Source organism: Pleurodeles waltl, chromosome 4_2 (assembly GCF_031143425.1).
Source record: "Pleurodeles waltl isolate 20211129_DDA chromosome 4_2, aPleWal1.hap1.20221129, whole genome shotgun sequence".
In the NCBI taxonomy this organism is placed as follows: Eukaryota; Metazoa; Chordata; class Amphibia; order Caudata; family Salamandridae; genus Pleurodeles; species Pleurodeles waltl.
In genome coordinates, this window is record NC_090443.1 from 355,382,150 (window position 1) to 355,454,238 (window position 72,089).

Consider the following 72,089-nt stretch of genomic DNA (forward strand, 5'->3'; position numbering starts at 1 on the left):
AATAATATTGGGGGAAATGATTTGTAATTTAATAATTATATCTGAATTATATTTGGTATTATATAGGGGCATGAACTGATCTAAGTACTAAGAGTATTATTATGATAACATCTGCTAAGTAGTGTGTGTTTTTATTGGTTGCACATTTTAAATGTCCTATTTCTATGTCTATGTTAACAGGGTATTTAAATGGTATTTTAGTGGTGATGTTTATCACGTGACCAAGGCTGCTGTGTCAGTCGAAACGCGTTGTGTGTAGATTAAACTGATCTTTTTTGTTCCTGAAATCCGAGTGTGCGAGTATTATATTCATTTTCCTTTTGTTTAATTAATTACCGGCTTGCTCATGCCGGTTCTCGCACCACCCCTTTGGGCTGATTGAGATCATATTTCGAGTATTTTTTGTAGCCATATATATATATATATATATAAACACCATAAAAGGATTGTGCACCATGAATAACACAATATGGATTCAGGAGACAAATCACATAACTTGTCAACTTGATGATTACATAATAAATATCTTAGAATAGTGGCATACAATAAACAACATGAAATAAACTCGAGGAGAGAAACATGTGTCTTGCCGATTCGAGTGTTACCATGTAAAATACCAAGAAATGGTAGCACGCAATGAATATCAAAGTCAAATCATCATTAATCGAATCACGCGTCTTGCCGATTCGTAAAACACGATGTAAATGTTAAAAAATAATAGCTCACAATAAATAACAACATCAAAGTACAATGAAACGAATCGCGCTACTTTTGCAGATTCTTAAGCCACCATGGAAATGTCAAGAAATGGTAGCGCGCAATGAACAACAAAGTTAAATCCTCATGAAACGAGTTGCGCATCTTACCAATTCGTAAAAAATCATGTAAATGTCAAGAAATAGTAGCGCGCAATGGACAGCAATGTTTAAACACCATAAAACGAATTGCGCGTCTTGCTGATTCTTAAGCCACCATGCCAATGTCAAGAAATGGTAGCACGCAATGAATAACAAAGTCAAACATTTATGAAACAAATCGCGCGTCTTGCCTAGTTCTAACCTACCATATAAATGTCAAGAAATGGTAGCGCGCAAGTAATCTGTTACTCATTTAAGAATTAAATCAAGAATATGAAAATTCTCAATAACGGTGTCGGGACAGTCCAACCAGCGTCTTACCGCCTGGAACAATGATCACCAATGAAGGATGAAGGGCAGAAGACTGGAAGATCCAAATAGTCTGCCGGGACAGGAGCTCAGGAAGAAGCTGCTGCTCTGCACCGGGACCTCTGAATAGTGAGCACTGGGAGTTGGGCTAGCTCTCTTTTATAGAGTCTTGGTCCAGCCCAGAACCACGCCCAGGCATGTTGCAGGGAAAGTCTCTGGAAGGCCCTGGAAAGGGGCAACACCCTAACACACTCTGAAAACCTGCAGCAATACATTGCAAAGGAACAGTATTTGTAAGCATATTAAAAATAAGTTTTCAGGATTAAACTCTGCGATGCAAAAGGTTAAACCACAACATATCAGCACAATACATAAATTACTTTGTTTTGAGAGTGCTGGGTTTTTGCATTTTTGTCGCACTGCTCTGGTGTTGACATAAAGGGAGCAAATGTCCCGCTGCCAATGTCATATGCAATTACTGCAAAAAAATGGGTTATTTTGCAAAAGTGTGTCTAAAAAAAGGAATGTAAGAAAAGCAATTGCCTGTGTAGTTGAATTAGAATCGGATTCTGACACAGATTGAGTGCTATGAGTTATGTGGTAGTTATAGTTCGAGATGAGGATGTCTCTGCTATAGTTGAACATTCCACAGTAGGTGAAGAGCCACATGATGGTGACCCACGTTTGTGTGTAGACCCTGTAGTGGACATGCACGTAGGGGACAAAACATTGAAATTGTTGGTAGAATCTGGGGCTCAGATCAGCATAATTTTACAATGGCTATTCAGTGACACATCGGGTGATAAATCTTTACTACCTCCAGACAGATTTGTCTCCTACGAAGGGCGAAGAATAGAATTACTGGGTATTTTGAAGATGTTTTGCAATTCAAAGGAAGAAAAATAAAGGGAAAAGTTTATGTGGATGTAAAAGGCTTGAATATATTAGGCTGGTGTCATCAAGGACTATTTGTAATGGGTCACAAGCCTGGAACCAAGGAATAAGTTTTCATTGTGGATTGTGTTGAGGCTGTGGTTGACTGGTGCAAAAAAATCCCTACTCTGTTTAGTAATGAGTTGGAGAGTATAAGTGAATTCAAACATAAGATTGTAGCAAAAAAAGGTGGGCCTTCCCTTTAAACATAAGCTCAGAGGGCTCCCTTTCAGGGTCAAAAAATATCTAAACAATGTTCTCAAATCTCTTTGTCAGAAGGGTGTAATTGAGCCCACTGAGTCCTCACTATGCCTATCACTTTTAGTTATTGTGCACAAAACATGTGGTCAGTTGCATGTCTGTGTGGATTTCAGATCACTGAATAAAGAGATTTGGATAGATGGTCATCTTTTGCCTAAAATTTCTGATCCTTCTGCCAGCAGAGCAGGAGACACTGGGCCTCATTCTGACCCTGGCGGTCCTAAACCGCCAGGGCCGCGGGCAACGGAAGCACCGCCAACAGGCTGGCGGTGCTTCAGTGCCCATTCTGACCGCGGCGGTAAAGCCGCAGTCAGAAAAGGGGATCCGGCGGTTTCCGGACAGATTTCCCCTGCATGGGCTGAATCTCCATGGCGGCGCTGCAAGCAGCGCCGCCATGGAGATTCCGACCCCCTTCCCGCCATCCTGTTTCTGGCGGTTTTTACCGCCAGGAACAGGATGGCGGGAACGGGTGTCGTGGGGCCCCCTAACAGGGCCCCATAAAGATTTTCACTGTCTGCTTAGCAGACAGTGAAAATCGCGACGGGTGCAACTGCACCCGTCGCACCCCTGCAACTCCGCCGGCTCAATTCGGAGCCGGCTTCCTTGTTGCAGGGCCTTTCCCACTGGGCCGGCGGGCACTCTTTTGGCGGTCGCCCGCCGGCCCAGCAGGAAAGCCAGAATGGCCGCCGCGGTCTTTTGACCGCGGAGCGGCCATATGGCGGTAACCGCATGGCGGGCGGCGGTCTTTTCTAAACTTGATCTTGCTAGTGCCTATCATCAGGTAGAGCTTTATCCAGAGTCAAGGCATTTTACTGCATTTATTTCTTGCATAGGTACTTTTCAGTATCGCAGGATGCCGTGTGGTCTTGCTTCAGCAGCGTATGTGTTTCAGAGAATTATGGATAATATGTTAAAGGATGTTGAAGGGGTCCTGGTGTATGTGCAAGTGCTTGCCGTGGGTGTTGTGTCTCACAATGGGGTGCTCCAAGCTCTGCATGGATCATGGAGTCATTTTGGAGAAAGAAAAGTGCAAGTTTTTATACAGTGAAGTTGAAAATCTAGGTTATTTCATTTCAGAGAAATTAATTGAACCCAAGCCTGGCGTTGTAGAATCCATTCTTGGAGCACCATCTCCTGCTGATAAAGGAGGCCTTAAGTCTTTCCTTGGTCTGTGCAATTTCTACTTGTGATCTATTCCGGACTTTGCCAGTAAAATTAGATCCATCAGTGATTTCTTAAAAAAGAGTTCAAGATTTGGTTGGCCTGATGAGTGTGAATTGATATTTCAGAAAATCAAAAATGGATTGGGTTATAGTGAGGCACTTAAACCATTTGATCCAAATTTGCTGTGTTGCATCACTGTTGATGCAAGCCAAGTAGGGATGGGTGGCACACTGACACAAAAAGATGGTAGAAACGAAAACACCATAAGTTTTGCATCCAGAGTACTTCAAAGGGAAAAATTACAATATTCTGTAATTGAAAAAGAGCTGTTGGATTGTTGTTGGGCCATGGGAAAATTATGCACATATATGTGGGGAAAGCATTTTAAATTGCAAACAACTCATAAACCTTTAGTTCATATTTTGAGCGGAAGTGGTAGCACATCTCGCTCTCCTCGTATTTTGAGATTATCCACAAAATTGATGAAATTTACCTTTGTCATTGATCATATTCCTGGTGTGAAGAACTGCAGGGCTGATTTTCCTTGTTATCAATGTGAAACTGATGCTTGTTGTGACACTAATGGAAAAGTGACAGATCTTTTGGAGGAGGATGTTGACAATTGCTTTGTTGCTTCTTTAGAGATTCCAGATCTAAAAGTTTATTCAGAAGAAGAATGTAAAGATATGTCAAAAGACCAAGGCCCTAATTGTGACTTTGGCAGTCTTTTCACAAGACCGCCAAAGCCGCGTGCACCAGAAGTGCGCCAGTGCTGGTGGTCTTCTGACAACCATATTACAAGTATTTCAGGATTTCTGCCACATTTTGAGCAGAAATCCTGCAGTAGTCGTGCTGCCGGTTGGAGGCACATGGGCAGTTCCACCATCGACCCTCCCCACCAAAAGTACTCCATCAGAGGTATTATGACCTGTAACACAGCCAGGCAGTGCCCTGATGGTGGGGCGCTGCCGGTGGTGGGAGTCCTGTTCCCTGGCAGAAGACCTCCTTCCCGGACAAGGTAAGACGGGCGTTCAACAGGAAAGTGGGTGGGAGGATGGGGGGTGTTGTGTCTACATGTGTGAGTGGGTGTTGTCTGCGTGTGTGAATGTAAGTGTGTATGGGTATGTATATGCATTTTTGTATGCATGCGTGTATGCATATGTGTATGGGTGTGTATATGTGTGTGTGTATGCATGGTTGAATGCATGTCTGAATGTTAAAGTGAATGCGTGTATGAATGTTGAAGTAAATGTGTGTATGAATGTTGAAGTGAATGCATGTATGAATGTTGACGCGAATGCGTGTATGAATGTTGAAATGAGTGTGTGTATAGATGCATGTGAGTGAGTGCGTGTATGGATGCCTCTGAGTGAATGCGTGTATGGATGCATGTGAGTGAATGCGTGCATGTCAGAGTTGGTGAATGAGTGTATGTGTGGTGCATGTGGGTGTCTGTGTGCGTGTATGCTGGGAGAGGGTGGGGGTGTTGGGTGGGGCTCTCTTCTGGTAGGGGTGAGGCGTGCTGTACTGGAAGGGGGTATGGGGAAGGGGTGCTATTCTGGTAGGGTTCTGGTATGGAGAGGTGTAGGGGTATTGGACTTGCTAGGAGACGTGGGGGAGTTGTCTGCTGGTACAGGAAATAAATCTCCTGTCACTGGTAGCCTTTCGGCTAGGGTTTTCGTGGCAGTTCTATCAACACAGAAACCCTGGTGGAAAGCCAACTCCTAATACCGCCGGCAGTCTACATTGGACCTCTGGGTCAGAGATGCAAATCTCCGGCCCGGCAGTCCCAACCGCCCTGGAGATATAATCAGGGGTATGGCGGCCACACTCTTAATGTGGCAGTCTTCACTGCCTGCCAGTCGATGGTGAGACCGCCACTGTGGGCCTGGCAGTCAGCAGACTGCCAGGGTCATAATGAGGGCCCAAGTGTTACAGCAAATTTTAGAATTGATAAAAAAAGGTTGGTCTACAAAGAAAGTTCTTTCACCATTAATACAACCTTATTGCAAAATTAGTCATAAAAGTTCAGTGGAAGCAATATAGCGTTGAGATCAGACAAAGTTATTCCTCCGTATGCCATAAGGAGTAGCATTATAAGAAATGCGCATGGAGGACACCTTGGATCTTCAATCACTAAGAGGCGTATGTGAGACTTATTTTGGAGAGATGTGTGGTTTGTAGGTTGGTTGAAAAAACAGTCAAGGTATCCACACTACCTCTTGTGCCTGTGAGGTGTTCATCTAGTTCTTGGTTCAAACTGGGAATTGACATCATCGGGCCTTATGATTCCCTACCGGGAGGTTCTAACTTTATAATTGTTGTGATGGACTATTTTTCAAAATGGCCTGAGCTGAAAGTGGTTAGAGAGCCGAATGCTATTACTATAATAGAGTATCTTAGAGCATTTTTTCTAAGGGAGGGATTTCCTTAAACTCTGGTTTCTGAAAATGGCACCCAATTTGTTAGTAAAGAATTCAAGACTTTTCTTTTGTCATGTGGTGTGAAATATTTGAAAAGTTCCTTGTACCACCTACCAACAAATGGCCTTGTAGAGAGAATGAACAGGGTGGTGTGTGAATGTATTAAGTGGGCCAAGAGTGGTTAAAGCAGTGGTCAGGTGTTGTGGTTTTATCACATCACACCACATTCCACAACCAACGTTTCATCTTTTGAACTTTTAATAGGAAAAAAAGGTAATATCAGTTTCCGCCCTGAGTGGCCTAAATGGATTAGGAGTGAGTCTAATGTATAGTAATTGTTGCATCTGGTGAAGAAGAATGTGATAATTACTCAAGAAAAACAGAAAATTTGATGTGACAAAAAGAAAGGTGTAAGAAATGTAGAAATCAATATTGGTGACATGGTTTGTATAAAATCTGCTACACATGAGAAAAGGGAAGAGTAGGTTCAGCAATTTGGCAAGAATAGAGAAAATTTGTGGTAATGCTATAAAAGGCAGTAGTGGACATTGGTAAAATATGGCAAGTTAAAGATACATTTGATCAGTGTGCATATTTTAATAAAAGAAATGTGTTAAAAAATAGGATGATTAGAAAGTATCTAATGAAAAGGATTACCAGCATCAAATATACAATATACGATGAAGTTCCAGGACCATAATTAAGCCAAGCAGAATTTGCACTTAATCATTTGCTAGTTTTATTTTCTTCCGTTCAAATGTTTAATTTTACTTGGAAGTGGTACAGGTGAATTTAGGTAAATTCTGTATATGTATGTGTTCTGAGTTAGTTATTCTCAAATCAATGTTATAATATATTTTTTAGAGAAGAAAGGAAGATGTGTAATAACTAATACCTGCTACTTATATATGAAAGTTCTTATTTATGAAACTCTCTGTACTGGGAGTTCTGTATGTGAAACTTTATGATGTAAGTGCTTTAGAAGGCAGTTAAGAAAATGTTGGGACAGCTGCTAGCAGCTGCTGGCAGAGAGTGTTTGATGCCGGCTTGCTCTCAGTCACCGTGCAGCTCATGTGTCCACTGAATGTCTAGGCCACAGATGGAGCTGCAAATCACATGTCTTTATTCCTCTGTGTCTACCTGTAAACTCTAACATTCTAAACCAAGCTTTCCTTACATTCTATTCTAGTGATTACGTCACACTGGTATGGCTTCCTCGGGGAGACAGAAAGGTTATGTTCTAAATCATGCAGGACAATACATCACACCCTGTAGGAGAGCGCCGGGGGAAACCCAATCATGGCGCTCTCCGAACGCCTCGCCAGATCGGCAACCCCGTCGTCATGGAGACGCATCGGGAAGGAGGCGGAAGTCGGCCCCGGAGTTCCGGGTTGCCGAGAGTGAAGAAGGGCACGGCGGAACAAGATCTCTCTGCTCTTCCGGACGCGGACCGGACCCCGAGAGAGAGACGGCGGAAAAGAGTGAGACGAGGAGAAACGGAGAGCCAGACGCCCCGAGAGAAGAGACGGAGAGAAGCGCCAACCCGGAATACTCGAGAGGAGAGACGGAGGAAGGGACGGAAGAACCACCCCGAGAGGAGACGGAGGACGCGACAGCCTGCCACGGCCCAGGAGGGTCGTGGCTGGACAAGGTACGTGCCTTAGTAAAGGGCCACAGCAGAACCCAGGGAAGGGGAAGGGTAGGACGAGAGGGGAGGACTGAGAGGGGGAGGAAAGGGGAGGAAGGGAGACAGGGTGACTACCTCTAAGGGGAGAGCGCCTGAAGCGGGGCAAGTTCCCTGGGCACCTTAACAACCACGCATGCTGCCTGACACTGGGAAAAGAAACCATTTCACCTCCCCACTAAAAAGGTTAGAGTAACCCTTCCGTCACTATTCCCCCCCCCCCCCCTTTTCCCCTAGTTCACCTCCTCTCCCCTACCCCCACACAGAACCAAAACCGTGCTTACCCTCCACACTTACCGGCTGCCACCCTGTTTTTGTTCTTCCGAGGAAACCTGCCGCCAAGATACCGGAACACGCCACAGGGAAGAAAAAGGAAGGGAAAAGAATAAGCAACCCACCTGAGACGGATAGAGACTCGAGAGGGAGAAAAGGAAAGGAAAACAGAACTCAGAAACACCGGTTACTCACAGACTGTTCTAGAGTTATTCTCCCCCTTATCTACCGCCAAGAACAATAAAAAGCACGTAAACCCCTATAAAGGGTAGTTAACCTCAGTGTTTGTGTCCTCTATCACCCCTACACCACATCCATCTCCTACAGTGGTGTCAGAAGTGGGATTTTGGACGGATACAGGATAATGGAGGACAAGTCCAGCATGGAAGAAATGATTAAGCAGTTGGCTGAAGGGCAGCGCCATCTCCAGCTAGTCTGGGAAGCCCAGCAACGAGAGGCCAAGGAGGATAGGGAGGCCCTACATTCGGCATTTGAAAAGCCAGGCCACCATTATGGCCAATAATCAGCTAGTTCATGAGACTGCCATACAAAAGCTGACTGACACTATAGCCGCAAGTAAGGTGCACCCCAATGTGCCCAGTTCAGTCCTACAAAAATACCAAGAAGGAAAAGACCCTGACTCGTTTTTTACAAACTTTGAGAGAGTCGCTTCCAGTGCTCAATGGCCGGCAGAGCGGTGGGGTCAGTATATAGCTCCCCTCCTGACAGGAACCCTCCAATCCGCTTATCAGGCCGCGAACCCGGGAGGTGTCACCCCATATGCCGAGATAAAGAAGAGTATTTTGGAACGAGTCGGACATGATGTCGAATACTATAGAACTAGGTTCCGGAAAGTAAGATGGGGACCCCATGAAGACCCTCGGACATACTATTACCGGGTGAAGGATCTAGGGTTGAAGTGGCTAGGACCACTAGGAGCGGAACGTGAGGACATAATTAAGGCGATTATTCTGGAGCAGTATCTAGATTCCCTACCGCCCCATACCCGACACTGGATCCGACAACACCCCAATATAGACACTGAGACAGCGGTTGATCTAGCTTGCGCTTATCACAGATCAGGAGAGGGTAAACCACAACCCGTCCGCCCCATGGGGAAACCACCAATACCCCCTACTCAATTCCACACACGATGAGCAACAGAAGAGACCGGCCTACCTAGAAACCCGGAGAGAAGTCCGATGCAACAACCCCAATGTTTTAACTGTGGGGAGTGGGGCCATATCGCTCGTTGATGTCCCAGAAAGCAGGAGGGCATAGAACCAATGGAGATAGGCATGACTAGAGGCAGAGTCTTATGCCTAGGAAAGAGTAGTGTGTCCTTTAAGTACCCCCTGATGGTCAACGGAAAACTTGTTATGGCCTTAATTGACTCCGGGTGTAGTCAGTCAGTAATCCGACGTAGTTTGATTCACCAGATACCACCCCCTGAGGACCAATGGGTTACGATATGCTGTGTTCATGGGGATCGAGCCCAGTATCCGCTTCTCAACATAAACATAGGCTGGGACGGACATATAGACAGTCTGCCTGTGGGGCTTATGGACAACCTGATAGAGGAATGTGTAATAGGAACGGACTATCAAAGGTTCGACGACCTCTTAGACAGGACCAGACAGAAAAACCCAGTGGACAACTGGTGGGGTGACGCGCCATTCCGAGATGATGCTATACCTAGCCATCCCACTAGACGGAAGCTAACACGAAAGGAGAGGAGAACGGAGAACCAGAGATACGCCTGGCAACAGGACCAACAAAACAAAGAAGGGGTCATGGCCCTCCTAGACGCAGCCCCCACATCGTTTAGAATGAGTCAACACGAGGATCCCACCCTAAAACATGCTTGGAAAAATGCTAAAACCGCCTCAACTGGAGAGGTAGGTCCTTACTTCTTGACCTCAAAAGATCTGTTATATAGGGTCACCACCAAAACAAATGGGGAGAAAAGACAGCTCGTCGTTCCCGAATCCTACCGAACCCAGATACTCTTCCTAGCCCACAACCAACCAGGGGGAGGACATTGTGGCAGGGAAAAAACAGAAGAATACTTACTCAGGCGGTTTTACTGGCCGGGAGTATATGCCCATATCAGAAGGTACTGCGCTCAATGTCCTAAGTGCCAACTTGTGGAGCCAGGAACGCTCCGTAAAGCACCGTTGCAACCCCTACCTCTGATTGATATACCATTCAAGCGGGTCGGCATGGACATAGTTGGTCCTCTGTTACCGTCTAGAAAAGGGCATACCCACATTCTCGTGCTCGTAGACTACGCAAGTAGGTACCCCGAGGCCATTCCCCTTTCCAGCACCACTACGAAAAACGTAGCACAAGCTATGATATCTTTCTTTTCCCGGGTAGGATTTCCCGAAGAAATCCTTACGGACCAGGGAACCCCATTCATCTCAGGAATGATGAAACAAATCTGTACATCCCTAGGGGTTCAACAGATAAAAACATCCGTCTACCATCCCCAAACGGATGGATTGGTCGAACGGTATAATCGCACCATAAAAACCCTTTTAAGGAAAGTGGTGAATGAGACAGGTAAGGACTGGGATCAGAAGCTTCCCCTAGTATTGTACGCGATAAGGACACATGAACAATCCTCCACTGGGCATAGCCCGTTTGAACTGGTATTTGGGAGGCAACCAAGAAACCTTCTAGATATGGCAGTGGAACTTTGGGAGGAGGAGGAGAACGAAGAACGTCCTATCCTAGACTATGTCCATAATTTAAAAACCCAACTCCAATCAGTATGGGAGGACGTAAGGCAGCATCTAACAGAAGCCCAAAATAACCAAAAGACTTACTATGACCAGGGTACCAAACTCAGGATCTTACAACCCAACGACAAAGTGTTAATCCTCAGGCCCACCTCAGAGCACAAATTAATTGCCAAATGGCAGGGACCATACAAAATCATAAAAAGAGTTACCCCCGTTACCTATTTATTAGAATTAAGAGATAATCCAAGGCGAACCCAGATTTACCACATTAACCTATTAAAGAAATGGGAAGAACCCGCTAGCAATAACTTAGCATTAGCGAGGGGGTGTCTGATCACGCCAACTCAACCTTTAGGGTTAGAATTGTGCCCCACCTCACTGTATGACCCCCAACAGCTCCCCAAAATCAGTGAGTCCCTTTCCGAGATAGAGACCCGACAAATGACGGAATTAGTCCACCGTCATGCCTATTTTTTTTCTGAACTACTGGGGAAAACAGCACTGGTCCAGCATCACATTAGAACCCCGGAAGGAAAAGTAGTACGACAACGACCTTATCGAATTCCTGAGGCAAGGAAAACCCTCATAGAAGAGGAAGTCGATAAAATGTTGCGTTTAGGAGTTATTGAAACCTCTACCAGCCCATGGTGTTCTCCGATTGTCATAGTGCCGAAGCCGGATGGCTCTATCCGCTTCTGCATTGACTTCCGGAAGCTCAATGAGATATCCCTTTTTGATACATACCCCATTCCTCGGGTAGATGAAGTCCTGGAGAAGATAGGGCAAGCCCGATATATGACCACTATTGATCTGACAAAGGGGTATTGGCAGATCCCCTTAGCACCCTCGGACAAGGAAAAAACGGCGTTCGTATCCCCTTCAGGCCTATATCAATTCACGGTGCTCCCTTTCGGGCTTCATGGTGCCCCAGCAACGTTCCAACGACTAATGGATCAACTACTAAGACCCTACCATGATTTTACAGCCGCATATCTGGATGATATTGTTATTTTTAGTTCTACCTGGTCTACCCACCTACTTCACCTGGATAAAGTGTTCTCCGCACTATCCGCGGCCGGGCTTACCGCCAATCCAAAAAAATGTATACTAGGGCAGACCCAGATAGTCTACCTAGGTTACGTTATTGGGAATGGGCTCTTGAGTCCCCAAAAGGATAAAGTAGCCACCATTCGACATATTCCCCTCCCTACCACCAAGAAGGAACTTCGCTCCTTTCTGGGGCTAGTTGGATACTATCGAAGGTTCATCCCTCAATACTCTACTATCACAGCCCCCCTTACAGACCTCCTAAAAAAACAATATCCGACGGTCCTACCTCCTTTTTCCCCCTCCCAACTTCAGGGATTCCAATGGCTCAAGGAAGCCCTTACAACCGAACCAGTATTGCGTTGTCCCGATTTTGCCAGGCCCTTCCATCTTTTTACGGACGCATCCAATGTCGGGTTAGGAGCCGTGTTGGCACAACCTGACCACCGGGGACATGAGCATCCAATAGTCTACATCAGTAGGAAGCTATTACCTAGGGAAACGAACTACCCCACTATAGAAAAGGAATGTTTGGCCATTAAATGGGCAATCGAATGTTTGCAGTATTACCTCCTGGGACGCCCATTCATCCTCTTCACCGATCATGCGCCTTTGACATGGTTGGCTTCCCATAAAGACACCAATTCCAGAGTACTCCGCTGGTTCCTTGAACTGCAACCCTTTACTTTTCGGATCCGCCATATCCCTGGGGCTCGCCAATGTCCCGCAGACTTCCTCTCCCGCTGCCCTGACTCCTCGTGCCTATACCAGTCCCGATCGTGGGAAGGGGTGTGTAGGAGAGCGCCGGGAGAAACCCAATCATGGCGCTCTCCGAACGCCTCGCCAGATCGGCAACCCCGTCGTCATGGAGACGCATCGGGAAGGAGGCGGAAGTCGGCCCCGGAGTTCCGGGTTGCCGAGAGTGAAGAAGGGCACGGCGGAACAAGATCTCTCTGCTCTTCCGGACGCGGACCGGACCCCGAGAGAGAGACGGCGGAAAAGAGTGAGACGAGGAGAAATGGAGAGCCAGACGCCCCGAGAGAAGAGACGGAGAGAAGCGCCAACCCGGAATACTCGAGAGGAGAGACGGAGGAAGGGACGGAAGAACCACCCCGAGAGGAGACGGAGGACGCGACAGCCTGCCACGGCCCAGGAGGGTCGTGGCTGGACAAGGTACGTGCCTTAGTAAAGGGCCACAGCAGAACCCAGGGAAGGGGAAGGGTAGGACGAGAGGGGAGGACTGAGAGGGGGAGGAAAGGGGAGGAAGGGAGACAGGGTGACTACCTCTAAGGGGAGAGCGCCTGAAGCGGGGCAAGTTCCCTGGGCACCTTAACAACCACGCATGCTGCCTGACACTGGGAAAAGAAACCATTTCACCTCCCCACTAAAAAGGTTAGAGTAACCCTTCCGTCACTATTCCCCCCCCCCCCCTTTTCCCCTAGTTCACCTCCTCTCCCCTACCCCCACACAGAACCAAAACCGTGCTTACCCTCCACACTTACCGGCTGCCACCCTGTTTTTGTTCTTCCGAGGAAACCTGCCGCCAAGATACCGGAACACGCCACAGGGAAGAAAAAGGAAGGGAAAAGAATAAGCAACCCACCTGAGACGGATAGAGACTCGAGAGGGAGAAAAGGAAAGGAAAACAGAACTCAGAAACACCGGTTACTCACAGACTGTTCTAGAGTTATTCTCCCCCTTATCTACCGCCAAGAACAATAAAAAGCACGTAAACCCCTATAAAGGGTAGTTAACCTCAGTGTTTGTGTCCTCTATCACCCCTACACCACATCCATCTCCTACACACCCACATTAAATGTTTTTTTTTTTTTTTAAATCATTGGACATACACAAATATCCACCTATAGAAACATTGTACAACTATATCTATTTAATAAATCTTCTTGTCACTTTTTTCAGTCAACTCGGTCTGCATACTGGAGGCTGTAAACTGTCATCTTCAATGTTGGAAATCACTAAAGATGGTGCGAAATCAGCAACAGCCATTAAGTTGTCAGATCAGTCTTTCTGTCCCATCTTGAGTTGAAGACTGACGAAATACAGGCCTGAAGTAAGAAGAGTCTTTGGTAGTAGACTTTACAGGGCTGTGGTCATTCACCATTTGTCCTTTGGTAGGCACTACTTGGAAAGGTTCTGCCTCGTAAGGAGCATCAGATATTCTTTTGCATAGTTGTCGAGGGATCACCAAATCTCCTTTTCTGATGGAGAGGTCTTTTGCATGTTGTCTTTTGTCTGCATAAATTTTACTTTCTGTTTGTGAACCAAGTCTCTTGTTCAAATCATGTTTTCACTTCTAGCTCTTTTTGTGGTCCATTGAGGTAACCTGGTTGCCATTACTCTCCCGATCATCAAAGTTGCAGGATTTTCACTTGTGGTCGAGTCAGATGTTGAAAAATAAGCTTGTAGAGTAGAGTTTAATACTTTCTTTAAATTGAGTTTCTCACAAATTGCATGGTTCACTGCTTTCTTTAGCATACTCATAAACTGTTCAACAAGTTCATTGGCCTGTGGCCACAATGGTGTGATCGTCTAATGATTTATGTTTCAGATGTTCCAGAAATTATTTAAATTCTTAACTGTTGAAGGGTGCACTATTGCCAGACTGATTATGGTATGCCCTATGTTGCAAAGAAGCCATCCAGTTTTTCAAATATTCTCTCATTTGTTGTGGATGAAAGATGTTCGGCTAGAGGAAACCATGAATATTCATCTACAATCACATTAAATGATGTCCATTATCAAGTAGACCAAATACATAGCTGGCTATTCTCTCCCAGGCATGTTTAGGGAGTTCTGACATGTTCAGAGTATGTTGAGTAACTTTGAGTGACAGGGAATTGAAGATCTGACAGGTCTTGGGTTTCTTTTCAGCTCTTTCATCTAAGTATAGAAACCAAACTCAGTCACGGAGAGCTCACTTTGTAGCAAACACACCACAGTGTCCTTCATGTGCCACTTCGATCACCTTTTGTTGTAGACTCTTCAGAATCAGGATTCTTGGTCCCTGCAATATGGCTTCTTCCTAAGTTATGGACAATTCATCTTTAACATTTTTATATTTTTGATATTCACCATCATTACTGAGAGGTTGAATGTGATTATTACATGACTGTTGTGCGATTTTCTCTTTTAACTCCAGACGGTCACTATCATGACTAGTAACAGTGACAATCTCTCGCAATGGAGCACTGACAGTGGAAAAGTCCTTTATGTATTTTGAACAGTAACTGGCTATTCCAAGAAAAGAACATACCATTGGAACATCTTGTGGGGGTTAGGCATTTGTCAAAGCTTTTACTTTTTCAGGATCAGGCATCATATCCCCATCAGAAAAGATATGACAAAAGAATTTCAGTTTTGTCTTGTAGAACTCACACCTGTCTGCATTTAAGGTCATTCCTGCATCATTGTGTAATTGACTCTATTGTGCTCCTTCTGTGTTGCTCCAAAAACAAATATTTCATCACTATAATTAAATGTATTCATAACAGTTTGTATGATGCATTGGACACATCTTGGAAAAGCTCTGCAGCCGATGACACACCAAACTAAGGGCCTGCTTTACAACTCGGTGGATGGAGTATCCCATCACAATGGTGACAGATATCCTCCTGCCGAAAACTAAATCTCTTTCTATCCTATGGGATTTAGATTTCGGCAGATGGGATATCTACCATCGTTGTGACAGAGTAACCCATCGGCTGAGTTCTAAATGAGACCCTACATCTATGTATCTAAACAACCCAACATGTGTAGAAAGGGTTGTGATATATCTGCAGCTTTCATCAAGTTCTAACTGATGATAACTTTTATTCAAATCAAGTTGAGAAAAGACCTTAGCACCATTCAATTGTGCTATCTTGTCAGCAATGTGCGGTCCAGGATGTCATTCTCGTTCATTTGCTTTGTTTGCCTGGAGCATGTCAATGCATATGCACATAGCCCCTTTATGGTCCTTTTTAGGCTCTACTACTAGAAACCCATGGTGTTGGACCAGTGAAACATTCAGTAATGTGCTTAAGTAATGATTCAAGTTCTTTTTCAACAGCTTCTTGTAAATGAAAAACAACTTGTCTATGTCTCTGAGCAACACAAAGGATGATGGACGGAGTGCTGAAACTTTTCAAAAACTCACCCCGGTCAGAGATCTGGGTTAAATCCATTGTTTTTCTGCTCACCATGCCACCCCAGTTTGGACCCAGCCATATGCAAATCAGTCTTGACCCTGCTTCCCATGGGAACAGTCCAGCACAAACTGCCAAGCCAGATCCTCCCTGGACCAGAAACAAGCATCCTGAGACCGATTTCTGAGTAGCAGCCCTCATAATCCAGATTAGCTTGAATCCAGTGGCACAGTGAGCAAAGGACCCAGCATTTTATTTTGTAGTATTGCTATGTGCACCCTAAGTGGCTACGGTATGTCCAGACATGGGTCCCTTGCTCGCTGCGGGATCTGGGAAATGATTCATCATCTTCTTGTAAAGTAACAAAATTGCTTTAATCTTCAGTGGTTCTGTGAGGAGGTGATCCTCTAACAGGGTTGTGTCTGCCAACTGTTCATCTTCCTGTAAATGACAGCGAAGAGCAAGCCCTAATTGGAGATGTCGAAAGTGCTCAGATTAAACCATATTGTACTCTAGTCTGAGATCCTCAAATGACACATATGCCCTTTCCTTCCAAACATCACTAAGGTGGTCGAGGCCCAAAAGCCCACTTTCAAAAATCCTTTAGTCCTCCAACTTATTTCAACAAGCCACTATGCCACATGGGTGTCATAGCAGAGAAGGTGTCAGCCGGTCTCAAATACCTGGATGCCTCTCTCCAAATTTGTGTGAAAGTCTCGGTTTGGGGGGATAATTTGCGTCCCCTAGGGCATTGGGAGAGCATTATCTCAAAACCCTTGCTCCCAAAAGCAACCCTGTCCAAGCAGAATGCCAGGTCCTCCTGATCAGCAAATACCCAGTCATTGACCTTCATCAATTGCGTTGCTCAATAACACCTAGTAATATCTGGAACAGCTAGGCCCCCTTTGCAAACCCCTCACTGCAACTTCCTCAACACAATGCGAGAGTCTCCCCATCCCATAGCAGCAGTCTGACCTACTGTTCTTTCTTTCGGAACACCTCCTTGGGAACCCTGTGGGGTGTTTTGTAGCACATAAAGAAATCGCAGGAGTGGCATCATTTTATAGAGTGCTGCCCTTCCCGTTAGTGACAGTGCAAGGCGTGCCAGAGGCCCAAATCCCTGTGTAACCTATTCAATTGTGGAAGGAGGTTGGCCTCCAAGAATCACTCCAGATCCCTGGCAATATAAATGCCCAAGCATGTAAATCCATCATGGGCAATTGGCGTAGTGCATTCCAGTGGTATCACCGGTGGACCCCATCCAGTGGGAAAAGAAAGGATTTCTCCCAGTTACTACGATAACCAGAGTGATCGCCAAAGACACGGAAAATATGTAAGATCCTATATATGGACCACTGCGGGTTAGTACCATACAGCAACACATCATCTGCACAGAGGGAAATACCCCTTTGCCCTGATCCTTGCAGCCCCACGCCACCAGCGGCTCAATTGCAAGAGTAAGGGCCAGATGTACGAACCATTTTGCATGGCGCAAAAACGGCCATCACGATGCACATTCCCATTTTGCGAGTTGGTACCGACTCGCAAAATGGGAATGCGACTTGCAAATAGGAAGGGGTGTTCCCTTCCTATTTGCGACTTGTACCGCAATGCAGAATTGCTTTGTGACCGTGAAAGCGGTCGTAAAGCAATTTGCAGTTAGCACCCACTTGGAATGGGTGCTAACTTATTCGCATTAACCCACCCCTTCCCCTTTGTGAATGTCGCAAAAAATGTTTTTTCAGAGCAGGCAGTGGTCCAATGGACCACTGCCTACTCTGAAAAAATGAAACCAAATGGTTTCATTATTTTTTTTGTATTGCAACTTGTTTTCCTTTAAGGAAAACGGGCTGCAATACAACAAAAAAAAAACAGCTTTATTGAAAAAGCAGTCACAGACATGGAGGTCTGCTGTCTCCAGCAGGCCACCATCCCTGTGAGTGCAGGGAATCTCAAGGGTGTCACAAATTGCGACCCACCTCATTAATATTAATGAGGTGGGTCTTTGCAACCCCCCTTGAGATTCGCAGAAGGTGTCTGAGACACCATTCTGCATACAATTTTGCGAATCGGAAATTGCGAGTCGCACCGACTCGCAATTTCCAATTCACAAAATCGCATTTTGCTACATCTGGCCCTAGATAACATAGGGGAGAGCGGTCACCCCAGCTGTGTGCCCCTATGCAGGACAAAAGTCCCGGAAAGCGTAGCCTTAACCCGTACACGGGCCATTGGACCTTGATACAGGAGACGGATACAGCTACAAAAACTAGGTTTGATTCCCAGTCACTCAAAAAGGGTAAACTCCTAAGGCCATTCAATGCTATCAAAGGGCATTTTTGCGGTGAAGGACATGAGGGCCCCCTGTTTTGTTGCAGACGAGTTAGTCATATACAGAATCCCAAGAAGGCACCTCAAATTGAGACGCCTACTCCTGTGCAGCATAAATCTGGATTGATACGGATGTCTTAGTTTGGCCCTGACCTGCCATAGCCTAACCGCCAAAGCTTTCACCAACACTTTGACCTCAGTGTTTAATAAAGAGATGGGTCTATATGACCCACAATCCTCAGGAGGCTTTCTCTTCTTTGGCAGTACTACTATTGTTGCAACTCTTTGATCCAGTGGCGAGCATCCTGTATCTTGTGCCTCCAAAAACATGTCTAGCATGGATTTTGCCAGTTAATCAGTCATGCACTTAAATAGCTCAGAAGGCAGCCCATTTGGACCCACAGCCTTAACCGACTGCAAACTTCTCAAGGCCTAAGCGATCTCCGTAGCTATCAATTTGGCGTCCAAGGCCTCCCTGTCATCATCCAACTGTTGTGGCAGCTTGATGTCCCTCAGGAGATCTCTACAACCCCCTTGGTCCCCTGGGTCCCTGATGCATATACCTTTTCATAGTACTTTGCAAAGGCTCCTGCAAAGTTGTCATTCAATATCCAAAGTATCACCTCAACATTTACAATCTCCCTAAACCAGGATCTTTCAAAGTCCCACCTGTCCAGCAATGCTAGCACTTTAGTGGCCTTGTCCCCAACTTCGCAGAGTCATCTTTGCACGGCCAGGACATAGGCTTGGGCGTGATGTTCCTCAGTTCCTGTTGTTTGAGATGAATGTGGTGCTGGAGGTCTGCAGACTTCCCCCCTCAATCACCACACTTACCTTCAAGGCCAATATGTCTTGCTCAAGTGTCCCACACTATTGTCAGTGTTCCTTCTTCCTTCTACCTAATAAGTCCTGAGCACAAACCCTTAATCCTGTCTTAAAGGCCTCCCATAGGACACAAGCAGAATCTAACTGAACCACTATTCTCCCAGAAGTATTGATCTATCCTTTGCCTCAAATTGTCTGTAAAACCTGTGTCCTTTAAGTGCCATGGATTCAGCCTAGTGGGAAATACGTGCATCTGGGCTGGGCCCAGTAGTGTCACAGCAACAGAAATAATCGGAGCTCCCTCTTAGCTTGTGCAAGGCATCCCTAAAGCGCCCCACATGTGCCCATGGAGTGAGCAGATAGCCCAGACAGGAATATCTATTATGAGCCATAGAGTAATAAGTGTACTGTTTTGACTCAGGGTGGTGTTTGCACCAGAAGTCTACCAGCGCCATGGCATCTATAAAGATCCGAGGGGTCCCGGCATCCCACTGTGTAGTGACTCTCATTTCCATGTCCAAGGCTGGGTCCACCACAAGCTCCAAATCACCTCCAAGCACCAATAGACCTGCTGGCATGCTGAGCAACAGCGCCCCAATCTCAGCAAGTGTTTGTGATTGCAACCACAAGGGCCCGTATACCGAGCATATGTTGAGTATTTGGCCTTCCCATGTACCTGGCACTGCCACATATCTGCCTAGCGGGTCCCACCACTTTCTGGTCAGAATAAAGGGCATCAAGTTCTTAATAAGGACCCCAGCTCCCCTGGAGTCAGCAGTGTGCCTGCATGCACAACCAGGTAGTAACCAAATCTATACAGTGCCCTATATCGATTCCCCTTCAAGTGCGTCTCCTTCAGATCTGTGGAAAGCCTATGTAGATACTGCAGAATCATGGTACACTTGATTTGGTTACCCAGCCCAATCATATTCCATGTTGATACCTGTACAGGAAGAGCAATAGTGAGCATCTGGTCTAACTATTGGAGCCCAGTGGTACAGTGCTGGTTGGCCATTGCCCCCCATCTTCACCCCCTCCTCTACCTTCTCTTCCACCTGGTCAGTTGCATCTCAGCAGAGCAACACTCAGCATGCAAACACAACATTGCATCAACAAACAGTATTGGCTTCCAAAACTCTAACTCCCCCTACCCTGCTAAGTAGCCTTTGGACCGCCCACTCCCCCAACTTGCAGAGTGCCTGTCGCCCCCAAAAAGAAACTTCAATTCACGTGGTTGGGCCGGCACCACTATAGATGGCGCAGCCTTTGAAACAAAGAATCCGCAACATGAGATCCCCCTGATCACCTTGAATGGAGCAGTAATGCATGCCTAAATCAATCCTTTGTTACAATGTTCATGTCACCCCCACTTCTCCAATAAACAATCGAGAGCCTCTGTGCCCCCTTAAAGTCAGAACGGTGTCTCATACTGTCTGTGGGGACACATCAAGTTAATTTGCCTTCCATGTTCCACAAGATTGAGGGAGCGCCCTGGCCTCCAACACAAAAAAGTTGTGAATCAACTGCCTAATGGAGCATACATGCATCATGATGGTGGTGGTTGTTCCCGAACGCAGCTGCGTTCATTGCCATTCTGCATCTCACCATTCTGTCTAGCACTGTGTCGCCACAACTTGTCCTCCCATCTGAATTTGCGACCAGGGGTGCACCAGCAACCCAGCCACTCCCATACCAGGGTGGCGAAGTGCTAGGTCGTACCCTCCACGATCAACCACAACAGCATCATACACTTGAGTTCTCTGGCTCTCAGTGCTCTCTTGACCTCCTGAAAGTCACGCCGTTGCTGTTGTACTTGAAGCCCAAAATCGTGAAAGAACCAAAATACTGCATTTTCATATGGGAGATCGCCTCTCATTCTCTCTGTTTGCAAGATTGTGTCTCTGTTGTGGAAGTTAAAGACTCTGGCAATAATGGCTCTGGGAGGGGCCCCTGTTTTTGGCGGGGGAATAGGCACCTAACGCACCATTTCTATGATGAAGAAGTTGGACAGCTGTTTGGGGCGAAGTGTTTTAGTGATAAAATCTTCCAAAAACAGTTCAACAATCTGCTCCCTCCGCCACCACACTGATATTGTTCCTTCTGGCCCTTCCCTCATGATCTTCAAGCTTTGTCGCTTCCTTTTTGTATTCCTGAGTTAGGAACTGCACTTGGCTCTCCAGACATTTAGATGTAGTCTGTAAGTACGCAATATCCGTTTCAGTGACTGAAACCTTTTCTGCAACTTTTTTAAGGTCTGCCTGCAGAAGTGTCACATCCACTGCCACTGCTTCGAGTTTGGGTTCCAGCGAGCCTTTCAAATCCTGGATAGCTGCCATGATAGCTCCCAACAATGGCTCCCCTTCCTTCTGGAAGTCTTGGGTCCACCCCCATCTGCTGCACCACCTGCCTCACTGTCTGCAGTCAGCCAGGGGACCATGTATTTATCATCTTATTAGCCTAAGAGGGGGTCTGCCTCTAGTTTCTCACTAGGTCAGGTTGAGCACCTCACTGTTGGTCCCCAGTGAATTCTCCCTCCACCAGGCCAGTGCAGCCCCTGTAGCAGCTACAGGTTGCCTCATGTTCACTTTCAAGCAAGGACAGTAGGAGATCCAGGGGGAAAGAGACGCACCACGATCAGTTGCAAGTTAGTGGCAGTGGCAAAGGCCCATCAGCGCCACCTCCAAGTGTGCGCCAGTGTGCCGTCTCATGGGTACCCAACAGAGCACCTCAAGGCCCAAGGAGGTGGACGTGGGCACAGGGCTGCCCCTTTATCCTTCCATCAGCACAATCCGATCCGTGAATTTCTGCTCCCCTCAGGGCCAGTGTGCCCCACCTGTACCAGTTTTCACACATGTTATCAGTTCCCAAATAATTGTCTCTTCCTTGCAGGCTCTCCACCAGTCAGTACTATTGCATTGCCAGCCAAATAAATTACCACTGTATTTCACAAGGCCTCAATGTCCACGAGGTGCAATGCCACCCCCAAGACCATCTCCTCCACACACCCAGGCCCAGGGGGTATCGTTGCTCACTTTCTGAGCCTCACAGCTGCCATTGGCAGTCCTGGTGTGTGCCCACTATCAAGTATGCTCAATAGTCCACTGGCAGGGGCCACCGGAGCCCCAGGCTGCTGTTCCTATGCCCAAGCACTGCTACTCACCTGAGGGGGAGGGGGGAATGCTGGCCACCACCAGCTCTCCTCCCTTACCAGCATGGCTTGGGCCTGGGCTGGCACTGCACGGACCCTCACACTCCACCACGTAGTAGCTCCGCTTCAACAGTCACTGCTGCCCATGATTCTCAGGGCAGCAGCGCAAGCATTATCCGCCACGCCGTACCACTGTCGATCAGGGTCCAATGCCTTCCACCATGAGGCACTCCATTGCCCCTCTTTCAGTTGGAACACACAGTGAGCGTTGACTGTAAAAGTTTACCTGTGTCATTCCCCAGCACCATCAGCGAGACAGGCACCTTCAGGTTAGGCAATGCAGCCGGATAGGTTGACAGATATACAGGGGTGGGAATCTCACTGTCAGCTGCAGAAGTCCCTCATAGTGCAGACATCTTAACTGTCATGTAGCTCCACCCCCAGCCTTTGCATACCTGACAAATGGTAGAACATTTTCCTTTGTGTGGAAATGCAAATCCACATCTGAAAAAATAACTGCTTTTTGCGTGTAGACATCACTTTGTGCCCTCAGTCTTTTGTTTTGAAATACTTTTCACACTCATGACTAACACGCTCTGGGCATCTCCGGCCTCCATGTCAGCATCTTGTCTTTGAGTATGTTCCTAAGCTCTGGCTGCCATCCACACTCACTCCAGACTCTCAGTATTCATCGTCTGAATGAATCAGACAAGTGCCCATAGAGTATTCTAAGCTGCATGGCTTGTTCATCATTGAATTCATTGAACTTACAGTGTGTGATGAGTGTGTTGTGTCTTTCCACAAATTCATCATTTGTTTCACCAACTCTTTGACGTTCTGAAAAACATATTGTTCATAGTCAATGTTTGGTACTGGATGAAATTTGAGATTCAGCGCATTCCTAATCTGACGCATACTTAATTAGCAAGATTTGTGAGATGTTTGATAATCTGTTTATCAGTCTCTTAAAGTGCATCAATGAAGTCTTCAAATGTTTCAATTCAGGCAGTCCATCTATCACAAATATTTTGCTTTTTGCCTGCGTAGAATGGTAGTGGTGGATTCAAGAAGGCGGCAGCATTGTAGACCAGTGTGGAAAGTACTGACATTGGGATCGGACCTCTCTGACTGAAAACCAATATCAGTTTCATTTGTGCCAAAGCTTTGGCCTTGCAATGAGTTGGCTTCGGGGTCATCCTTGATGGGCTCCTTTGACTGACTGGCCTTTTACCAAGTTTCTGGCCGCTGTAAATATGGACCCCTTTATTAGCACAACCCCAGGCACTTCTTTTGGGGCCACCCTCAACTGAGGTGTAATGACTTTACTTGTCCAGCACGGTAAGTTACGTATTTCATTCATTCTTTTTACACTTCAGCTTGCATTTTTTAACACCTGGTTGATCCATCTTCAGCACTTCCATTTGCAAGGTTATTTTATAAATTATAATTGTCTTTAACTGCTCTTTATAGACCTGGTTGAATCACACTCTGTGCATTGTATAACTTTATTCTGCTTAGCAGTGCAGTACCTTTTTGCAAGATCTTGGTCATAGTTTCCTGACCAACAATATGTAGACTTTCCTATGAAGCTCTCTTTCCATTCACACGCGTCACAATGGCTGGAATTGTGCTTTGACTGCACATACGGCACATGTGTCATGTACTAGCAGTTTGCTTGGACTGCGGCAAACTCCCCAGGAGAGCACTTTCATCTTTGAGTTACTTATCCCCTACATCATCACCAGTTGTAACATTCTTCCTCACTGACAAAGCCACACAGAGAGCTGTAAATCACGCATCTTTATTCCTCTGGGTGTATCTGTGAACTCCAACCTTTGAAACCAAGCTTTCATTACATTCTATTCTAGTGATTAAATCACACTGATGCAGGAAAGGTTCTGTTCTAAGTCATACAACACTACAACTATCACAAAATAATCAGTAAGAACATAGTAAAATAACTAAAAAGTACTCAGAAAAAAATCCTTTACAATGTAACTTCCAAGTTGTGGAATGTCTGCCTTTTGTCTATGTAGTTAGGCTCATGTTTGTATTTTTCAGTGTTATTCCTACAACATCTAGTGCAGAGGTCTTCAAACTAGGGGGCAGGACCCCCTAGGGGGGCCTCAAGTGATCGGGGTGGGGTGGGGTGGGGGCAGGCTCCGGCCAAAAGAAGCATCACACAGATAACAGTGTTTTTTTTATTAAGCAGAAACGTGTTATTGCACTTTTAAAAAGGTAACAGTACTTAACTGCAATGTTTAAATACGCCTGGAAATATTTAAACATTGCCATCTTTATAAAATAATTCTGAAAAATTCTGAGGTGGGGCCCAATGATTTTTATTTTTAAACTGGGGGGGGAGGCAGTATCAAAAAGTTTGGAGACTACTGATCTAGTGGGACAGATGGACTGTTTTTGTCCCCTTTATCACTGGGGTTCTCTGAACAGTGTTATTTTAAGGCTAGCCTGTATTTTTAAATGAAAGATGTTCGAAAAATTATAGTAATATACATTGGTTTAGAGCGTTCAAACGTTTTTCTGGTCTTTCTATCGATTTTCATTAAAGCGTTTGTAACAGAACAGGGTTTGTGCTTTGACAGTCTCTTAAACATTACAAATACAAAAAGGATCCCAGTAACGTGTCAATCACACCACCCCTCCATTTCCTAAAAACATGTTTTTTGCCTTCTGGTTTCTTGTGCTCATATTTTATTCAGGCCAAACACTTTCAGTACTGCACTTCTATATGTGCGATTTCCTGTAAAGATATTGTTAACACCATGTAAGATATAATGCAAGGGCAAACAGCATTATTTACATGTCAATATCTGACTACATTCAATACTTTTCGCAATTACGCCTTTTTAAACCATTTTTAGAAGGTCAGCAATATTTCAGTTAAATGCAGCGCGAAGTGCACTTATTTTGCTTTTATGTCCTTCAGGAAAGGTGTTTTAACTCAAAGATATTGCCACCATTTTCGTTTATAACAAAGAATGAACGCAAAATCAATAACCTTTTTTTTATTCGAACGCAATTGAAGCATAACAGTCTTCTTTGCAAAAGGGCATAATGTGTTGTGAATTAATGATCTCGATTGGCTGCTGGGTCAATGGACCTTGATATGACGCTAAAATGTTCCATTTGCTCCACCCAACAGGCCTCTCCCTAGGTATTTCACTTGCATCTGTTATCCCATCTTCTGCAGTACAGTTCCTAAAGAGCACTTAGTGCACTACTGGCCGTCAGCTGAAAACTAAGGCCTTGAATCACAAAGCAATTTTAAACAGTTACACTTATGGCCGACAGTGGTTCCATTTTTGTGTACCTGGTATCCACAAAATGATACAAAGCAGATGTAAATGTATCTACTACTGCATAATCGTAGACATGACCGAATACAGCTAAATAGCAGTAAGTAGTAAGCTTGCTTGAATAACTTTTTATCTCAGGTGTTGACGAGTGTGGTAAAGTGCATGAAATTAAATTGCTGAAGTCCTAAGATTTTCTGCCAGAACAATAATAATCACATAGGTCAAAAGGAGCACTTGCTTTTATATATTTTTTATATCATTTTCAATATATCTTTTATAATTTTGGATAATTTTTACTTGGCGTACAATAAATTTAGTAGCAGTAGTACTAAACCTCATGAAAGTGTGGGAAGGGGGTGGACCTATAAATATGTGGTTTGCCTTGAGTGTTTGTGAACGCACATAAACTCATGAATTTGAAACAATCGGCCATCAGACATTTCTCGCCATGCTGTCCCCCAAAATAACAGAGGTGCGACTGCTGATACTATTCTCTCCACTCCTCTCTTCAGACGACTTGCATCACCTCTAAAATGTGGAGTTCTAAAAGTTCTAAAGGGTTCAGTTGTATATTCAATATCTACATGCAACCACTTGGCAACCCCTTCTGCCAGACAGGGAAATCAAAGTCCATCTGTATGCTGATGATACTCAACTATTATACGAGTTTAAAAAACAAATATAAGACACAGACCTGTCTTGAAATGAAATCACTTTTTATTTTAGAAGTAGAGGCAGGACCTTAAGACAAAAAATCACAATTGTAGCATATTTTTATGTTTTTCTAAAAATCTATTAATTTGTATACTGAACCAATCATAGAAGAATGTGGTCAGCAAAATGCATATGAATTCTTTGTCATAGTGGGACTGTTTTTTAAAGCTATTTGCACTTCAAAATTCAACTTAGAAATAGAACCTTGCATAAATTCATTCCTAAGGGCAAATTCACAGAATTAAGATTGTTCACACAGAAAGTTCACAAAGCAATTCTGAAAATATGTTAGAATGATAGTGTGAGCAATTATAGTTGCAGGGACAAGTTTGTGGAGATTCCTGGGTGTCCCCCAGCAAACGTTGTTGAGTACCTAGAAACTCTCAAGGCAAGGTCTGTTGGAAATTGGGTTTCTGGTTGGCAGATGTATGCACCATGTGACCAACTCACCCAGAGGCAGTAAACCCCTACCCCTGCAGGCAGCCAGCCTTACACTGTGCACTGCATTTTGTTGCATGCAGTGTGGGGTTACAGCCAGGCCCTGTGTCCAACTCCCCACAGGCAGTCACCCGGAGGCAGTCAATTTTTGGTTGGGTATTTTGGGGTGTTAACCACATGGCTGGATTAGTTTTGCAGCCAGGTCCTGTTTCCAGCTGCCCACAGACAACCAACCCCACACTGCACAAAGTCTTTAGCCGCATGCAGGTGGCGGTTGGCCACAGGGCTTGGTCTGCTGACAGACCTGTGGCCAAAGGACTTTGGTGTGTGCAGTGTAGGGTTGGTCTTTGGGTCCAGGGGACCCCATGCCCTGGGGCAAACCATAAATATTAGGAGGAAGGGGCTTACAGCCCCCTCCCTGACCCTTACTTGGCCCTGGGGACCACATCCCCAGGGCCATTTCCAATAAAAAGGGGAGGAGGTGTTGTGTGGCCCCCTCACAAGCTTAAACAAGCCCAGAGGACCGTATTCCTTGGGGCCGAATACAATGAAACCCAGAAGGAAGGACGCAGCCCCAATCCCCAAGTCTTAAAAGGTGCTGGGGCCCTCTTCTCCAGGGCAAAAAAGGTGAGGGGGCAGCATGTCCTGCCTCCCTAGCCTTCTTTGGCCCTGGGGACCTCACCCCTGAGACCAAAATTCAAAGGGATAGGGGAGTGCAGCCCCACTCCTTGAACCCTATTGGCCTCGGGGACACCATCCCCCGGGGCATTCATGTTTTACAAAAGAGGGGCCATGCAGTCCACTCCCTGAGCCTTTTCTGACTCTGAGGACCCCAGCCTCCGGGGCAGTCCATCTTAAACAAGGGGAAGGGGGCCATGAGGCCCACTTCCCTGAACCTTTGAGGCCCTGGTGACCCCATATCCTGGGGCCACATTACATTATAAAGGGAAAGAGGGCTGCATGCAGCCCTCTCACTGAGCCTCTTTAGAACTATGGGACCCTATCCCTCAGGGCCGTTATTATTCTAAAGGGGAGTGGGGCTGCGTTGTCCTGCCACGCATCCTCATTAGGTCATGGGGACACTATCCCAAAGGGTGTATATATTTGAAAGGGGAGGGGGGCCAAGTCACCCCCTTCCTGAGCTGTTTTAGGCCCTGGAGACGTCATCCACGAGGGCCGTTTTTACTTTGAAGGGGAGGAGGGCAGTGTGCCACTGCTCCCAGAGCCTCATTAGGCCCTAGGGTCCCCATCCACAGGGCAATTTTGTTACATGAGAGGGGAGCCCCCCTTCCTGAGCCTATTTGGCCCCAGGAACCTCATCCCTAGGGATTTATACTAAAATAGGTGGGTGCCCACCTGTACACCCTCATGACCTGGTTCACCCGGGGGTCATATATCAAACAAGTTTGGGTTGGGACACTCCACTTGTTTTAAAAAAAAATCCATGGATTTTCAGGTCCTCCAAGAATTTGAGGTAAATGTTTTGGGCTCCCCGGTGGGGTTCCTGTGGGACCCAACACCAAGCATAGGGGGGCAGGGTATTTCTAAGTGGCCCCCTTGTCTTTTTTTCATGTTTTTTCTTGGGACACGGCTGAGTCAGAGCTCCATGATGGCTGCCAACACTTTGTGGTTGAAGTGTTGGTAGCCAATCAAATCTCACCTTGAGATCTTTTGGATCCTCGGTCTCTCTGAGTGGTTAGATATTTATACTTCTTTTCCCTTTAATAACTCCAAAACTACTGAACAAATTTGTACAAAATTACAAAAGGTATACTTTCTGGACCAAGATCTATCTTTCTGTCATGCCTAATATTCCTATGTGAAATTGCAATGGGAAGATGTTTTTTAGGACCTTCCCTTTTCCTCGACCCTCACTTGATGAAGAATCCTGAAAATTTCCAAACAGCAGATGAAGTGAGTGGCAAACTAGTTTTGAAAATTCTGTGAAGATTTTTCAACCAGCGTCAAAGTTATTAGCAAAACCAAAAATATGCTTTTCCTATGGAAAATAAGTCTTCAGTGTAACTACCTACTGGTCGACCGCAGGGTGTATATGCATCTATCTATCTATCTATCTATCTATCTATCTATCTATCTATCTATCTATCTATCTATCTATCTATCTATCTATCTATCTATCTATCTATCTATCCATCTATATATATATATATATATATATATTTATATATATATATGCACCATAGAAGATATGAATACAAACCGTAGAAGTTCAGCAGTAACTATAACTTGCAGCCGTGCAATGCAAGCTTTCTTATGATTAACTTTAATGCAAATGTTGCAGTGGTAATATCAAAGATGCCATAGAAGATGTCATCAATGATATAATATGTGGAGTAATTAGTTGTGCATGGCGAAGGCGTGAGTGGGAGTTATAGTTACTAGGAATAAATCTAACTATAACTCCTGAATTTCAATGGTTTTGGAAGAGTAAATTCAGAACCTAACTATAACACCCCTGTATCCTTTGTTTTTTCAGTGAATTTAACCTAAAGTAATTTTAATTACTATACTTTAATCCAATCACCGCCGCTCACGGCACTGCAGCCAAGTTCTTATAACTACCCAACCCCACGTACAGCCTTTGGCTGTGTGCAGCTCGAGTTAACCACAGGGCCTGTCTCTGTCAATGGATTTGTGAGTGGGTGCATGAGTGTCTGAATGGGTCTGAAAGGGGGTGTGTGAGTCTGTGAGTGGGTCTGAGGTGGTGCATGAGTGGGTTTGTAAGTGGGCGCGTGAGGCTCTGAGTGCATATATGGGTGAATGATTTAGTGTATGAATAAGCCTGTGAATGTTTTTTCAAAATTTATTTTGCATATTCTCAAATTTTCTTGAATATCCTCGAATAATTGAGAATTTCGTGAAATATCCTTAAATATTCGAGGATAATTGTGGATATCTCACATGGTGAAGAAAAATAATTTTAAACCGACAGCTAGCTTTTTGCACATTTGGTGTAATTCCGTCTGGCGGTTCGGGTTGTGGTTGTGCATAAAGGTCCTATGGGAATTAACACGGGAAACGCAACTTTATTGAACCCCCCTTTTTCTCAACCCCTGATTGACGGATCACCCCAACTTTCCACACGCAACAAGAATTACTAGCACACTTTTTTTGGGAAAAGTTTGTGAAGATTCATCAAACGGTGCCAAAGATATATGCAAGTCAAAAAATGCTTAAAACATGGTAATGTAAATATATATATATATATATATATATATATATATATATATATATATATATATATTCACTTAAAAAAGAAAAGGTTATAGGGACATTATAGTTAGGCTCAGATTTTAAAAGAACAAAACCACAGAAATTCAGCACTTATAGTTAGAGTTATTTCAAATAAATATGACTCGTGCCCTAAGGTAACTATAACTCATGCCCTTGCCATGTACAATTTTCTCATTGATTATAACAAATATTATATTGATAATGATGTTATTAAGATGTCATTAGTGTTGCAGTTTGTGGGGTAATTAGCAGTGCATGGCAAGGGAGCGACTTATGGTTACATTAGACCATGAGATATAGTTACTTGAAATAATTATAACTGCTGAATTTCTATGGTTTTGTACATTTAAAATGTTAGCCTAACTATAACACCCCTGTAACCCTTATTTTTCTAAGTGAATTTCTATGTTTTTTAACATCCTATTTCCTAACTAGGGGTCCCTATGTCTTTATTTTTTCAGTGAATTTCTACGGATTTTGTTTTAAGAAAGTAATTTTAATTTCTATATATCAATTCAACCACCGCATAGCCTTAGACATTCTATGGAGAGTATACTGTTATTGTAATGGCCTATCCATAGAATGACTTCAATGCGTCACAGAATCAGGATGCTTGCTGCCAGGAGAGGACTACGGGGAAGCTTGACTGCCTCTGAAGTTCTAGCTGGTTCCCCACATCCAGTGTAAGCCGGCATTGCACCAGCAAGCAGGTAACTACTTGAAATAGCAGCTCCCTGCATGCTGGAACAATGTTTTCATCTCTTTCCCTGCACGCGTATTTGAGAGCAGGAAAGAGATGAATACTTCACTTTCAGCAAACAGGAGCTGTTTGACATGTTATATTTGCTTTTGCTTGATGGGAGCTGTCAACTTCCTTCAAGCAAAAGCAAACAGCCAGCTCAAGAGATAGGGACCTCAGGAGGTAGCAGGAAGTAGCCTTGGGTGATGGAGGGCCATTTATGGCTTCACGAGGTAGACCACGTGGCCCCCTCCATCTTTTGAATTTAGTGCAGGGGGAGCAATGATCCATGGGGCCGGAGGTCTGCGACAGAACCCTTGTTGTATGTTACTGTAGCCTTGAGGATGTGGTAGTCCCGGCGTGCGGAGGGCTTTGTGACCCCCATACATTGTACTAATTGCCCCAGGAAGGTGGCATTTCCCAGGGCCGCGTGTGTGAGCGGGCCCCCGCATTCATAGTACTTCATTGCCATGGGGAGGTGTGGTACCAAGGTCCCAGGGGGGTCCTTAGGACCCTCCCCAATTTATTATTACATTTACATAAAATAATATAAGGCTTCCTTCTGGACCAAAAGCTACCTTTCTGCCAAATATGTTGTAATTCTTGCCAACAGTTGGGCTGTGGTTGGCCATGTGGGACTAGTTATGAATCAAAAGCTCAAAAAAATGTACCTGTCTTATTTCCAAGCCTTTAGTCTTAAAACTGTTTCCAGCCCCTTGAAGAAGCCGCTTTGAGGTATAAGAGCTTTGGAAACATCCCTTACGGCAGCACAACTCTAATGTGGCTGGTCAATGGAATGTCAGAAGGCAAAATAGAGCATGGATCAAATACTATTCTTTATAGAGTTTTAAGTTTCCAACAGTACTGTTGATAACTCGACCACTAAAGCAGTGTTCTATACATTTTTAATAGAAAGAAATGAAATTTCGAAGTTACAAGGTGTTATACTTTCACTTTCCTGCTTACATAATGCCTCCATGCTCCCCCATGTATCCACATTGCTTTATAGTCCAAGCTCTTGTGCCTACCTGCTCTATGAAATCTTTAAAAGGCAACAGATTAAATAATCCTCGACATATCAGCATTTGGAAAAGTAATTTAAGCAGAGCTAGAATAATATTAAGAAGGTCAAAGTGTGTGGCACAAGCCATCATACTTGCAGTCACTTCACACATTTGTTGTATTGGGTTATTGCACTGTGGTACATGTTAAGGCTAATGACTAAAAGATGAACATTATTGTATCACGCAGCTGAGAAGATATGATAGGTTACAGAGAGGTACACTTTACAGGGCCAGGATAATATTATATGCCTACCATTTACTGTAGGTTTGGTCAATTTCCAAGAGACGACATTAATATGCTTCTCACAATTAGCACAACAGATAACAATGAATGATTCTATGATTTACCGCAGACAGCATGTGGGAGAATCACCAGAGTAATGGCCAAGAGTATCTTGGTCATGGACACTCGTGTCTTTGTTGTAGGGTACACATTGAAGGTGTAGTCCTTAATGGGAAGGTGTGTGCACATGGTTTTGAGAGCTTTTCAAAATGTCACAAGCTCTGCAAACTTCGTGTAGATTGTGAAAGTTCAAATTCAGGGCAAAATAATTACATAAGTGCAATCCTCGGTGTCATAAATGTCAAATGTACATACTTATAACATAAAGTACAAAACCTAGGGGCATATTTATACTCAGTTTGCGCCGAATTTGCGTCGTTTTTTTCGACGCAAATTCGACGCAAAACTAACTCCATATTTATACTTTGGCGTTAGACGCGTCTAGCGCCAAAGTTCATGGAGTTAGCGTAATTTTTTTGCATGAACACCTTCCTTGCGTTAATGATATGCAAGGTAGGCGTTCCCGTCTTAAAAAATGACTGCGATGCATATGCGTCGTATTTATACTCCCGGGCAAAAATGACGCCCGGGAGTGGGCGGGACTAAAAAACCCGCATTTGCACCGGATTTTAGCGCCTGGGTCAGTGCAGGCGTTAAGGGACCTGTGGGCTCAGAATGAGCCCATAGGTGCCCTCCCAAGCCCCCAGGGACACCCCCTGCCACCCTTGCCCACCCCAGGAGGACACCCAAGGATGGAGGGACCCAACCCAGGGACATTAAGGTAAGTCCAGGTAAGTATTTTTTTTTTTGTGGCATAGGGGGGCCTGATTTGTGCCCCCCTACATGCCACTATGCCCAATTACCATGCCCAGGGGACAGAAGTCCCCTGGGCATGGCCATTGGGCAAGGGGGTATGACTCCTGTCTTTGCTAAGACAGGAGTCATTTCAATGGGGGATGGGCGTCGTAAAAAAATGGCGCAAATCGGGTTGTGGCGAATTTTTTGCCTCAGCCTGACTTGCACCATTTGTGGACGCCCATACGCCATTTTCCCCCTACGCCGGTGCTGCCTGGTGTACGTCGTTTTTTTTAACGCATACCAGACAGCGCCAGCGGCTAACGCCGGCTAACGTCATTCAATAAATACGCGCCCGCATGGCGCTTCAGAATGGCGTTAGCCGGCACTAATTTTTTGACGCAAAACTGCGTTGGCGCAGTTTTGCGTCAAAAAGTATAAATATGGGCCCTAGTGTGGTCAGAAATATTGTGGTACAAAATATCTGCACTATAAAAAAGTACATATAATTGTAATTAAAGTTTATAAAGCAAAATAAAAGGTAAAGTATTTGCAGAAATATAATATATTTTAAAAGATGTGTTATATAATATAAACATTAATTTAATAACTTATACATAATAAATATACATTAGAAGAACACCTATAATTCATTGAATGCAAATATTAATATTAAATTATAAAAGACTAAAAATGAAATGGGCACAATTTGTTTAAATAAAAAAAAATTAATATAATGAATAAAAAACCACATAAACCTATAATTTCTTATTATATATTGCCAGGGCACACCAAAGCAGTCCACAAAGCCCATGGAAGTGTTAGAGTGTGACAATGAATGTCCTGAACACGTCTTGGGATTGGTTAAGATTTATTCTTTCCAAGGCACGATACATCCAGCAAAACAGCCGACACTTCTTTCGTCATCTAGACTTTCTCAAGGCACATACTACTGAAAAAGACATCCAAGCATAATAAGAAATACGTACTGTCTTAGAATATTCTATAGTAGACTGTCTGCCAAATACTGGAAAGTTTCAGAGAAAATTCGAAGAGAGATGGCCATGATAAGCCTTAAGTGTTTCTTTCTCACAACTACTTTGTTTCTCGCCCCTCACGGTACTAACACTGAAGGCTTATCATGGCCATCTCTCTTTGAATTTTCCCTTGGTGGTTGGGTGTAATACCAGTGGGGCACCCAATGAACATTTTTCACTTTAACAGGACACTATCTCCCCCGGCAATTGTATGGATATGTTGGATGTGCAAACCTGGTAGCATAGCCACCCCTTTTTGTATGGTAAACCTATAATTGCTATTCATGAAAAGATATTAAAACATTTTGAAATACCTAAACAATATAGCAAATAACAAAAAAAGATTGGAGAAGTGCATGCATGGGCAGTGAGGGCAGAATAACTATTCTAATTCCAGCTTTACAAACTTTGGAGAAAGCGCACACATTGCAGGATCAGATTTCCTGTTATAACTCCTATCTAACTAACAATAGGGAAAGTACATTTATCCAATGAGGCAGATTTACCATTCTGACTGAAGTTGAACAAATAGTCTGGAAAGTGTGCATATTGAAGTCTTCAAATACACTAGACACAAATGCAATACACATTAACATTATTACATAATTCCAAGAAAATGATTTTGAATTCCTAAATGTATTAAACCATTTCCATCAAACACCCTGAGCATAACATACAAACCTGAAACTTCCTGACACATCCTTCAATTTAACCCATATTTTAAACGGTTTTTAATTATTTACAAATGAAACACAGTTGCATTGAAATTTACATCATATTGGCAACACCTACACCACATCTTAGATATGAACTTGATATAGGTGAAAAGGGTTCTACACCTGGTTTCTGGCATAATACAATAGTTATAACATGCACATGAATAACACAGATATAAGATCATCATTGCAGTGAAAATAAGCTGCCATCCAGTTTCTGATGCAACACTAATGAAACCTTAGGAAAGGAGGAAACATTCAGAGATGATTGCTCTGTGAGGGAGCCTTGTTGTAGTAGACATTGTATATATATAAATCTGGTATGCTATTCAAACTGTGGAGTTATAACAACACCGTACCCCACCGGCATGAAGGCCACTCAACTGCTTAGGTAGTCATCCATCAATATTCTGCAGAGGCACTACCAGGCCATCTCAATCCAAAGAAAGGCAAGACATGATTATCTCATCCCAGGCCTGCAAAGTGCTATGCGAGTGCAGGTCCTTTTTAAGCAAAGCAGCTTTGCATTCAAAAAATTTACTGAATTTACCCACCTATCTCCCTTCATGAGGGTCACTTGGCCTCTTCCAGTGCATAGATATCTGACCCCACATTTATCAAGGGCTTCTGTTGCCCTTTTATCACACAAGGTGTGGGAAGGGCAAAGCAAACCCTTAAATGAGGATTACTATGCCATACCAAGCCACCTTGCATGACTCTGCATGGCATAGTAAACCTGAAGTAACACAAGGTAGGGCAAGTCACTGTCTTGCGTTACTCTGCCCTGGGAAGACATTCCACAGGTGGTGTTGGGTGTTTCCATGCATTCATTCTGGGATTTTGTTACATTTCCAGATTTACTAAAACTAGTAAACCCGAGAATGTGTCAAAATGATATGCCTTCCCAGGTAAGTAGTAAAAGGGAGAAATTTATTTATTTTTCCTTTTTGCTTTCTCTTTCTACTTGTTTTTTGTTCTGAAGCACACATAGAAAGAGAAAAAATGCCTCAGAGGGTTGTCTTTGTGCAGGAAGGTGCCCCCTCCTGCACAGAAACAATCCTGCCTGCAACACAGGAACCATTGCACCATGGCGCAACGGTGCCTGCATTGGTGCTAGGCTGCATTCAGTGTGCCAGTGTAGAGGGAGAGCTGCTTTCTGCCATACCTGAGTAGATATAGTGCATCCCTGCCTGCTCCATTTGACTCTGTACAACAAGTTGTCTTGCTGCATTGTGCTGTATCCAGTCTTTCTAAATCTGACCCCTAACATCTAGCCATTATTAGTGCTAGATCTATATATCTACTGGTGACCAAGCTAGCCCTTACTCTCTGAAAAATACCCAATAATAAACATCTCAGTAGTATGATAGGCAACTCCCGGTCAGTAGAGGGGGAAACGTATTACAGAATAATGGTCCGAAAATCAATCAGGGAGGGACATCTCCAGACCATGTTGAAATGTCAACTCCCACCTCCTCTCATATAGAGTAACCAACATGAGTAGGGAACATATGATTAACCCTCTTAGGTGTGATATAAACATGATGAAGGTAATAATAGTGGATTAGTTCACATCTAGAGTTCATAGAAACCTTAGGGGTATGTTTCAACTTACTTTCTCATTCATTGTCAGTAATTTTGTGCTTCTACATCGCTAGTCCATTTTTCAAGTAGGACCCTTAAGTTACCTTTTCATGATGTCATGGGCAAGCGATAAAGAAGCTCAACTGTGTATCGTACCATCAAATGTACAGATAGATTTTAAACAGACATGCTCAGATGGTTCCTCTGTATCCAGTCTTGCACTGTTGCCATCAGAGACCCATGTAGCATAAAATGCCCATCAGGGATGTCATACTCCATGTTTAGGTCTTGTATCCTGCACTTGTGTCCCCCAAGTATAGGTCGCTGAGCGTTTTGAGCCCCTCTGAGTCAAGTCACACAAAGCACTCCAATTGACCCTATAAGGCAGAGTCATCGTATATGGCGTCTTCGTGTTTGTTCCCTTGAGGACCCTAGCTCAGATGTACTGATGTATCTTAATCAATGTACCCTCAGTTTTTAACACGTTTTCTTTGAATGGATTAAACAGTAGCTGGGTCAAGATGGCCACCCAAGGTGTATCTATACTCTCAACATGTGCTCCCTCACAGCAGGCAGTATGCTGTCTGTATGCCCATTGTACACGTGCAGCAAGATAATAATGCTCAAGGTCCATGTCTGCTAAACCCTCCTCTTTAAACAGGAGCCCCAGTTTAGAAAGAGATATTCTGTGCAGATTTGTGTCTCAGATCACATTAATTGAGGTCATAAAACACCCTTGTGGGAGCCAGGATGGGCAAGGATGAAAAGAGATATAGCAACTTAGGAAGCATAGCCATTTTGACTGTGTTATCCTATTCATAACCAATATGGAAAGTGCATGCCAAAATCTAAGAGGACATAGTTGTCACAGCATTCCTTTCCAACGGGCTGCATTCAGATTGAGAGACACAGACTCCCAAATACCTAATGGTGGTCTGTTTTCCATAATATTACAAGTCTTATGAGATGCTTAACCCTCCACGGGTCACTGATCATGTATACACACGTCGTTCCCTAATTTGTGTGGAGGCTTGATAGGTTACCAAATTTGACCAAAGGCTTAATTTCTCCCTGAGAGCAGCTTCATCCCGCTCAGCAATACATCACCTACAAAAAACAAAGCGTGGGCTACCATTAATATGGAGAGCCCTACCAATAGTTCCATAGCACCAGTAATTGGTTCACTATTATCTTGCTTGTCATTTTGTAGTCAATGTTAAACATTGATAGTGGAAGAAACACAATACATGTCATCATATTTAAGAAGTGACACTATGATTGCCTCCTACAATGTAGGCTTCCAGAGTTTCTGAGTTTGTTTAACAGTGCAGTCAATTTGAGGGCAAACCTATCAATGTAAGCCATATAGAATTTGACAAGAAATCCATCCAACTCAGGCACCTTCCCCTAACCAGTTTCCTTAGAGCCACGGCCACCTCTTGCATCACTATGGGCCTGATTCAGATCTTGACGGGAGTTCCATCATCCCTCTGTGGTGGTGGTTTTAAGTACTCCGTCAAGCTGACAGAGTTCTGACCACCGTATTTAGATGGATGCTCCGTGAACCTCTGTCTGCATCAACAGAGTGGAGTCCTTCGTGTAAGCGGCCTCCCACTGCTGACATAGTGGACTCCAATGCTGGTTAACAGTACTCCGTCACTTTCAGAGTGGCGGGATTACACTGAGCATCTTTAGGTTTCTCAGTCATGCTGCCACTGTTCTAGCGGAAGATTCCTCATGGCGGGAGTTCGTCGCGGACCCTCTCAACATTGTAATATGGCTTTTGTTATTGGATGGTTGCAAGCAGAAAACAACTAAACTATATTAGTCAATTGCGAACACCTGCAAGCCACACTATTAAACAAACTCCATTTCAGACCATGATCTTTTGCTATTCCACTATAGAACATAATTTTGCTGCTGATTTCGCCACTCAGGTGTCAGGTTGTCTGTTTTTTTACTCCCTCTGTCGATTTGCCATTTTTCTCATTTCAAAATATTTAATCAACTTGTGGGCCACTATTTCATTTTTTTTTCTCACTCGCTATGGCAGGGAGGAGGAATCCACGTTTTACAGAGGGAGAATTGTCAATCATGGAGGATGGCATCATCAGAGTAGAACCACAATTGTTTGGAGCACATGTACAAAAAACAAACATATGTCGGAAAAGGCAAATGTAGGCCAGAGTGGTTGACAGAGTGAATGCTGTAGCAAACAACCTGCGCACACAGTAGGAAATTAGGAAGGGATGGAAAGGCCTGTGTGGGAAGAGTATGTTCCCTGTCCTCCAAAAGTCACCTGAAGGCCATGAAGACTGGTGGTGGTTCTCTCAGCTCCCATTACAACCTCTTGCCTGGTTGGAGAAGGTATTGCAGATCCTACACCCTGAAGGATTGACAGGAATCCCTGATAAGTGGACTTATCAATATCTCTCTAATGAAAACTGTAGTTTTTGCACTTGAGTTAGCTTTTTTTAGGCCCTTATTAAAACATATGAATTAAAATGTAGAGTATCAACATATATTGTATCAAATTAGTAGCATTATGGTTGTATCTCTCTTGTTAACAATAAGCAATATGTGTTGTCATATTGTGTGTTGTTCTCCATTGAACTTCCATTGCATGTGGCTAGTTTGTAGGTTTTTTTTCAATGTATGGTGTTGTACTCAAGAAAACAGGTTCCAACCTCGATCTATTTCCACATGAAGGAATCATACTCCTGAGTGTCCTTTTCACCTATTTACATCATTCACATATGTTACTACATATTGTAAAGGTGTGTTAATTTTCACTGCATATATTTTACAAGGTATGTTTAAGTTTAACTCACATTTTTACAGGTGTTATTATTGGTGAATAGAAATGACTACAACTACCGTGATGCCCTGTTTTTTCTCTCGAAAATAATATTGCAATGTGATGTTGGTCATTCTTCCTTTTCTTAAATATATGTACTATGTCAAAGTGTCAAAATCACCATTGTATGCTTTCTATGAAAATGTCATTTTCAAGTATATCTAGTATGTTGTCACCTTCTTGTCATTTGATTGAATTGATGCAATTGGTTTCACAAATCATAGTATGTTGACTAAAAGATTTTCAATCATGTCCTGTTGTATGCTGAATATCAGTAGTATTGATAAACAATATAATTTGCAATGTTCATATGATGACTAATGCCACTAAGTTGTATAATAGTCTGATTTTTAGTGTGATAGGCCTTGGAATGGTTTAGTTCTCTATTCTCTTCTCTACTGTACTGGGTTGATTATTTGGTACATCTAATGTACACTTTCTAAATACGCTTTTTCTTTTCAGGACATCTGAAGTTCACACGTGGGTAAATGTATGTGTAATTCACAAAAAATCACAGAAAGGTCTAATCATTCCAATAATCATTGTTTACTTTTAGGTTGCTTTTGTGGTGGAAGACACATTTGATGAACAATCCAGACTTTTCATTTCTGATTGTTTGCAATCCATAATAGGTTCCACATCCAAAGCCAGTGGACCACGGTCTGCCACTGAAGACATCTTCACTCCAGACCAGGATCAAGCCTTCTGTAAGGACACCACTCCTGAAAGTCTGGATGATGATGAACTGGCTGGTCCATCTGGATTGTCTGGGCAGACAGCTCCAGTGAGTCTCACGCAGCCCACACCTACATCTACTACCCCAACTGCAACAACACCTCAGCCTCAGAATACCTTCACTTCCTGTGTCCAAAGGAATATAATATCCATCTTCCACTCTCAGTCCTGGCTGCTGTTGAGCCAACTCCACCATCATCTCCAGTTCAGCCAGGACCTAGTGGGATGGGGCACACTGCCTCAAGGGCACAGGGCAATGGAGGTAGAGGTAATTGGAGATAATCTGTTGACCAGCAAAGTGAGGCCACTGGGTACACTGTCACCCAGACCACCATCAACCAACTCGTGGAAGCCCTACATTAGTTTTAAGACATGATGGGCTACGTCCTAACAGACCTCTGGGTCATTAAGCTGGTGCAGAGGGAGCACAATGTAGAGATGCAGAACCTCAGCTCAAGTTTGGGTTCCCTGACTGGGGTGATTTTTTACATTTATATCTATATGTGCAGGGTTTTTCTTGTACCATCTTCCCCTGTCTGTGGTCCTTCAACCTCTGGACATAAAAAACATACATTTCAGTCACATACAGGGAGGCCCAGCCACATCAGGAAACAACTCCACTCACCCCAGCCCCTGCAACTTTGGATTGCCCCATCCCCTGGAGGGGACGATCATCCAGATCACCAGGAGAGGATGGCAAGAGCCACGGAATCTAATTACGTCCAGTGTGTGACTACCATTCACTCTGTGGACTATTTTCTGGGTACACTTACCTAATTTGAGGACAGGTACATTTTGTAAATTAGCCTCTACAAAAAAAAAGTTTCATCAACCATGATTGACTGTTTTGTTTGGGTTGTTCATTTTGTTTTGGTTTCCAACATGTTGAAGTTGATTTCTGTTTGCCAAATAAATTACAAAACCACAAAGTCAAAGACAGGTGTTGTATTTTTTTGTGGTATTTCCTTTCTTTATTTCTTCCTTTAACCATTATTTTAAAAAAACTAATAAAAAATCAAAATCATTCCAAAAATAGTTACAATTATGTAATGTTTCTCCCATTTCCAAAAAAAGGAAACAAATAACAAAACACAAATCTTAATGTAGTGATTAAATACATCTGTAAAAATATTGTGTGTAAACAAATTCTGAGAAAATTTTCAACCAATACGTAATCCAAATAGTCTGTGTAGTTTTACTGTTCAAAACCCTGACACCATGGAAGAATTATATGTAATCCTAATAAATAGATTCTTAAGGCAAATTATTATTGATTCATGTCATCAGCTGGACCCAGACATCCCGCCTCACAATGGGAAACCCACACCAATAACACCAATACTGAAAATCATGGTACTAGTACATTTTGTGGCCACAGGATCATTTCAATACACTGTGACAGTCACAACCAACTTGCTATGGTGTACTACAAAAAGTTATTTCTACTATGATGAGACACATCAACAGCTCCATACACTTAACAAAAATGAGTATTTAACCAATTTGAAGAGGGGAGAGTATGCTATGGGTCGACCTATACAAGTGGGTAGATCAAGTTAAGCAGTGAATATTGCCTTGGTGGCAGCAGTCAACTGAAAACATATTTAATGCAATCTCAAGCACATCTATTCAATCACTGTGCAAGTTGTCTTTGTACAAGATATGTACATTCATAGTGTATGTCTTCCTATGGATTAACCACTGTTCTTTTTGTACTTTGCAACAGCAGCATATAACTGCAAGTGTCACAACTTTGAAATGCTCAAATGAAGATAACATGGTGAAGGATCCTAAACAAAACGAAAAACAAGAAGATTATATTTATTTTACATGACAAAATAGACTCAAATGAAAAGTTGTGAGGACACATTCACTTAGAACAATCAGATATAATCAATGTAAATGAACACAGTAGTCAATGTGTCACAACATTTATCAACAAACATCTTTGCCCTGGAATTTTCTGAACTAACCATTTCTACAAATTCACTCACACAGACTAATATGCTCATTATGTCACAAGTTGTTTTGACATTTAATTTAACAATATGTAAAGGTAAACATACACTTATGTGAAGGAGCTGTCAATAACATCTTGATGTATGTTATTTCCTTCCTCTTTACCAGTATCATCTTCATTTGGCATTTCAACATCCTCACCCAGTGACTCTTCATGGTCTTCATCCTCTGTGATGTGTGGGATGTTCTGTCGCAGGGCTAGGTTGTGTAACATGCAGCAGGCCATGGTGATTTGGCACACCTTGTTGAGTGAGTAAAGGAGGACTCTACCGGACTTATCCAGACAGCAAAATCTGCTCCACTGGAGTCAGTATTCTTCGATGGGCCTCATTGAAGCAGACTTCCCTTGGTGCTGTTGGACTCCTTAGCAGTGCTAACAACATGGTGGGTTAGAATATATTAAGCAAAAATATGTCATTCCACTTTTCATTCCTAAACTGTAAATAACACAAATTAACCTATTGTCATACTGTACGTACCAACATCCAGGCCCTCTCTGGTCTAAGTTGTGATTTTTGCAGGGGTATGCTGCTGTTCAGTAGTACAAAGGAATCTTGTGTTGACCCTGGAAAATGGACACACATGCTTTAGATGTACAAATCAGGTAAGCAGACAACTTGGACATCGATTGAATGGAAGATCTTCCTTTTTTCTTTTTTTTTAATAATAATTGATGAAGATGCACACCAGGTTAAAAAAACACAGAACAAAAAAGAAGGCATATAAATACATACATATACAATATCTCAAAAAGACAGCAATTAATAACTAGATTTGATCAAACCATCCTTACAAAGTAGAAAAAAGAGGATAAAGTGCAAGTAAAGTGCAAGATTAGACCTAGTGCAAATCACCTGCAACCCGTACTCAGCTATCATCAAGCCACTGTGCAAGTGGGGCCCAGATAGAATTACCAATCCGCCTTCGGGTGGAGCCCTTAAACGCATGGGAGCTCCTCTCAAGGTAAAACATTGAGCATAACCGGGCCAGCCATCGGTTAAATCATGGGGGTATCGGTTCCAGCTAATCAGACGTAACACAGCAGCGAACCACTGACATAGCTAAGAACAGAAACCTCCGTAGCTGAACCGGATACACAGCTCCGTCAACTCAGAGTAATACAAGTTGGGGCATAATCATCACCTCCTGATGACTGAGCCTAGAGACAAAGTTAGTTACATCCTTAAAGAATTCATGTCATCTACAACAGCTAAAAAACTTATGCACTAGGTCTGCCATTTCCCTCTTGCAGCGGGGGCATACCACCCCCCTCGAGCTACCCCATTTAGCTAGCTTGGCTGGCGTGTAATATAAATGAAATACTGTTTTATAATGTTGTGCTTGGGGGCCAGCCGCAAGCAAAAAATGCTGACCCATATCTAAAGAGGCCAAAAATGTAGCCTCAGAAGCCCCAGTGCTCCGGGCCCACCTCTTAGCATGATTACCCAAATCATCTAGCAATAAATCCCAAAAAAGAGGGTATAAAGACTGAACCCGCCGTTTGTATATTTATGTAATACCTCAAAAATAGGGATTCGGTCCCCCAATGATCCACATGCAGAGATACAAGTTTTAAAAAAAAAATCCCTTATTTGTAGGAATTTAAAAGAATCTTTACTATCAGGTTTAAATTCTTTCATCAGCTCCTCAAAAGATTTAAGATGAGCACCTGCATAAAAATCACCAATATACCAGACACTCCGCTGTGCCCATTTGGCGCATTGTTTATCCTTAAAAATATCAGGGAGGATGGATGAATTCATAATCGGGGTGTGAAAATGTATTCGTTCTATTCCCATGCGGGTTTTAATGCTGACCCACATCTTAAAGGCCGCCAAGACGGTCTTAAACTTAACTTTTTAATAATAGCTAGGCTCAACATTTCTCATAAAAGCTGCATTAGCATGACTTCCCCAAATCATATTATAAATAGATGGGCACATCTCCCCTGCACCTTCATTATCCAAATCTTGAGTAATTAGCGGTTGGATAAATTGCAAAATGGTTGTCCAGTAATAAAATAAAAAATTAGGAGCAGTCCACCCACCTTTCTCTCTTGGGATCACTAAGTACTTATATGCCCGCCGTATTTTGGAGAAAGACCATATAAAACTATTTGCTAAGTTCTCCATATGTTTAAACCAATCCTTGCTAATTTCCAATGGGATGGTACGAAAAAGATACAAAACCCTAGGTAAAAATAGCATTTTAATTATGTTACAGAGCCCAATAATCGTTAATTGTAGATTATTCATGCAAAACAACTCTTTCCTAGTTTTAGCAAGTACGGGGGAAATCTTTTTCTCAACAATCTGCTCCAGGTTAGCTGTCAATCTAACTCCTAAGTAGGTCGCTTGCTCAACCCTTCTAATATCAACAATGGAATTCCATTCATTACCCAAAATTTGACTCTTAGCCCTGTTTAATAAATTGCCTGATACCACACCAAAGTCCGCAGTTAGCTTCTCTATCTCTTCAATAGCCTGCCCAGGGTTGGATGTGGTAACGGCTGTATCATCGCTGTAAGCAAGAATTTTAAGCGTACTCTCTACTGTTGCCATGGGCAGAATCAAGTTGCTATAAAAAAGCCTCCTAATTAAAGGATCGATGTAAAGGGCAAAAAGTAAAGGCGAGCAGGGACATCCCTGTCTAGTACCCCTTGTAATAAAGATAGTGTCAGATGCTAACCCGGCTGATTGAATTCGTGCCGTGCATTTCTGATATAAAGCCTGTATGGACCTAATAAAGCCAGGACCTATATTGGCTTTAAGGAGCACTGCCCAGAGATACTCCCAGCTCACCCTGTCAAAGGCTTTTTCAGCATCTAGCAGGATTAATGACATAGGGGCAGCCAAAACCTGGGATGCATCCAACATGGCAATAACCGGCCTAACATGGTCAGCAGTCCCCCGCCCAGGAATAAACCCATGCTACCATGGGGAAACAAGTCCACCAATTACTCTACTCAGTCTGGTTGTGAGGATTTTCACATTCAGTTTGACATCTGCGTTTATTAACGAAATAGGGCGGTAGGAGCCTGGTAGTAATGGATCCTTCTATTTCTTTAAAAATACAACAATATTAGCATCTAACCATGAGCCCAGCGCCTGCCCTCCATCCTGGACTGACACAAACAGTGCCAGGATGTCATCTTTCAATTCCTCAAAAAAGGTCTTAAAAAATTCCAATGAAATCATGTCCGGCCCGGTATCTTTCCCATTAGGCAGAGAGGCTAAAGCTGCTATAATCTCGTCCATCTAAATAGGGGTGGCCAATTGGCGGCTCTCATCTATCGATAATCTGGGGCCTGGAATTTCACTCAAGAACTGACTAATCTTTACTCCAAGATCGCAAAAGGCTTGATTTTCCTGCTGATACAGCACTGAGTAATAATCTTTAAATACCTCCAGTATCGCCAGATCCCCCCGTACGGTCTGCCCCTGGCTGTCCTTAACAGCAGAACTAGTATCCAGAGTCACCCCCTGCATAGTATTATATGCAAGCAATTTGCCCACCCGCTCGCTGAACTCGTAGCACTCCTATCTGTGCGTCTGGGCATTAACAATATCTTGATCTAAATACATCTGCGTAATCCCAGCTTTCATAGCGGCAATCTTATCTAAAGTGCTCTTCATAGAGAAACCATTTATCGTCAACCCCACTATCTGCCGTTCCAAAGAGGCCAGTTACTTCAAAGCCACTGATATAACTAAACTACGTTGTTTTTCACAGTTTAGAGCATAGTTTAAAGTTTCTCCTCAAACAGCTGCTTTTAAGGTGTCCCAAAGCATCCGAAGCGAAACCGTGCCCCTATTAAAACTCCAGTATCCATTTTTCATCAGTGATACATAAGCTGAGTCTAAAAGAAGCCCCCGGTCAAAAGACCAGGGTCTACGCAAGACAGAAAATTGTGCCACCAGAGGATTATGATTAGACATAACCCTGGGAAACTTTTCAACAGAAAGCCCTTCACACAGAGAGGGTGACAGCAAAAAATAATCCAATCGAACAGACTTCCTATGCGGGTAGGAGAAAAAGGTGTGCCCCGGGTCAGCAGACATACAGTGCTGCCAGGCGTCCGCAAGGCCATGGCTCTGCACTGAAGTTTATAAAGCACAATACACCTTCAGCTTCCTCCCCGCAGGTGAGTCCTGATTCTGCAAGAGGGTACCAATCTCAATATGTATATTCAAGTCACCACAGACAATAAGCAGTAAAGGCCAAGCAGCAAGCTCCACGTTCAAGCTATTAATACTATCCGGATCATTTAAATTAGAGCCATAAATAGAGCACAGGGTAAAACTAAATTCCCCCAATATGCATTCCAATATAACCCAGCGGCCCGTCTATCAATCCTTTTTTTAACAACCATAAGAAGGTCTCGTCGTGCAAGCACTGCAATCCCTCTTGTTGTAGTGTCCTGGGTGGTATGGGCCAATACTTAAAAACCCTGAAAATCCAAAAAATGTTTTTTAGTTGGGACAGCATGCGTCTCCTGCAGGCAGAATATATCTGCCTTTAGCGTTTTTAAACCGTGATTAACAAGACACCTTTTAACCAAATCATTTAGGTCACATATCTTTATCGTGGCGATGCGGAGAGTATTACAGTGCCCCATTTAAAGATCTAACACATACTCCCATAGTTAAACTGAACCTAATCATGCATGCAAAGAAAAACTTAAATACCTTCTTATACATTGATTTGTGCATCTTCATTACACCCCATCCCCACCCACCACCCACAAACCCCCACAAACCAACACCCAACTCAATCCCCTTCCCCCCATACCCTACCAAATGAGGCAACCAGACTGAAAGTCTGTAAGACAAGGCACCCTCCCCTCGAGAACTCCAGCAGCCACACCTAGAAAGAAGGGAGGTAATGACTTCTAAATTGAACCCCCCAAAAAAGACCACGAAAATAGATACCAATAAACACCAGGCTATTAACCCACTAAGCCAACAATGGCATTTCTCCTATTCTCAATTCTTACCCCACACCTCTCCCCTTCTTTCCCTCCCTCCTTCTGCTTCCCCACAATTCCACCCTCCTCAATCCTTCCCCCTCCTTTTACACACTTTTCCCTTTTTTTTTTTCCTTTTTTTTCCCTTTTCTACCTCCTCCTCCTTCCCTCCCCTTATGAAATTTCTCAAAATTCAATTAAGTCAAAAGTTTGCAGATATTATTTAGCTTTGATTTCTGACAAAAACACCCGGACCGTGCCTTTGTATATTGTCTCAAGTCGAGCGGGGGACAGTAGAAATGCTTCAGCTCCCCTCTCCTGAAAGGGACTAATCAGTTGTCTCAAGCGCCATCGTCTCTCTACTGTAGCATGACAGAAATCGGGGTGAGAAAAAAAGGTACAACCCCCACAGCTGAACTTGGAGTTGGGCGGGCCTTTTTAAAAATTATCTGGCGCAACAAGTAGTTACCAAAGTAAACAATAAAGGCTCTAGGCTGCAGCAGACTCGCCCCGGCTCCTGCAACTGATGGCTGTTTCTTCAAATACAGTGGGAACCGATGAGCTCTTTGAATCTCCTTCTCCCAGTCCCACCCAGACTGTTCCGGAAATGTTGCCTTGAACAATCTGATTATATAGACCCTTGGGTCTTGCCCTTCTGTTCCTTCTTGTACCCACAGTATATGTAGATTACTACGACATTGCCGGTTTTCAAAGTCCTCTATTTTCCACTGAATGTCAGAGAGCTGAGTATCATGCATGGCGGCTTGTTGCCCCACCGCCCCCAAGTCTGTTTCCAAAACGTCAGCCGGAGCCTCAGTCTCAAGGCCAGCTGGGTTCACCAAAAAGATCATCCAGCCTATGAGGAATAATCCCATGACATTGCTCTCGCCCGTGCCTTTTTCTTTCTTGCCTTTTTCTCCTTAGGCTCCAAACTGAGGCCATCACCTCGCCTTTCATGACACTTAATTGCAGTCCACCTCAACATGGAGGGGGGGCGGAAGATCTTTTTCCTGTCTCTGTGCCCATAGAAGAGCTGTTGCTGGCATCATCCGAGTCCCTAGATTGATTTGAAAGGGAGTAAAAATTCTCTCCAGCCTCACCTACTACATGATAATCCTCTTTTCCCTGCCGGGAGTTACGGATAGCCTTGAGGGTGCAAGCTGGGGTTAGCAAGTCCGCATCAGCTGTTGAGAGTCTTGCCACAGCCAAATCATGATACTCAATCTGAGGATTTTGGACATGCTTCACATTATCTGAAAGGGAGAAGCCTTGTGATGGCTGATAAATCTTTCCCTCAGGCAATACTTACTAATCATCACTGCTAGCCCTGGATGAAGAGTGACATAAAGATGCCATAGACAAACCCCCAACGAGATTACTTATGTACGAGGGTCCATTATCATCAGTGATAGCACCAATCTGAAGCGGCACTTTATTTTGGGTGGGAAATACCTGAATCTCTAAATCGCTGCTGACATCAGCCACCTCAGCTACAACTACTGCCCGATCCTGGAGAGACTCAGGATTAGAATTAGAAAACTCTACTGGCACGTTGCCCGCTGAAGATTCCAGAGAATGAGGGGCTTTAAACATTGAGGTTATTATCACCCCCCTACCATGTGTAGCATGTGTACCAGTCAGGTTAACATCACTACCCAACTTACAGTTTTGATCCAGGGCTATATGTTTATCTTCCATGGCCCCCTGGGCTCTTAATGTATCTTGCCACCGAACGTTACCATTACTGCCACTTCTGGAAGCACCCCTGGGGTCAAAGGCGGAGGGTGGAAGAATGCCGATCCTGTAGTCCAGGTTTCGGTCTGCTATCACGCGCGACCTTCGGGGCCATCAGCACTTGAAATCCACCTCAGGGTAGAGAGAAAAAGGAAAATGAAAAAAAGAAGAAAAAAACCCCTCCAAAATGCCGCTGTTGCGACCGCTACGGCTGGAGCTGTTTACACAGCCGACGTGGCTCGTCAAGCAGCAGCAGAAAGCATGGGCGCGAAAAAATGCGGCAGGAACACCTCCGGGAGCTGTGGCACTCATCTCCCGCATTATCTAATTACTGCCGTCAGCGGGAAGCACAAACGCGAAACCAGAGCCGCGAGGAGGCAAGAGAGCCTCCGGCCGCTAGCCTCTCTCGGCCGCCATCTTGCCTCAAGAATGGAAGTTCTTCCAGTTGCTGGAGATCTGTTCCCTGGCGTGTGGTGGTGCTAAGGCAATATGTGTGCCCTCAATTGCTACAACCTAGTGTGGTATGCCACCCAAAGCATAAAAATCTCTGTTCACATTTGCAAAATTCTCATGTTGTGGAAACTGGGTGAAGCTGTTGATGTGTCTCAACATTGAACTTCTTGTAGCACACCACTGAATGTTGGTTGCACCATGCCTCTGGATAATGCCACAGTGTATTGGAAGAATCCTGTGGCCACAAATGGAGTACTGCTATGATTTTAACTATTGGTGTTATTGGTGTTATTGCTGTGGGATTCCTATCATCAGGCAGAAGACCTGGCTCCAGCTGATGACATAAATAAAACATAGTTTGCCTTTTCAATCAGAATTTTTTGATAATATCCCTTTCTTCCACCATGACAAGTTCTCGAAATGGTCTGAACATTTGAGGCTGTTGTATTTTACTTCTCCCTGGGTTCATATGCCTGCATTAAAAAAAATATATCTCTTAACATGAGCAAACAATACTTTGATAATCAACACACATCTTCTCATGTCTTTGTGAAATTCCATATGCTTTTTTGACGTATATTTACACATAATATTTCAGTGAAGTTGAAAATTAGAATAACATTTTTTTACACCTGATATTTATTAAAGTTAATATGAAAATAATACATTTGAAATGTAATATTTACACACTACTTTTTAATTTCTTTGTCTATCATTCCATCAATGGAAGTATAAAATAAACAGTCACTGTTAAATTTAAACACAGTGACGCATTACATTATACTGTGTCAAATTTATCATAAAACAGTAATGTACACATTTTGGCGGTCATTCTGACCGAATGCCGCCCGCCATGCGGTTACCGCCGAATGGCCGCTCCGCGGTCAGGAGATCGCGGATGCCATTCTGGCTTTCCCGCTGGGCCGGCGGGCGACCGCCAAAAGTCCGCCCGCCGGCCCAGCGGGAAAGCCCCTGCAACGAGGAAGCCGGCTCCGAATGGAGCCGGCGGAGTTGCAGGGGTGCGACGGGTGCAGTGGCACCCGTCGCGATTTTCACTGTCTGCAAAGCAGACAGTGAAAATCTGTATGGGGCCCAGTTAGGGGGCCCCATGACACCCGTTCCCGCCATCCTGGTTTTCACCGCCAGAAACAGGCTTGCGGGAAGGGGGACGGAATCCCCATGGCAGTGCTGCAAGAAGCGCCGCCATGGAGGATTCCCTGGACAAGGGGGAAACCGCTGGTTCCCCTTTTCTGACCGCAGCTTTACTGCTGCGGTCAGAATAGCCCTGGAAGCGGCGGTGCCGTCCGCCCTGGCGGTCAGAGACCGCCAGGGTTGGAATGAGGGCCTTTGTATTGGTAAACAAAGTATCAACCATTGGGGGTGGTAGTGATGCACTTAATATTTAAAAATACACTGGTTCACATCATAAAATGGCAGCCGCATGACCTTGCCATCAGGATATTTGCAATGCATCAGCCAGTTGTCCACGTTCTAGGTGTAATGCCCCATGATAGACAAAGCTATATGCTACCGTGTGTGACTGTAACACACAAAAGCCAATGGCTGTGTCCGTCTCCATTGACGATAGGGTAAGTTGTGTCCATGTATGCAGCGTTACAAAAAGTTCAGTTGCATCCTAGCACTGCAGCCAACAACAACTCCTCCACTTTTACTACTGTTATCGACCTCTGGAATTCATGATGCCGAGCAAAGCAGGTGACAGAAACTAAGGGCCAGATGTAGCAAACTTTAGCGAGTCACAAATGGCCCGAATCGCTATTTGCGACTCCGCAAAATCGGAAATGGGATGCAAAAATCCCATTTCCGACTCGCAAAAAGCGATGCGAGCCGTTACCGACTCGCAAAATGTGCGACCCCATTTTGCGACCCTCAAATAGGAAGTCGCAAACCATATGCAATAGCAACTCGCAAATTGCGACTGGTCGCAAAAAGCCCAGTTTGCATTTCCCATTTACCACTAACTCAGAGCAGGTGGTAATCATAACCAAAGTATAAAAGGAGACCCAGAAGGCATCTGAGTTACTCAAGATGGCGGAGATATACCTGATAGCAGTGAGGAGGAGAGCCCACGCAGCCCACGCAGCCCAGCAGAGGAGGAGAAGGAGCCAGAGACAGGAGAAGATTTACAGAACAAGGCAGACTCTTTTCCAGCAAACTGAGGAAGAAATGTACGATAAATACAGACTTAGCAGCGCAGCTATACTAGATTTAATTGAATTACTCAAACCACAGCTAGAACGCCAGACGCTGCGCGGCTGCGCCATCCCTGCGCATGTGCAAGTGCTATGCTCACTGCACCTCTTGGCCTCGGGGAGCTATCAGGGGGTCATTGCTGTGGCAGGTGGGGTATCCCAAAGTGCACTATCAAGGTTCCTCAGGGCATTCCTAGATGCCATACTCACACACATGTCCCAATACATATACCTACCCAGGAATGATGCAGAAATTAACAGCACCAAGCTGGAATTTTACCGGATTGCCAACTTTCCCCATGTCATAGGGTGTGTAGATGGGACACATATTCAAATAGGCCCTCCTGCAAACCTGGAATATCTGTTCCGTAATAGAAAGTGTACCCACTCACTCAATATTCAGGTTGTTTGTGACGCCCATTATGTCATCACTGACATTGTAGCTAAATGTCCAGGCAGTACTCATGACTCCTACATTTTTAGGCACAGTGGGATACACCAACGCCTGGAACGTGGGGAGTTTGGAGACGGATACCTCCTAGGTAGAGCTGCATACACCATGTAGACATTCACACAGATCAATGTGCACACCAACCAGGACTTTCTAACAGTGTACTTTTTTGTGCCCAACAGGTGACAGTGCATATGCACTACGGCCATGGATAATGACTCCGTACTTAACACCCAGCAATGAATGTGAGAGGCGATACAACAGTGCACATAAGAGGACCAGGAACCTGATTGAACGCACCTTTGGATTGCTGAAAGCACGGTTCAGATGCCTCCACCGAAGTGGAGTTGCCCTCCAGTATACCCCCATAACGGCATTCAAAATAGTTGTCGCATGCGCTATCCTGCACAACATTGCCACCCGACGTGGGCTACCTCTCACCCCTGCAGACCCAGATTCTGAGGATGAAGAGCAAGAGCAACCACATCGCCATCATGGGGATTGGAGCATTGCACATCAAGGCAGACTGAGACGGGAACACATCGCAACACAATACTTTGGAAGGTATGTGCCAATGTCTACCATACTCACCTATTGACCAAACACTCGATTTGTTAAGTGGAACAAAAAAATTATTTAATATGTGCAGAATTCGAACTATTTACAATGAAAAACTGTTCAGGGACTTCATAAAGCCAACCTGGCATGGGGCACATTGCCATCATGTGCCCCAACATCAGGGACAGTGTTTAGTTTATTGCCTACGGCGGCCTCTGCCAGCCTGGCTGGTCCCAGGTTGGTCTGCAGTGCTCTACCTCGTACTCCCACTCCGGAGCACCCTGGTGTCACCAGCAGAGACACTGCTCACAGTGGAGCCCTCTTCGCTATCTTGTGGGGTGTCCCCTGTACCCCTGGACACCTGCCGTGCCTCCATGAGGTCAATCACATGTGTGATCCGGCCCAGGCCCCTTGCCACATCACCTGCAAAGTGGCCCATTTCCACCTGGAGGCCGACTGTTCTTCTTGACAGCCCAGGAGTGTTCACTGCCAGTCTGCAAATAGAGGAGGCCATACTGTCCAGCCTTTGGAGCAGCTGGCGTTCCCTGCGCCTCGCACCCTCGCTCTGTGTTAGGAGTCCAGCCACCAGTTCACGCATGGACAGGGCTAGGTCACCAGTGTTGTTGCCTATTATGTCCAGTTGTGCATGGAGCTGCTGCATGCTGTTTTCATTGCTCCTTACGAAGCGGTGCAGAACCCCACTAATCCGCCCTAACATTTGATTTTGCAGGCGCTGAACACGTAGCAGTTGTGCCTCTGTCAGTGTGGTGGACGGACACCCTGACTCTGCCTGCAGCCCTGCTCTCCTCATCCTGCGTCGCCTGCGCAGCGGTGGATGCCCTGTGAGATGTGCTGTGGCACTCCTGCCTGTTGCTGGTGCTGCCTCCGAAACCACTGTTGCAGCGGGTGTCATTGAGGGGATGGTGTTGGTGATGCAGGTGGGAGTTGTGGCTGCTCCTGTAGTTTCCTCATGGGGCTGGCTGACTGTTGGCACCTGGTTGCTGTGGCTGGTGGTGGGGTCTTGTGGGAGACCTGTGGGACATGGGGAAAACACTGTCAGTGTCTACTATCTGTTGCACACTTCCTAATAAACATTTGCCTATTAACTGCCTACTTGACTACATTGCCCATAATGCATCATGCTGGTATCTGCAACTCTGAAATGGAGCTATCTTGGTTGTGCATGCCCCTGTGTACATGGTGGGTGGGGGTATGGCATTGATGGGGGTACAGGCGTATCACATGGTACTCACTGGTTGATGTTCCGGGCTCAGAGGTGTCCAGATCTCCGAATCCTGTTACAGCCTCCTGCTCCAGGGTCTCCTCCACCCTTTCCTCCAGGGGTGTGGGTGGTGGTATGGATGATGGTCCCCCTCCTGTGCCTCTCCTCTCCCGGAGCCTTTCTGCCACCCTCTCCTTGGTCCGGGAGCGGAGGTCATACCACCTCTTCTTTATCTCCTCAACACTCCTGTGGCTGACCCCCAGGGAGTTCACCTTTTCCTGAATTTCCTGCCAAATTCTTTTTTTTGTAGAGTCTGGCACATTGAGGGCTGCCTTCCCAAATAGTTCATCATGGTGCTGACAGCATTCCTCTGTGAGCACCTCCAGCTCCTTCTCAGCAAATTTCAATTTCCTCTTTCTGGGAGTGTCAGCCATGGTTGCTGTTGCTCTGTCAGCTGTGCAGCAGTTAAAAAGGGTGTGGTCCTCCCTCCTCCCAGGTGTATTTGTAAACTTCCTGCCTATGATGTCATCATCATGTGCCAGGAAGTGTTTCCAGAGTGTTCTGGAGTGGTTTCTGGAGTGTTCTGCAGCACCTGCAACCAAGTTTCATTAAAATCGCAATTTGCGACACCCACTCGCAAATTGCGAGTCAGTTTTTTGCGCGGTCGCAAAAAGCGACCTCGCAAACAGCGGACTCGCTATCTGCGGTGCGACTACGGGTGCGAGTCGCACTTTGACCCCACAAATTGTACCTGCATTCCTGTTAGCGACACGCAAATTGCGAGTCGCACATGCTCGCAAATTGCGAGTCGCTAATTTATTTGTACCTACATCTGGCCCCAGAACCCTTAACTTCCCACCTGAGGAGTTAAACCTGCTGACAATTGAGATCCTGTCCCTGTAAAGCCAGCTGTATGGGAACCCAGAGGAAAAGGTACATGTTTGAATGGGAAATGCATTTCTAAGTAACTTTTTTTAAACACAGTCTAATTTGTCCCTGTTAGTTCCAGTGTGAAGTATTATGATTGGAGTGTAGTAATCTCAACAATTTGGCTGGGAACAAAATCATGTTTGACAATGCTTTTATATGTCTGAAAATTGAAACGTAAAGCCAATTGAATGAATAAGGTGACTTTTCATTTCAAGTTACTCATATATCAAACGTTTTCAATTTACAAACAGACTGCATGCCCCTTGTATCCAGTGGCCAGCAAACACTGTACCATAAGTATAAGTGAAAGAATACAGCCATATGTTGTAATGAGAGAAATGTAAAGTGCAAGAAAAGAATTTCAGCTTAGGCTCTTGTCTGAATATATTTTTAACACTTTAAATTTGTCCTATTTTCTGCAGATTATTTGCATGTCTTATCCATGTAATGATGCTGCACATGGGAAATGTATATCCTGTGTTGCAAGTACATGTGACACAGGCTGTCAATCACCCATACAAATATGCCCCATTCTTACATACACTTGTTCATACATCACCAAAAACCGTGCTCTCACTGACACACATGGCAGCCCTTCCAAACTGCCCTTAGCCATTGTATGTGGTGCAAAGCATAGTATCTCGCTCTAAAACATTGGATGTTAAGCCAATGAAGCTGTGCATGGGGTTGTGTGCTAACAATGTACAAGTGGTTTAGCCTTCATTAGCTCACAATGATTTGTACTGATCAGAAGTAGCTCTTACTGCAGCAAATGTTTTACACTCCTGGCTAAGAAGTTGTTTGTGGCCTGGATTTGTAAAATGAAGACATTTAAAGTGGTGAGGGTACTCACCAGGTCACCATATATTAGAATTTCCTAGAAAATGCTTGTGAGAGAATTTACAAAAACGTGTCACAGTATTACAGACAAACAAAACCTCACAAAACATATATGTTTTTTTCTTTTTTCCTATCCATACTGGTCAATGCCCATCAGAAGGAAGGTCAATCACCTTGGTAGTGTGGACCCTGGGGGACCTGGTGGAACCAGGTGCTCTGCAAGTAAAGCAGAAAACAATGCCTGAAAAGGTAGGAGGACAAGCAAGTCTTCTGAAGTTCAGCTTGGCTAGTCCTCCCAATGTGGAAAGTGCATGCGTCGCACACTGAACGCCCCCAATGGCCTGCATGCTTGTGGTGGCCTGTATGGAACTTGTTGGGCAGTTGAGAACCCAACAGCAGCATCAAGGGGGTAAGTTAGTGTTTTGAGCCCTTGTTGTTAGTTAACTATTTTTTGTAACAGCAATGATTTATGGCATCAAAATAAAGGTTGACACACATCCAATGCACAAGAGGATTTCCTAGAATTTGTAAGTTTTGCATTAGGTGTATAATGAGGTGTTTTCTGTATTGATTTGTGCTAAAAGTTGCCACTAGATTCATTATCACACCCAAAGGACTGTTTTGAGCAGACACATCTGCCTAAGAATAAAAGGTACATTCATTTTGTCTATGTTATAAGGGACAGTTGTACCACATAGGCCACAATGCAGGATTCTGTCAGGTGTGATGTTCCATCACAATTGTGAGTAGATGATGTTGGCCCAATTATAGGTGGCATGACAGTGGATGTTTCTGACTTTACATTGATGAGTTGGTATAATAACAAACAAATATTGAGTATCTGGTAAAAAATTACTAGGAACATGAGTGCAATGGCAGCATTTCTTAGCAAGAACATTTGATAAATATGTTTTCACTGCAAGATTAAAGTCAGTTCATATTGACAGTAGCAGACTGGCCTGAAGCATTACTCCTTCACAAATGTGCATGAAAGCCAGTCTGTTTCAGCAAACATGAATTTAGTATGCAAACATTATTAATTGAAACAGGCAGGAATGTGTTCAGATTGGTGACAGAGTTTTACGTACCCCAAACAACATTTGTCTTTTGTTATGTCCAGGTGATGAACCAATGTTGAAGCACAGGAGTTATGAAAGGGACTTTTGCAGATGGACAATGTACATGGTGCAAAGGTTTTTTGCTAGAGATTTATTTTTTGTGGAATGACTGCTGCCTGTTCTTTTGTGGGACCCAGCTGATGCCATGCCCTTCCTGGCCTATAGCATTATTGCTCCCTCCATCCATCGGAGGCATCATCCTGCTCACATGGTTTAGTAGCCATTCTGTTCCTTCTAACCCAGTCCACTGTCTGTTCTGGAGAGGTGCAGAGGGTAGATTTATCCTTATGTATGATTCTGAGTGTGGCCGTGAACTGTAATGTGTGTTTGATGCAGTGTTCTTGCAAACATCTCTTCACTGGGAGAAAGGAGAGGAGAACTTGTGCTGTACTTCTATGGTGTAGTTGGACTAGATGTTGACCTGAGCAGTGGCCCCATTCCAAGGGCATTTTGTCCATGCTACCTGCAATATGGGATCTCTGTCAATCTAGTTAAACAGTCTAGGAACCAAATGTTGAAGTGGGGCTCCGGCCGGAGGAGTCTCCCCGGAAACCTATGGGCACGTTCCACAGAAAAGAAGGTCAAGTGCTTTCCTTCTAGGATGGTGGTGGAGAACCTTTCCTCTAGATACAGCTCCATACTGGGACCTTCAACCTTTTCTGGAAGGGCAACTATCCGCACATTGTGACACCTAGACTGGCCTTCTTGCTCGTCCACACATTGTCTGAGGTAATTCACTTCGCTTTGCAGTACCTTGATTTGGTCTGAAGTCTTCGTAACCAACGATTCCAGAGATGCTGGTGCTGTTTCTGTGTCTTTGATGCAATCTTTCAGTTTCTTGTGGTCTTCACGAAGAATAGCCATGTCGATTCACAGAGCATTACTCTTTGGCCCCAGTTTGGTTTTGACATCCGCTACCGCTGACAGGATCTCATTAATCATTTGGGACTGTGCTGCAGGGTGGCCTCCAGGGATCCCCTTGCAATGCATTGATGGTCATATGTGTTTGGTTGCACCCTATTTGCCACTGGCGTACTTTGGTCATGCTTTGTGTGTACCATATTCCTTGAGTGCCATCTCTGGTGAAAGTGTACTGGGTCAGGACTTCAGTCACCTTGGAGTGTTTCCAAGACAGTTGGTGCAGGACAGCCCTGATGGTATTTGTGTTGTGCTCCTGCAGTTGATGTTATGGGATGGTAAGTGGCAGCATTGTTCTTAACACCTCCCACTTGCTTGGTCTCAGTACTCTTGCCGGTGTCTCTGCTGTGCTACAGTTCTTTTGGGGAGGGAGGCAGGTCTCACCTTGGTGCCGGCTAGGGGTGGAAGACACACCAGCATAGAAGAATGTGGTCATCAGTTAGGGCCACAGCCCATGGGTGTGCTCTGCTGGATTTAGGGAGGCACTGGACACCGGCCTGTTGTTTATCATTTCTCTTTCATTGTCGGTGGCCGTGTTCTCCCCTCAAGGCAATTGGTGTCTGGGCACGGAAGCGCAGTCAAGGGCATCTCTCACCTGCAGCCCACGATTGGGCCCCTTGTGCCTAGGAAGCCTCCCACGCACAGCACAATCACGACCCAGGTCCTCATGCCCACTGCTATGTGTGGGCCTTGTCAACTGATCCCTGTTGGGCCACGGCAAGGCCACACGTCAGGCCCCCGCTATTAGCCATGGGTTGCAGGGGAGTAGTACGAGATGTTGGTTTAGGCACCCTGTGGCTTAGGTGCCGCTCACCCCCAACACTCGGGTAGGTCTCCCAGCAGTGCTGTTCTCCGCGCAAGCTGTCTGCTCCTGGCATCGCCGTGGCCCAGATCTGCTCGTCTTCCATTCTGTGCAAGCTCTGCCTGCTGCATCCAGCCAGGCCCCCACAACGCAGCAATATGAACCCTGGGGGGAGGGTGCAGCACCCCTCCAGCAGCTCTGTGAGATATGGGAGTCACAGCTCCCCTTGCGAGCAGTCAAGACCGGGCTGTTCCTGTCAGGATGCCATGTTTAGGGGCTAGGGGCTGTGGAGCTTTGAGCCGTGTGACTTACTCTGTTGCCATCTTGGCCACACTCCGCCTCTTAATATAGACTTGTATGATATAGCATTTGCTGGGAGAGATGATGCCTCACAATGTGAGCAACTTGACTCGCCACAGATACTGAATAGTTGCAGACATTAGGCTACTCTGAGTGTTTTTTGTCCCCATCCTACTTCCTCAGTCATTACCCTGTCGAATGACAGACACATCAGCTCAGTTCTTTAAAAAATCTGAAGCAACAAATATGTTGAAACAATCAACTTGAAGCATCCTCAATCATCCCCACACTGGACAACCACAACATGTTGCATTTTCCCAAACTAATAAAGTACTTGACATAATCGAGCTAGAAGTGTAGCCCACTGGAGGATCCCTTCTGAGAGTGCTGGGGCAAGAGAGAAAAGAGCGAGTTTCAAGTTCCTCATCCAGCTTCAGTCACCCCAGTTCCACAGACTAAACATGCTAGGCTACTGGCCTGTCATGGCAGCTGATAACAACAGATTTAACCTGTATAACAGCAAGAGTCCATTGCCATTCTTATTCATATCTTGGGTAGTGTACCATTGTCCTTTGAGCATGAATCACTCACTGCCCCTGAGGCTGGACCGTCACCCTGGGCTGCATCCACAACCATGCAATGTTCTGGGCTTCCCAACATGGCAGCCCCTGTGTTCACCCATTCCCTCTCCTCCCTGACCTGTTGCTTTGTACGGCAAGGCCCCTTTCCTATTTGTGAATACTGCTTTTTCTGGGCACAAGGTCCAGGAGGCTTAGAGGTCCCAGACATCACTCTTCTTGCATCATAGGTGTCAAGTCAATCATTTGACTCTGTGGGATCAGTTAAAAAGAATGTTTTCCTTCTGCTTGAATCCTTTGTCTCACTGAGAACATCAGAACATATTGTGTGCCTAAGCCAAACTGTCTTTCCTTCAACCCCATGAATGATAACATGTTCTTTCTGCACTATAGTCATGTGGTCATGGAATATTGAATGTTTTGCATTGTCAACAACAAAGGGAAATGGTGTGTTGGCTTGGCATAGTTTAAAGGCACAGTTCATGAAATATAGTAGCTCCACCACTAACAGTATTGAAGAATGACCCAGGCTTGGGAAGCCACACAGGGAACCTGTGCCCTTTCTCGATGGTGTAAAACGTGGAGAGTAACTCATATGCCACCACCTTCTATAGAATTCCTCCATACAAAAGATCATAGAGCTGCCCTGTGTATGCTGAGGTAGGCCCACCACCCTTATGTTATTGCATCTGGCACGACCCTCTTCAATTTTCACCCTGTTCTCCAGGACCCACTTTTGGTCCATCATGCAGCCAGTTATAATTTATGAGATTATGTACTGTTGGTTAGTGCAAAAATCATGGCCTTCATTTTATGCACCCTCTCAGATACCTTCCTCTGACTGTTTCTTAGTAAGCCAATCTCCACAACTAATTGTCTATTTTATTTTTGAGGATATTTCTGGTGGAACTGAAAGCACCAGGATGATGTCCAATGTGTCTTCTTTGTATTCCAGCAGAGTGCAGCATGGCTGCTTCACCAAAGGTTTCGCCTTTATCAGCAAACACAAAAGTCAGTGTTTCATACAAGTGTTTGCATCCTCCCTATTATCCTTGTACATAGGAGGTGCTGCAACCTGATTTGATGTTCCCAGTACCTTGTCATCGAAAGCACAATCCTACACAGTGAAGTCAGGTATATTCAAGTGCTGGGGAGTCTACCTCGAAGACTGAATCAGAGTGGTTGTGCACCAGCGGGCATTAACAGTTATCACCAAGTTATTGTGTTCCTCCTCAAAGGTCACTCTGTTTGCCCCATCCTCGCAATGTTTCAAAGTTATCATTATATTCACAAGTGTATTGGCCACAAATAGCTTCGGTTTTTAGACTGGGAACAAGTGTTTACTTTTATGCGATTTTTGTGACAGATGTGTCCTGGAGCCTAATAGGCCCAAAGTGGTCTGGGCAACCCGCATTCAAGTGGAGTATGTTGGAGGAGGAGGGCAGCACATGCGGGAGGCATGCTGACTGCTGCTCTGCCATGCCACAAACACACCTGCTCTTGGGTGCACACCCCCTCCTCCCTTTTTTAATGCGTCTTCTACTCTTCGTGGCCTACGTTCTCTAAGAGACAATGCTATGCACAGGCATGGACCAGCAGGGTCACTGCAGGAGATCAAGTCATCACCGATCTGCACCCGCTCACCACAGCACCACTTCCGATTCCTGGAGTACAGAAGGGGACAAGCCTCTGCAAAGAAACTCCTCCTCTGCTGGCCACTTCTGACTGCAGTCATCTGACAGGGTGGCCTCTCATACCTGACTTAGGGCCTTTAGAAGTATTTTAAAATGTTGAGAAAAATACTGCCACTAAAATTAAATGTGCAAATTAAAATTAAATTAAAATTAAAATTAAATTAAAATTAATTAAATTAATTCTGACCCTTTTCCACTTTACCTGTGCTGCACACTGCTCTGAGACTCTACTGAGTTTCTACTGAATTGATGTGTGTGCTTTAAAGAAGATAGGACCTTTTAATGCAAGTAGGCAACCACATTTACATGTACTAGGCCTTAATAGCTGAAACCATATTTTGTGACAGGATGACCTAGGTTAAGAATGTGAAATGTTTAGATTCTGACCTTCCAATGGACATATTTTTCATAATGAATAATAGTTGCATAAAATGTTTACATTTAACTTTGTAAATGTTTTTACTTACACAAACAACAGTATAGAATAACGAATAAGCGACTTGTTTTTTAGTGAGGTAATGTAGAAGCTTGTATTTTAAATGCTATATTTCTAAAGGCAAATGAGTGGTGTGAAACTGTATGAAAGTCAACTTTTTATTTGATAAAAATGTTTCACTCAACATTGCTGTCTGTGGACCATAGTATTCCTGGTGAGAAGATGGAAAGCGATCCTGTTCTCATGACAACATTGAAAGGTGATTGGCCGACTGAAAGAACAGAAAAAAAAATTGTTGCAAGGCTTTAGCTTACGATGCTTATAAAAGTGCATGTTCCTAGAGTAGGCCAACATGCAAGTCATTCTGACCCTTTTCCACTTTACCTGTGCTGCACACTGCTCTGAGACTCTACTGAGTTTCTTGTACCTCTCTCTGTGGGAAGTTCTGTTTTGATTACTTTTGAATTGGAGCTGATATTTGAGGCTGAAGCATTATGTTTTTGATCTCTCTCTAATCAGAACTCTTTATTGGTTTCTGAGACTGACACATTTCAACTATCCTCATTCCTAGAATAGGGATTCTTTGCTTTATGGAAGACGTTTAATGGTCTTTTTATGATTTATTGATTATTTACTTTGATTATTGACAAAACTAAGGATTGATATTGATGACTTAATATGCTGATTACAATAAAGATAAAATATTAAAATATTTGATTAATAAAACCCTTTAACCTCACATAAATTCTCATTATTGACTAAAAAAGCTGAAATTATAATGATAATTTGATTTGACTTACAGCTCCTAGTTGATCTCAGCCAATCTCAAAGATCCATTGGGAACAAATAAGTAGTAAGGGTTTCTCTCTGATGAGTGGTGAGCCTTTCTTTTAAATCAATGGGTTAACTGAAATCCCTGCTCCAGCAGAGTTGGTAGTGAGAGGGTGGTTTACATTATGATTAAGAGGAGCAATTAATTGCTCTGTGTTAGAAATGGAGTCTCTGGTTGGCAGTCAGTTTGCACTCTGTCCAAGCAGGGACTCTTACTCTAGTCAGGGCAATGGAGAAACACACTTAGATAACCTGTGTTTGCCCCCTTGGTAGCTTGGCACAAGCAGTCATGCTTATCTCAGGAGCAATGTGTAAACTATTTGTACCAACACACACAGTAATGCAGTGAAAACACTACAAAATGGACACCACACCAGTTTAGAAAAATCAGTAATATTTCTATAAATCAAACTAGACAAAAACAACAAAAATCCAACATAGACAAGTCAAGATATGAATTTTTAAAAGAATAAGAGTCTTACCCTAGAGAAAACAATGGAAACATTGATTTTACACAAAGTACCTCGTTTGAGTAAAAAATAAAGCCGCACGATCGAGCATATATCAGAAAAGTCAGCGATGCGTTGATTCTTTACTCGCAAGTGAGGCTGTGCGTCGTTTCTTCTCTGGTCGGGTATTCGATGCGTTGCTTGTCTCCCTCGCAAGAGAGCGATGAGTCAATTTCCAGACAGGGCACCTTGGATCCGAGCCGATTCACAATGACCATGATGCCCAGGCACGATGAGTGTGAAATCTGGTCGTTCAGCACTAGAAAACTTTGCTGCTGGGGTTTTCGTCATTATCAGCATCCACCAGTGGGTGTTGCCTCGTTTGTCCAGCCACAATGCATCATTCTTCCAGCTGCGATGCAGGTGGAGCATCAATTCTTGCTGCAAAGCAGGTGGTGCGTCGTTTATGAGCCGCATTGCAGATAGTGCATTGAAAAATTCCCTGCACGGTGTTCTGTGAGTGGATTTCAACTCTTGTTCCACCAACTTCACCTTGTAAGGGCACAGGGACTGGATAGGGCACCACTTGGCAGGGCAGGAGTCTCAGCAGAGAGTCCAGGTGCTGGCAGAGGAAGTATTTGATGGCCCTGAGACTTCAAAACAGGAGGCATGCTCAATTCAAGCCCTTGGAGATTCTTTTTCAAGCAGGAATGCACAACAAAGTCCTGTCTTTGTCCCCTTTCACAGGCAGAAGCAGCAACTGCAGGATAGCCCTACAAAGCACAGAGACAAGCAGGGGCAGCACTTCTCCTCAGCTCTTCAGTTCTTCTCCTTGGCAGAGGGTCCTCTTGATTCCAGAAATGAATTAAAGTCTGGGGTTTTGGGTCTACTACTTAGAAGCCATTCTGTCTTTGAAATAGGCAAACGTCAAAGGAACGTCTCTGTTGTTCACAAGATCCTGCCTTGCCCAGGCCCCAGACACACACCAGGGGGTTGGAGACTGCATTGTGTGAGGGCAAGCACAGCCCATTCATGTGTAAGTGATCACTCCTCCCTCCACTCTAGATCAGATGGCTCATCAAGATATGCAGGCTACACCCCAGTTTCCTTTGTGTCACTGTCTAGAGGAGATTCATAAGCAGCCCAACTGTCAGTCTGGCCCAGACAAGGAATCCACAAACAGGCAGTCACAGAATGGTTTAAGCAAGAAAAATGCATACTTTCTAAAAGTGCCATTTTCAAACTAGCAATCTAAAAACCAAGACATCAAACTCCACATTTCTAATTGTTCTCAAAGGGAATCTGCACTTAAAAATATTAAAATGCAGACCCCATGTTAACCTATGAGAGAGATAGGCCGTACAACAATGAAACCCAAATGTGGCAGTATTTCACTGTTAGGACATGTAAAACACATCAGTACAAGTCCCACCTTTAACATACACTCACCTTGCCCATGGGGCTACTTAGGGCCTACCTTAGGGGTGCCTTACATGTAGAAAAAGGGAAGGTTTAGGCCTGGCAATTCGGTACACTTGCCAAGTTGAATTGCCAAGTTAAAACTGCGCACACAGACACTGCAGTTGCAGGCTTGAGCCATGTTTACAGGGCTACTAATGTGTGTGACACAACCAGTGCTGCAGGCCCACTAGTAGCATTTGATTTACAGGCCCAGGGCACCTATAGTGCACTTTACTAGGGACTTACTAGTAAATCAATTATGCCAATCATGGAAAAGCCAATCACACATACACTTTCCACAGGAGCACTTGCACTTTAGCCCTGGTCATAAGTGGTGAAGTGCCCAGAGTACCAAAAACAGCAAAAAGAGAGTCCAGCACACAGCCAAAACATGGGAAGCAGAGGTAAAAAAGACAGGGGAGACCACGCCAAGGATGCCAGGTCTAACACCCTGATATAGAGAGATGCCCATATCCGATAGTCCAAAGCCCAAATTTCAAAGATTGATGGAGTGGTGTTTCGAAGGCTATTGCAGTTTTGGTGGTGTGAGTATCTATAGGGTTAAGCATCACAATTGTTTTGGTTATTATAGCTTTGTTTGAATATTGGAATATGTATGTTGAAGGAACTGATGATGTGTATGTGGTTACTGTAAAGAAGTTGAAGAAGTTATTGGATTTAAAAGGACTTATCTGCTAAAGGCTTGTGGTGAAGGTTGTGAGGTGCAATTGACTGCACAATTGAGGTTGGGACTGTAACATTTTTTTGTGAATGTACTACTATTAATTGAAGTTACTGGAACCTATTGCGCAAAGGTGATGCTGCATTGAATCGGGTGATTTCCCACTGGTTCAAATTTCTGTGTGTGAAAATCTTTTTGAGTGAGAAAAGTCAGAGGGTGTAAAAACCTTAATATTACAGTTGTTGAATTGTTCTTTTTGTTTCCTTTAGCTGAGCAGACAAACATTGTTTATTTCTTGTGTTCGCTTAGAGTTGTAGAATTGTGTGTATACGAAAAATATAAAGGAGGGTGAATGGTTGTAAGGACTAAGGAGTTGCATCATATTGTGTTGCACTGAGATTGGTCTGTTGGAGTGAAACATCGCATAGTGATTGGTTGGTTTGTGTGAAAAGTCGAGTAGTTATTGGTTGGTCTGTTTGAAGAGCTGGCTGAGATTGGGAGACAGGCTTATCATTAAACTGACGTATATGGAACAGAATCAAAACTATGAAGAAAGATTTGAATTGCATTGTTCATCATTTGTTGAATAATTCAAAATCATAAATGTTTTGAAGCTTTTATTGAGGTGTGATGTGACAGTTCCAGTATGGGAAGATGAGGGGACACCATCATATTATATGGTTACAAATATAGTGTTACATACATGTTTGTGTCTTCTCCAATGGTGCAAGATCACTGAAAATGAGGGTACTTTGAGTTTTCCAAGATATGGTACATTAGAATTAAGAATCATTGGAAGTTTGAGGGAAAAGCTATACGATATGAAGCTGGCCCCTAGACCTACACAACACGAAGCATTAAATGCTTGGAAGAGAATGGTGCATACTAGAGAAAGGAGAAATATCGGAGCTGGGTAAAGAAAGCAGGGTGTAACTATGCAGAAGCAAGATGGGATGAGCAACACCAGAGGGGGAAGGAAGCCATAGCTGAAGGAGCTAGACTGCACCCAGGCATTACTAATAAATGTGAGGAATCGAAAAAGAAGAAAGCACAGAAAAACGAAGATGAAAAAGATGGGAAGAAATCATATACTGATATTGATTCCGGGTATGACATTTCTGAAGCATTGTTTATCAGTGCATCCACCATCTTATGTGGTCCTGTAACAAAAACTGAGAGTGCTTCAACTTCTAACGTAACAGTGGCTAGAGTCCCTCTTTGCCCAAATGCAGTTCAAATTGAAAGACTATTACAGACGACACAGCCTGTAATGACACAGCCTGTTGTACAACCTGTTATAGCTAATGTTGTACCTGCTGGAGTTCAGACTGCACCAAAAGTGATGTCTCCAGATGTTACTGCTTCTATTGTGACTATGCCAGCACCTGCTACTGGAGTAGTAGCAGCACTGTCATCAGAGATTAGAACAGCAACGGTTCTGATTAATATTGTACCAAATGCTGCAGTTCAAGGAGATGTTGGAGGAGGAACTGTGTCAGGGTTCATTCCAACATTGCAGAATTCCCTGATTGTTGCTTGGACACCACCACAAACTATTTAGTAATTGAGGTAAGGGAGAAGGTTTGTCTTTATGACACCAATAGCACAAGGCGAGACAAATTCATTTAAAGATGGGATTTTTCCCCCACGGTATGAAGAAATTGCAGAAAATAAAAAGACAGGGAATGCAGAAAAGCAGGTTGTTGTTACACAGAAGACAGAGAAGAAAAGACCATTAAATGTCCATAGATTAAAAATAGAGCTAGAAGAAATAATCAGAGGATGTTAAGATCTTGAACATGTGAATCAATACCAAGAGAAAAAGCTGATTTATTTGAGCAAAGAAAATACAAGGTGTGCAGCAGCGGCATATTATAAATTAACTGAATTGACCAGAAAATATGAAGGTGATCTTTTAAAATTGTCCCATTGCAGAAAGGTTTCAGGGCACAATTGGTTGATGAAGTAATTGAGATGATGCATTCATCAGGAATTCAATTGCACATTACTGAATTAATAAAATGCGTTTGTAAATGGGATGAGTTTGAGAAATTAGAGAGTGATTGGGCAAAGAAGAAGAAACAATCATAGGCAGCCGGTCCCCCAGATAAAGAAGATTCAACCTATCGAGTGAGAGAGATACCAAGTGGAGGGTATGTCCATGTACCATGGAGTAGAAGAGATCTTGCAGCATTTACGAATAATTTTCCAAAATCAAGAGAGTCCTATGAAGTGGTACGTAGAAGTCAACAGATTTGTGAAGATTTCAAAAGCACTGTGGATTTGAATACGTTCTTTGATATTGTGGTTCCAAGTGATTTGTGGGCCAAGGAAAAAATTGCTGTACAGTGGCTGCGTACAGAGCCACTAAGAGATGCACGCACTAATGCACCATTTACTGAGGTGAAAAACAAATATGATAAGGTGATTACTTTCCAAAAGGCAAAGTTCTTCCAAAAGATCTTGATTATTTGAAAATTAAGAAAACATCACAAAAGAAAAAGAGTTGGTGCATGACTATTATGAGTGATTGTTGCAGTCATTACATTAACATAGTGAGCAGTCAAATCTTGATCAGAGTGATGTGGGATTCTTTGTGCCACAGTTTGTTTAGGGTTAAAACCAGAGATGAGTATGTATAAACAACAGTGTGTACTTTGCTGGCAGCCAAAACCATTGGATGAGATCCTAAAATATGCAAAATATTATAGTAATGAACAAACAATGAAGCAGAAGAAACTTAAGGAGCAATTTATGTTGGCACAAACAAAATTGGATAGAAAGGTTTTGATAATCAGTTGTTTGTAGGGAATTCCGATGGAATTCAAAGTGATGGTTTTCAAGCCGGAATCGAAGCTGGGCAGGGACGTATGATGGTTCCACAGGATAGAGGTCGAGGAGTTCCGGTCTGGTTTAAATGTTGCAATGTTGAAGAAAATGACTCATTGTCGTTTTTATAACTAAATCAGGCATTTGAAGAGGGAGTGTAAGCTGAATCCAAACAGAATGAGTAATAGCCAAATGTAAGAAGGAAATAGAATGCAAATGCAGAATATACCTGTGCAGCAAATGCAAGTACCACTGCAGTTACAAGTTCCGACGATGTAGGCCTCACAAGCTACATTGGTCTCACAGAACATGGGAGACTCTAAATTTAATATGAAACAGATGCACAGAGTAAATACAAACCCATTCCAGACTCCAGAATCACGGACAGAGATTTACAAAATTTAATTTCCCTAAATTGCTCAAAAAAATGAACGGATTTACTCCACATAAACAAAAGTGTTATCTGCATACCGACAGCTAGCTTTCTGCCAAATTTGGTGTAATTCTGTCCAGTGGTTTGGCCTGCGGTCAGTCCAAAGAATACTCTGGAAATTAACATGGGAAACACAATATTTTATTAGCCCTCTTTTTTTCTGCCCCTGTTTGACAGCTTACCCCGAAACTTTCCATGCACAACAAGAAACATCGCAACACTTTAACTATAACTCACACCTTCTCCATGCACAGCTAATTACTCTACATATTATATCGTTGATGACATATTCTATGTCATCTTTCATGCTCTCAATGCAATATTTGCAATAACTTATTGATGAGATAACTGTGCACGTCGAAGGCGAGAGTTATAGTTACCTTAGGGAGCGAGTTGTAGTTACTTGAAATAACTTAAACTATAACTGCAGAATTTTTATGGTTTTGTAGGAGTAAATTCAGAACCTAACAATAACATCCCTGCAACCTTTCAGTGGTTTTATATATATATATATATATATATATAAACATATATATATATATATATATAAACATATATATATTAACACACACACATATCAGATGTTTATGTATGTGTATATATATATATATATAAATATGTATATATCTTTCTCCCTCTTTTTCTCTCTCTCTTTCTATATACTGTATATATATATATATACATATTTTATTTATTTTTATTTCCCTTCAATATTTTCAGCCACTACAGGTTTGTAGTCACAATATTCTGACCATGACATAATGGTTGAACTATAACTTTGGGTAGATATTTAGGGGAGTAATCCATACTGGAAAAATATGCAGAATAATTATTTGCAAGTTTACATTATATGGAGCTGTTTCATGTACTACGGCATTACAGAGAATAAGAACAATAATTGTTGTCTGCATAGTATAGCTCCTCACAAGCATTTTTTAACATTAAACAATGACAAGTACAACACAAAGTAACATAAAAGTCTCAGTCTTCATGCAGAATTGAAAATCTTTGCACGTTGCAAATTTGCAAAGATTTCAAACTACATTTGTAAAGGTTGGAAGAAATCGGAAACTTTTTAAAAACTTGGAGAATTGTCTTGCAAAAAAAAGTTTGATATGGCAAACTTTTTCAGATAAAATAATTTCCCCAAATTTTTACCTGCATTTGAACTTTCATGAAAACCTCAAACCTTTGTATCTTTTGGGAAGTGCAAAGCTTGTGGTCTTAACATAGATCGATGGTAAATTTGACTTCCCTCTCCCTTAAAATGTCCTGTTCTGTGGGGCCCAGAAGAAAGTTATTAGTCATTTCCTTTTGCCACTAGTTCACCTTTTTGTTCCTGATACAGACTTGGGAAGAGCTAGAACATTATATCTCAATGAGCGTAAGCCAGCAACCTGATTGACATTTCTCCAGTCAACCACACAGACAGAAGACTAAGGGGCATATTTAACAAAGAGTTTCATAGTTTTTGCCCTATGTAAAGGGGTGCAAGAGCAATGCAACTATTAAGTTAGATTTATCAAGCCATGGAAGGCCTCCTTGCATGGCCTTGCCGGGCATGACTAATCTAGAGTAACGTAACACACCACAAATCTCTGTGTTGCGTTGCTCTGCCCTGGGAAGGCATTCCATGCGTGGAGCATGGATGTTGCCACGAATCCACCAATGGATTATGGCATACTCACAAATGTACTATTACTGGTAGACCTGGAAATGTGTCAAGATCCTATGCCTCCCCATGTGAGGCATAACAAGAAGAAATATCTTTATTTCTCCTTGTTACTTCCTCTTTCTATGTGTGCTGCGTTCAGTTTTATGCTGTCACTGTGAGCAAAAACCCACGTCTTTATTTTGGTGACTTTCCCTTAGTGCTGCAAGGTGCGTCTAAATTCTCATATTTTATACTGTCAGTAAAAGGAAAATAAATGCAACATTAGCTGAATTAGATGGAATATAATATGTGTTTCGAATTTGTTATTTGCATCGGATAGTTTTTTTTTTTTCTCCAAGAGATCCGGCTCGGATGATGAGAAACCAGCATACTCATCCCTTGTGAATTAAAGCAATTTCTCTAATAAAAAAAATCTAAATTAAAACTCCCAGGATTATTAAAATCTTCAATTGAAAAAGGTAATGGATTTTTAAGAAGTGCTGGGTCAAGATGTGTTCTTAAACTTTCCCATTCTGGACTGTATTGCTAGCCCTGGGCTTGCATCAGCAGGCAGCTGAGGCAGTCTCTCTGCTGCTGCCCATCTCCCAAGATCCCAGACAATGAGGGCCCTGCCTACCGGGTTGTTATGCATTGTTAATAGAGCTTGCCACTTACTGCTGACAGAGGCGGCTTGGATCCAGGCGGAAAAGAGCTACTACTTGACTAGAAATAAAGGAAAGCTTGAACGTAAACAAGTGCAAAGGAAATGCCTTCGTTGAAATAGAATTCATTGCACTGCATGGGGCTATTGCGCTGGATCGACATTTGCTTTAGAACTTTGAGTGAGGTATACTACGTATGTTTTAAAGGATTCAGAATTTATACCTGCTCAAAACAAAAAGATTCCCACAGTGGACGATTGCAAACTTTTCTTAGAGTTGCAAGGCTTATGTATGTTGCAGAAAAAGCAAGAATTTACAAATGCCTATGTTAGGAATATTGAAATATGTATAATGCTTTTGTGCACGGAGGATCGAAATGAATGCAAGTGCGACATATGCAGTGAGAAGTCATAATATAAATATGAATACGTTTTGTGGCTTCCCAACGAATGACAGGTGTGGCACTCTACATGTGGATACTTCATACATTCTCTATGCACACGTATGTCTAATGTTAGATTAGATGGGTGGGTGTTCCATGGAAAGTATTGCTCCGGTGATCCAGGCAATCCAGTCCAGAGCAAATAATGTGAAAATGTACAGAGGTAGTCATGTGTATGTGTAGTCACAAACAGATTGCACTACATTTCAGAGATCATCGCTAGTTCACCAAAATGGTTCTTGCGTAGGCGCCCCATAAAGAGTCGGGAAATGCAGGGAGATATGTAATATTTGCAGAGGTATGAGTCTATCGCCCCACAGTACCAACTGAACAGTGTGCCACTTTGCAAAAGGTGAGATTTCCAAGCTGTCGTTTTGGAAGAGGCATGGGCTTGGTTTGCACTGGGGCTGGAGCTATGTATAGTAAATCATGCACAGCGAATAAAATAATTGTAGTAATAACAGCAATTAAACATTTTTTCCAACTTTACGCATGGCTACAGTTTGGTCCCCATGCGCCACTTTTCTTGCATCACCCTGCACCGTCTAATGACACCATGGTTGCGCCGTATTTACAATACAGCACACCATGGCGATCGTTAGGACAATAGCGTCAACATTTTTTACTCTATTGTGGTGCTTTGTTGTGCTAGTGCAGCAAAGCCCAGGGAGGCCCATTGATTAAAATGGGTCCATCATTTTAACGCTCTGAGCAGGCATTAAAAGTGATGGAAAAAAAAGCACAGTAAATCGTTGCAAATTTCACTATACCAATTTTTAGGGCCTCCCTGTGTCAGATCGCCCCCCTTGCATACATTATTCCTGGCGCAGGCACCATGTGGCGCAAGGCTTTACAAAGTGGCACAATGTCAATGTTATGGTGCGGGAGAAAGGACTCCTTAACGCCGCCTTAGCGGAAAAGAATTACGTTAGGGTGACGCAACGTGGCAGTTGGGGCTTGTAAATATATCCCATTGTTGTGTCTGGTCACTCTTTGCAATTACAGGATTCACTGCTCAGGGACCTCCGTTCCTCTTGGTCACCTACACTGCAGTTGGGAGGTGACTAATCTAATTAAAACATATAAAGTGCAACGTCTCTCTGGCTGGATGCAATCAAGATAGTGCTTAAACCTCGGTAGTCGTTTTATTAAAACATAACTTCAGGTGATTGGAGCTGGCTTGGAGCACGTGATCATGCTTAAGTTGTGTGAGCAGTATGCTTCTTAAACTAGTTTGCTCACATCCGGACAGATAGTTGCTGTTATTCCGGAAATGTCTGAACTTTAGATCGGTGAAGGTGTTTTTTAAAGGTGCTTTCAAGAAATGCTGACAGCCCTACACTGGGGAAGTATGTCTGCTCTTTATTTTACATATATTTCCTCACAGAGGTTTCTAATCAGGCGTAGCCAGTACAGCACCTTATTCAATGCAATCATGTTGAAGATAAGAGTGATGACTGTATTTATGTAAAGGGGTACTAACGGAGCACCAGGGCCCCCCTTAGAAAAGACCTTAGGAATACATTTTTCTGATTTTTTGTAATGCCTGATCTTAGTGCTACCCAAAGTTCAGCACCATAGATGCTGCAAGCTACTTCTTTCAGCCTGTAAACTCGTAATATTACATTAAGGACCTGATCACAAGTGGGTCACTTAATTTCGGCCCATGACTAAACTCCTGTTTACCCATGGGTCAGAATTATGAGTTTGAATGGATTAAATGCATCCGATCA